A 72,089-nucleotide genomic window follows, 5' to 3' on the forward strand; every position below is an offset into this window, starting at 1 on the left:
GCTCAGGGACCACATGTTGGTATATAAATTGGTATTGGAGAACAGACCTCTGGGGCTGGCACCTGAAAATCTAATTTAGGGTATCGATGAAGTCCTATGGGCATATCACGCCAAATATTCTGAATCAGGGCCTTTGACTTGGATGTCTGCTTGGAGGCAGGTGCTCATTGTGTGTCAGAATGCGCATTTTAGTCCAGCGCATCCTTTGAAATTGACAGAAGCTCAGCGGCATTTAGTTTGCTCTTAATATTCAGGGTTTGTACAACAGTGAAGTGTAGAGTCTCCTTCGGGAGGGCTGGAACAATCATCCGGTGTTGCACCAGAGTCCCCATCCTGTAGTGCATGTGGGCCAGGGCTTTGGGGACCGATCTGCAAATGTGAACTAGGGTTAGGGTGAGGGCCGAGGTGATCACAGGCCCGATCTGCAGGCCCTGAGGACAGCTCATAGTGTGCTGAAATTAAGGTGTCATGGAGGCGGTAGTGAAGGCTATTTTGTCTGGATTCTGTGTCCAGAACAGTCGCAAAATATAGGTGTGGCTTCATGGTGCCATGGGAGATTCTTTGTCTCTGGGTATTCCGCCCAGCTCCCATGAGTTTGGTATCTCTGAGGGAAGGGAAGACTGCTGTTTGCAGTCTCAGGGGAACTGGAAAAGAAAGATTCTGGAGATAGTTTCTGGGTCTGGGTGCCTGGAAAATACCAACGAGGGAGAGGATTTGGCTGTAGCAACCTGGTAGGCCTGCTCTGCGGACTGCTGGTGCAGCTACTGAGGGTGTTTATTTGGAAGCAGATTCACGCTGAGGGTCACAATACCTGTTTATGCCGAGGGCGTCTCCCATGAGTGACCGTGGTCTCAAGGGCCATGCAACTGGTTCCCACTCTGAGGGTTGGACACCCATTTCACAGGCCAGATTTCCTGCCATCAGGAAGGAGGAGAACATTTGTGCCTCAAGTTCCTCCATAGGAAGGGATCGGCACTAAGTTCTGGGGACAGATGCCTGAATAACCAGGTTAAGCAGAGATGATGGTTTTGAGCCACGGCAGGTCCCACCTGCAGTATATGGGCCCCAAAGTGTAGGTGGCTGACTGGAGGTCGTGGATCAGGCTATGTCAGTCAGAGCTTTAGTGCCCATGGTGGCCTATGATATTAGGGTGTTGTCGAGGGCCATGCAGGTGGATCCTCATGTGGGGGATCTGTGTAGACTCACCAGGCACATTTTCTTTCTATGGCGAAGGCAAAATGCTGTGTTGTCCCCCCAGAATTCCCTATTAAGAAGGTTTGGGGACAAGTAGAGTAAGGATGGAATTGTAAACACAAGCTATGGTTCAATTCAGTGCCAAGAGGAAGGCATTTGCAATGTGCAGCAGCTGATTGGAGAGATACAGCACCTGAGTCAGTGCAGTTGTCCAATGTTTGCTCACACTGGAGTTCGTGTCTATGATGACCAACAAATGGAGGGGTGGCGTCAAGAGGCCATGGAGGATTTCCCACGCTGAGGCTTGTGAGATGCTCCAAACAGTAAGGTTTCCTTCTACTAGACAAATGGAATCTGATTTGTTTGCTCCAGGGTCCCCCATGTATAAATTCTAGGTAGCAAAGCTCTCTGACATAGGTGCCTGGAAAGCACACCTCCATTCTCCATTGCAGCTGAGGAACATGGCAGTTTCATTCTTTGTCTCTGGTAAGAAGTACCAAGGGCGATGAGTTAACATGGAATCTCTTTCAGATGGGTCATACTGCTGGTTTTTTACTAGGGAGATCTTAGAATGTGCTGGTGTTTAAGGTGCAGTGAAGGATTCTCCTCTTCTGAGGGTTTAACACAGGTCGAAGAGCATGGTTTCCTTCAGGGGGCAGGAAATGTTCTGTTGTGTAGCTCAGGGACCACATGTTGTATCATAAGATGGTATTCCAGAACAGAACCCTGAGGACAGATGCCTGAAAACCTAATCAAGGGTTCCAATGAGGTCCAAGGGCATGTCAGGTTCAATCTTCTGAGTCAGGACTATTGACGTGGCTCTCTAGCTGAATGTAGCTGAACAGGGTGTTTCAGACTGCACATTTGCATCCAGAGCGGCTGCCAAAATTGGGGTGAGCTCAGGGGGCTTGTAGAGTTCTCTTAATCTGTAAGGTTTGGGCAACTGTGATAGGCACAGTTTCCTTGGGGAATGCAGCCACATTCCTGTGGTGCATCTCGAGTGACCCCATCCTGGAGGGCATGTGAGCCATGGTTTTGGGAGAGAAGGCTGCAAACACAAATTCAGTTTCGGGTAAGTCGCGAGGCGATCACAGGCCAAATGCATAGACCTGGTGGTCAGCTCGTCAGGAACTGTAATTAGGGTGACTGGAAGACGGTAGCACAGACTTTTCTATAGGGATTGTGTTTCCAGAATGACCTCGGAATGAGGGTAATGTCTCATGGGTCCATGGGAGACTTTTCCTCTCTAAGGATCCTGGCAGCTCCCCTTAGTTTGGTGGCTTTTTCGGGGAAGATAAGAGTGCTGTTTTCATTCTTAGTGGTGCCCCAAAATAGGGATTCCAGCGACAGATTCTGGGTCTGGGCGCCTGGAAAATCCCACCAAGGGTTAGAATTTGGGCCTAGGGATGTACCAGGTGGGAACCTTGTGTTGGAACTGAGAGGGTTTGTTTGAAAGCATACTCAGGTGAGGGTCACAATGCCTGTTTGTGCCCCGGGCAGCCCTCAGGAGTTGGCGTGGTCACATTGGCCATATACCTTGCTCCCACTTTCAGGGCTGGACACCCATCCCAACAGCCAGGTTTCCTTCCATGGGGAAGGAGTAGTACTCTATAGTGCTTCAGGTTCCCCCATTGGAAGGATTTCAGCAAAGTCTGGGAAAGTTGTCAGAATAGCAAGTATGGGTAGAGATGACGGACTTGGGCCATGGCCAGTCCCACATGCTAGATATGGGGCCCACTCTCTTGGTGACTGACACTAGGTCGGGGCTCACGCTCTAACACTACACTAGTCGCTAGGGCCGTCTGTAAATCCGGGTTCCCTCCAGGGCCGAGCAGATTGATTCTCATGTGGGATTTCTGGACGGACTAACTGGGCACTTCTTCTTTCTATGGGGGAGGGAGAATGTTGCATTGTGGCTCCAGAATTCAATATCAAGAGGCCTTGAAGAGCAGTATAGTGAGGATGGAATTGTAAACACAAGGTACTGTACAATTCAGTGCCAAGTCGAATGCTGTTCCAATGTGAAGCATATTTTTTGATATATCCGGCACCTGAGTAAGGGCGGATGTCAGATGTTTGCTCACACTACAGTTTGTTTCTATGATGACCAACAAATGGAGGGGTGGCATCAAGAGTCCACGGAAGATTTCCCACACTGAGGCTTGTGAGATGCTCAAAACAGCAAGGTTTCCTCCTACTGGCCAGGTGGAGTCTGGTTTGTTTGCTCCACTGTACCCCATGTGGAAAGTTTGGGTAGAAGAGCTCTTCGACATGGATGCCTGGAAAGCACAACTCCAAAAAAAAAAAAAAGAAAGCACAACTCCATTGGCCATTGTAGCTGAGGAACATGGCGGGTTCATTCTGGTGACTCTGGGGCCAAGCACCAAGGCCATGAGTTTACATGGAATGTCTTTCACATGGGTCACAAAGCTGGTTTCTTACCAGGGAGATCTTAGAATGTGCTGTTGGCAAAGGGGCCTTGCAGGATTCTCCTACACTGAAACATGGAAACAGCTACTAAGAGCGAGGTATCCTTCTGGGGACAGCAAGGGTTCTGTTGTGTGGTTCAAGGACCACATGTTGGAATATAAGTTGGTATTGGAGAACAGGCCCCTGGGGACAGAAGCCTAAAAATCTAAACTAGGGGGGGAGCCTGGGTGGCTCAGTGGGTTAAAGCATCTTCCTTTGGCTCAGGTCATGATTACAGGATCCTGAGATCCAGAGCCGCATCGGGCTCTCTGCTCAGCTGGAAGCCTGCTTCTCTTCCTCTATCTCTCTGCCTGCCTCTCTACCTATTTGTGATCTCTGTCTGTCAAATAAATAATTTTTTTTAAAAAATCTAAACTAGGGTATCGATGAAGTCCTATAGTCATGGCAGGTTCAAACTTCTGACTCAGGGCTTTTGACTTGGATGTCTGCCTGGAGGCAGGTGCTCCTTGTGTGTCAGAATGCACATTTGGGTCCAGAGCCTTCTTCGAAATTGAGGTGGGCTCTGGGGATTTATATTTTGCTCCTAATCTTCAGGGTTTGGGCAACCGTGAAGGGCAGAGTTTCCTTTGGGTGCACGGGACAGTCGTCTGATGTGGCACCAGAGGCCCCATCCTGGAGGGCATGTGGGCCAGTGCCTTCGGGACAGAAATCTGCAAATGCAAACTAGGGTTAGGGTAGGGCTGTGGTGATTAGAGGCCTGATGTGCAGGCCCTGAGGGCAGCTCATAGAGTACTAAAATTAAGGTGCCATGCAGGCGGTAAGGGCAGGCTTTTCTGTCTTGATTGTGTGTCCAGGACAGTCTCAAAAGGTAGGGGTGTCTTCATGAGGCCATGAGAGTTTCTTCATCTCTGGGGATTCTGCCCAGCTCCCAAATGTTTGGTGTCTCTCGGAGAAGGCAAGATTGCTGTTTTCAGTCTCATGGGACCCCCAAAAGAGAGATTCCTGAGATAGGTTCTTGGTATGGGCGCCAGGAAAACACACACGATGATGAACATTTGGCCCTAGGAAAATGGCAGGCACGCTCTGCAGGCTCCTGTTCCAGCTATTGAGGGGGTTTGTTTGAAAGCAGGCTTACGCTGAAAATCACAATGCCTGTTTGTGTCCAGGTTGGCTCCCATGATTGACTCTGTTCTCATGGGCCATGCAGTTGGTTCCCACTCTGAGGGTTGGACACCCATCTCAACAGCCAGTTTTCATGCCATTGGGAATGAGGAGTACTCTTGTGCTTCAGGATCCCCTATAGGCAGGTATTTGAGCTACGGTCTGGGAAAGATGCCTGAATACCCATGTTGGGTAGCGATGATGGTTTTGGACTATGGCAGGTGCCACCTGCAGGATGTGGGGCCCACTATCTGTGTGGCTGTCTGGAGGTCATGGCTCAGGCTATATCAGACAGAGCCTGAATATCCATAGCGGCCTATGATATTAAGGTGCTGTCGAGGGACAGGCAGGTGGATCCTCATGTGGGGTTTCAGGCAGACTCAAAAGGCACATCTTCTTTCTTTGTGGTAGGCAGAATACTGCGTTGTGGCTCCAAAGTTCCCTATTAAGAAGGTTTGGTGATGAGGAGGGTGAAGATGGAATTGTAAACACAAGCTATGGTTCAATTCAGTGCTAAGCAGAAGGCAGTTCCAGTGTGCAGCGGCTGATGCAAGGAATCCAGGACCTGAGTAAGGGAGGATGTCAGAAGCTTGCTCACACTGGAGCTTCTGTCTACAATGACCACCAAATGGAGGGGTGGCGTCACAAGGCCACGGAGGATTTCACACCCTGGGACTTATGAGATGCTCCGAATAGCAAGGTTTCCTTCTACTGGACAGGGGGAGTCCAGTTTGTTTGCTCTAGTGTCCCCCATATGGAAAGTTTGGGTGCAGAGCTCTCCTGCATGGATGCCTGAAAAGCACAACTCCATTGACCACTGAATCCGAGGAACATGGCAGGTTCAATCTGGTGGCTCTGGGGCGAAGTTCCAAGCTACCTGACTTGACATGTTTCATGCTTTTTGATCACAATTCTGATTTGAATCCAGGGATCATTAGAATGTAGGGGAGGTCAGGGGCCATGCAGGTTTCTCTTACACTGAGTCATGGACACAGCTACCAAGAGCAAGGTATCCTTCTGGGGTTATCTGGGGTTCTGTGTGTGGCTCAAGGACCACATGTTGGAATGTAAGTTGGTATTGGAGAATAGGCGTCTTCGGACAGGCGCCTTAACATCTAAACTAGGGTATCAATGAAGTCCTATAGTCACGGCAGGTTCAAACTTCTGATTCAGGGCCTTTGACGTGGATGTCTGCCTGGAGGCAGGGGCTCCTTGTGTATCAGAATGCGCATTTGGGTCCAGAGCCTTCTTCGAAATTGAGGTGGACTCAGGGGATTTTTACTTTTCTCCTAATCTTCAGGGTTTGGGCAACTGTGAAGGGCAGAGTTTCCTTTGGGAGTGTAGGAATAGTAGTCTGGTGTGGCACCAGAGGCCCCATCCAGGAGGGCATGTGGGCCAGCGCTATGGGGAGAGAAATCTGCAAAAGCAAACTAGGGTTAGAGTGAGGGCCGAGGTGATCACAGGCCCGATGTGCAGGTCCTGAGGGAAGCTCATTTCGTACTGAAATTAAGGTGTCATGGAGGCAGTAGCACAGGCTTTTCTGTCGGGTGTGTGTCCAGGATGGTCACAAAAGGTAGGGGTGGCTTCATGAGGCCAAGGGATATTCTTTGTCTCTGGGGATTTAGCTCATCTCCCAGTGCTTGGTGTCTCTCAGAGAAGGGAAGACTGCTGTTTTCTATCTCAAGGTACCCCCAAAAGAGGGATTCAAGAGACATGCTCTGGGGCTGGGTGCCTGGGAAGCACAAATAAGGGTGAGTATTTGGCCCTAGGGAGTTGGCAGGCCCACTCTGTGGACTCCTGGTCTAGCTACTGAGGGTGTTTGTTTGAAAGGAGGCTCACACTGAGGGTCACAATGCCTGTTTGTGCCCAGGGCGTCTCCCATGAGTGGCCCTGGTCTCATGGGCCATGCAGTTGGTTCCCACTCTGAGGGTAAGACACCCATCTCAACAGCCAGGTTTCCTGCCATCAGAAAGGAGGAATAATCCTGTGTTTCAGGTGCCCCCATAGACAGGGATTTGAGTTACGGTCTGCGGCCAGATGCCTGAATATCTAGGTTGTGTAGAGATGATGGCTTCGGGCCATGGCAGGTTCACCTGCAGGATATGGGGCCCACTCTCGGTGTGGCTGCCTGGAGGTCGTGGCTCCGGCTGTGTGAGACAAAGTCTTAGTGCACATGGCGGCCTATGATATTATAGTGCTGTCAAGGGCCATGCAGGTGGTTCCTCATGTGGGGTTTTTCGGCAGACTTACCAGGAACTTCTTCTTTCTGTGGGGAAGGCAGAATGTAGTGTTGTGGCTCCAGAATTCCCTATCAAGAGGGCTTGGGGACCAGGAGGGTGAGGATAGAATTGTTAACACAAGCTATGGTTAAATTCAGTGACAAGCGTAAGACACTTACAGTGTATAGCGGCTGATTCAAGTTATCCCGAACCTGAGTAAAGGCAGATGTCAGATGTTTGCACACACTGGAGTATCTGTCTATGATGACCGACAAATGGAGGGGAGGCATCATGAAACCATGGAGGTTTTACTACCCTTGGGCTTGTGAGATGCTCCAAACCACAAAGTTTCCTTCTAATGGACTGGTGGAGCCTCGTTTTTATGATCCAGGGTCCCCCATGTGGAAAGGTTGGGGAGCAGAGCACTTCTGCATGGATGCCTGGGAAACCCACCTCCAGTGTCCATTGCAGATGAGGAAATGGCAGTTTCGTACTGGTGATGCTGGGGCGAAGTTCAAAGTCGCCAGTGTTGACATGGAGTTTCATGCTGTTGGATCACAATGCTGCTTTGTATCCAGGGAGACATTAGAATGTTGAGGCGGTCAGGAGCCATGCAGGATTCTCTTACACTGTGTCTTGGACACAACTTCCAAGATCAAGATATCCTTACGGGACAGGGAGGGGTTCTGGTGTGTGGCTCAGGGACCACATTTTCGAATATAAGTTGGTATTGAAGAACAGGCCTCTGGGGACAGGCACCTGAAAATCTAAGCTAGGATATTGATAAAGTCCTAGAGGCATGTCAGGTTCAATCTTCTGGTTCAGGGCCTTTGACTTGGATGCCTGCCTGGAGGCAGGGGCTCATTGTGTGTCAGAATGTGCCCTTGGGTCCAGAGTTTTCATCAAAGTTGTGGTGGGCTCACGGGCTTTGTACTTTGCTCCTAATCTTCAGGATTTGGGCAACCGTGAAGGGCAGAGTTTCCTTCCGGTGTGTAGGCACAGTTGTCTGTTGTGCCTCCAGAGGCCCCATCCTGATGGACATGTAGGCCAGGGCTTTGGGACAGAAACCTGCAAACGCGAACTAGGGTTAGGTTGAGGGCTGAGGTGATCACCGGCCCGATGTGCAGGCCCTGTTGGAAGATCATAGTGTACTGAAGTTAAGGTATGATGGAGGTGGTTGTGCAAGCTTTTCTGTCCGCATTGTTTGTCCTGGACTTTCGCAAAATGTAGAGTTGGCTTCATGGGGCCATGGGAGATACTTCGGCTCTGGGGATTCTGCTCAGCTCCCAAGAGTTTGTTGTCTCTGGGAGAAGGGAACACTGCTGTTTTCCGTCTCAGGGATCACCCAAAAGAGGGACTCCAGAGACAGGCTCTGGGTGTGGGCGCCTGGAAAACACCTATGAGGGTGAGTGTTTGGCCCTAAGGTGGTAGGCGTGCTCTGTGGGCTCCTGGTCCAGCTACCGAAGGGTTTTGTTTGAAAGCAGCCTCATGCTGAGGGTAAAAATGCAAGTTTGTTCCCAGAGTGGCTCCCATGAGTGGCCATGGTCTCATGGGCCGTGCAGCTGGTTCCCACTCTGAGGGTTAAACACCCATCTCAGCAGTCAGGTGTCCGGCCATCGGGAATGAGGTGTACTCTTGTGCTTCACGTTCCCCCATAGGCATGGATCGAAGCTACGATTTGGGAAAGATGCCTGAATACCCAGGTGGAATAGAGATGGTGGCTTCTGGCCATGGCACGTTTCATCTGCAGGATATGAGGCCCACTGTCTGCATGGCTGCCTGGAGGTCATGGCTCTGGCTCTGTCAGACAGAGCCTGAGAGCCCATGGAGGCCTAAGATATTGGGGTGCCATCGAGGGCCATGCAGATAGATCCTCATGTGGGGTTTCTTTGCAGTCTCACCAGACACTTCTTATTTCTATGGGGAAGGCAGAATGCTGCATTGTGGCTCCAGAATTCCCTATCAGGAGGGCTTGGGCACAAGGAGGGTGAGGATGGAATTAAAGACACAAGCTACAGTTCAAATCAGTGACAAATGGAAGGCACTTCCATCGTGCAGTGGATTGTTCGAGACATCCAGAACCTGAGTAAGGGCAGATGTCAGATATTTGCTCACACTGGTGTTTGTGTCTGGAATGACGGACAAATGGTGGGTTTGTGTCAAGAGGCAATTGAGTATTTCCCACTCTGCTGCTTGTGAGATACTCCAAACAGTAAGGTTTCCTTCTACTGGACAGGGGGAGTCTGGTTTGTTTTTTCCAGGGTCCCTCATATGGAAAGGTTGGTAGCAGAGCTCTCCCTCATGGATGCCTGGAAAGCAATACTCCATTGACTATTGCAGCTCAGGAACATGGAAGGTTATATCTGGTGGCTGTGGGGCGAAGTTCCAAGGGGGCTGAGTTGACACGGAGTTTGACGCAGTTCGATCACACTGCTGGTTTGTATCCAGGGAGACACTGAAATGTTGGGATGGTCAAGGGCAATGCAGGATTCTAATACACTTAGTCTTGGACACAGCTACCAAGAGCAGGGTATCCTTCTGGTACAGGAGGGTTCTGTTGTTTGGCTTAGGGACAACATGTTGAAATATAAGACTGTATGGGGGAACAATCCTCTCGGGACAGGCACCTGAAAACCTAAGCTACAGCATCAATGAAGTCCTAGGAGCATGTCAGGTTCAATCTTCTTTCTCAGGGCCTTTGACTTGGATGTTTGCCTGGAGGCAGGTTCTCACTGTGTGTCACAATGTACACTTGGGTCCAGACCGTTCTTGGAAATTAAGGTGGGCTCAGGGGCTTTGTACTTTGCTCCTAAGCTTCAAGGTTTGGGCAACACTGAAGGGCAGTTTCCTTCAGGAGGGTAGGCACAGTCGTCCAGTGTGGCTCCAGAGTCCCCTTCCTAGATGTCATGTGTAACAGGATTTTGTAGACAGAAATCTGCAAATGCAAACTAGCATAGGGTGAGGCCCGAGGTGATCACAGCCCTGATCTGCAGGCTCTGAGGGCAGCTCATTGTGTAGTGAAATTAAGGCGTCATTGAGGCAGTTGGGCAGACTTTTCTGTCTGGATTGTGTGTCCAGAACGATCGCAAAATGTAGGGGTGGCTTCATGGGGCCATGGAACATTGTTCATCTCTGGGGATTCTGCCCATCTCCCAAGAATTTGCTATCTCTGGGGGAAGAGAAGACTGCTGTTTTCCATCTCAATGGACCCGCACAGGGGGGATTTCAGGGACAGTTTCTGCGTCTAGGTGATTGAAAAACACCAACGAGGGTGAGGATTTGCCCCTAGGGGCCAGGATGTCCCACACTGCGACCTCCTGGTCCAGCTACCGTGGGGGTTCGTTTGGGAGCAGGTTCATGCTGAGAGTCCCAATACCTCTTTGTTTCCGGGGTGGCTCCCATGTGTGGCTGTGTTCTCATATGCATGCAGCTGGATCCCACTCTGAGGGTTGGTCATCTATCCCAACAGCCAGATTTCCTGCCATCAGGAAGGAGGAGGTACCCCATATCAGGTACCCCATAAGCAGGGATTTGAGCTACGGACTGGGCACAGAGGCTTGAATATCCAGGTTGAATAGAAATGACAGCTTTGGGCCACAACAAGTTCCACCTGTAGGAAATGGGGCCCACTGTCTGGGTGGCTGACTGGAGGTCGTGGCTCAGGCTGTGTCAGAGAGAGGCTTAGTTCCCATGGTGGCCTAAGATATTAGGGTGTCATCAAGGGCCCTGCAGGTGGATCCTCATGTGGGGTTTGCGAGCAGACTCATCATGCAATTCTTCTTTCTTGGGGCAGCAGAATGCTTCATTGTTGCTCCAGAATTCCCTATCAAGAGGGCTTGTGGACCAGGAGGATGAAGATGGAATGGTAAACAAACGCAACTGTTAAAATCATTACCAAGGCAGTTCCAGTGTGCAGCGGCTGATTGGAGATATCCAACACTTGAGTAAGGGAGGATGTCAGCTATTTGCTCACACAAGAGTTTGGGTCTATGATGACGAACAAATGGAGGGTGGCGTCAGAAGGTGATGGAGGATTTTTCATGCTGGGCCTTGTGAGATGCTCCAAACAGCAAGGCTTCCTTCTAATGTCCAGATGGAGTCTGGTTTGTTAGCTCCAGATTCCCCCATGTGGAACGATTGGGAGCAGAGCTCTTCTGCATGGTTGCTTGGAAAGCACACCCCCAATGACCACTGCAGCTGAGGAACATGGCAGGTTCCTTCTATTCGCTCTGTGGCAAAGTACAAAGGCCGTGAGTTGACACTGAATCTCTTGCATATGGTTCAAAACCTTGGTTTGTTATCACGGAGATGTTAGAATGTGCTGGTGGCTAAGGGGCCATGCAGGATTCTCCTATCCTGAGCGTTTGACACAGGTCCAAGAGCACAGCATCCTTTTGGGGACAGGAGATGTACTGTTGTGTGGCTCAGGGACCACATGTTTTATCATAAGTTGGTATTCCAGGGAAACCGTGCTCTTCGACCTGTGCCAATCCCTCAGGGTAGGAGAATCCTGCCAGGCACATTAGCCACCAGCACATTCTAAGATCTCCCTGGTAATAATCCAGCATTATGACCCATTCCTGAGGACAGGGGCCTGGAAACCTAATCTAGGGTTCCAATGAGGTCCTAGGGGCATGTGAGGTTCAATCGTCTCACTCAGGAAGATTGATTTGGGTGTCTGCCTGGATGTAGGTGATCAGGGTGTTACAGATTGTTTATTTACGACCAGAGCATCCTCCAATAAGGGGGTGGGCTCAGGGGTCTTGCAGGTTTCTCCTATTCTGTAGGGTTTGGAAAACTGTGATGGGCAAATTTTCCTTGGCGATGGCAGGCATAGTCCTGTGATGTGGCTCTAAAGAACCCATCAACCTGGGCATTTGAGCCATGGTTTTGGGAGAGAATTCTTCAAACACAAACTCTGGTTAGGGTTAGTGGCGAGGTGAATTAAGGCTCAATGAATAGACCTGGAGGGCAGTTCGTCATGAACTGTAATGAGGGTGACTCGAAGGCAGTAGCAAAGGATTTTCTATCTGGATTGTGTGTGCAGAAAGGCCTCGGAATGTAGGTATGGTCTCATGGGTCCATGGGAGACTTTACCTCTCTAAGGATCCTGGCAGCTCCTAATAGTTTAGTGGCTTTTTCGGGGAAGGGAAGAGTGCTGTTTTCCATCTTAGGGGTGGCCCAACAGAAATTAAATAGACGGGCACTGGGTCAGGGCACCTGGAAAATCCCACCAAGGGTTAGGATTTGGGCCGAGGGGAGTACCAGGCCTACAATGCGGGATCCTGGTTGTGAAGCTGAGAGAGATTGTTTGAAAGCATGCTCAGGCCGAGGGTCACAATGCCTGTTTGATCCCATGGCAGCCCTCAGGAGTGGGCATGGTCTCATTGCTGATACCGCTGGCTCCCATTCTGAGGGTTGTGTACCCATCCCAACAGCCAGGTTTCCTACCATTGGGAAAGAGGAATTCTCTATTGTGCTTCAGGTTCCCCCACTGACCGGGATTACAGCAAATGTCTGGGAAAAGATGCGCGAATACCAAGGATGGGTAGAGATGACAGACTTGAGCCATGGCTGGTCTCACATGCTGGATATTCTCCGGTCTCTTGGTGGCTGACATGAAGTCTGGGCTCAGGCTCTGTCACACAGCACTAGTGGCCAGGGCAGCCTATAAATAGGGGCTCCCTCGAGTGTCAAGCAGATTGATCCTCATGTGGGCATTCTGGGAAGACTGACCGGCACTTCTTCCTTCTATGAGGAAGGCAGGATGCTCTGACGTGGCTCGAGAATTACCAATCAAGAGGCCATGGAGACCTTGAGGGTGAGGATAGAATTGTAAACACAAGCTATGGTTATTCAGTGTCAAGCGGAAGGTAGCTCCAGTGTGCAGCGGCTAATTCGAGATATCCAGCACCTGAATAAGGGTGGATATCAGATGTCTGCTCACACAGGAGTTTGTATCTATTATGACCAACTAAAGGAAGGGTGGCGTCAAAAAACCGTAGAGGATGTCCCACGTTGGGGCTTGTGAGATTCTCCAAATAGCAAGGCTTTCTTCTACTGGAGTTGGGGAGTATGGTTTTTTTTTCTCCAGTGTCCTCCATGTGGATAGTTTGGGTAGCAGAGTTCTCCCCCTGCCTTGAATGCTGACCTCCATTGTCCACTGCAGCTGAGGAATATGGAACGTTCATTCTGGTGGCTCTGATGTGAAATACTAAGGGCGATGAATTAACATGGAATCTCTTTCAGATGAGTCACAATGCTGGTTTTTTACCAAGGAAATCTTAGAATGTCCTGGTGGCTACGGGGCCATGCAGGATTCTCCCACCCAGAGTGTTTGACACAGGCCAAAGGGCATGGTTTCCTTCTGGGGACAGAAGATGTTCTGTTCTGTGGCTCAGGAACCACATCTTGTATCATAATTTGGTATTCCAGAAAAGGCCTCTGAGGACAGCTGCCTGAACACCTATCTAGGCTTCCAGTGAGGTCCTAGGGGCATGTCAGTTTCAATCTTCTGACTCAGGATCATTGACTTGAATGTCGCCAGATGTAGGTAATCAGGGTGTTTTAGTATACGCATTTGTATCCAGAGCTGCCTCCAATATTGTGGTGGGCTCAGGGGCCTTGCAGGTTTCTCCTAATCTGGAGGGTTTGGGAAACTTTACCAGGCAAATTTTCCTTGGGATGACAGGCACAGTCCTATGGTTTGGCTCCAGAGACCCCATCCTGGAGGGCATTTGAGCCATGGTTTTGGGAGAGAAATCTACAAATATAAACTCGGGCTAGGGTTAGTGGTGAGGTGATCATAGGCCCAATGCATAGACCTGGAGGGCAGGTTGTCAGGAACTGTACTTAGGGTGACTTTAAAGAGGTAGCACAGGATTTTCTATCTGCATTGTGTGTCCAGGATGGTCTTGGATTGCAGGTGTGGTCTCATGGGTCCATGGGATATTTTTCCTCTCTAAGGATCCTGGCAGCTCCCAATACTTTTGTGGCTTTTTTGGGAAAAGAAGAGTGCTGTTTTCCATCTAAAGGGTGCCCCATAAGTGAAATTCCAGAGATGGAAACTGGGTATGGGCACCTGGAAAATCTCTCCATGGGTTAGGGTTTGGGCCTAAGGGTGTACCATGTTGGCAAAGCAGGATCATGGTGGTGAAACTGAGAGCATTTGTCTGAAAGCATGCTCAGGCTGAGGGTCACAATGACTGTTTGATCCCAGGGTGGCCCTCAGGAGTGGGTGTGTCTCATTGGCAATGCAGCTGACTCCCACATTGATGGTTGGACACCCATCCAAACAGCCAGGTTTCCTGCCATGGGGAAGGAGGAGTTCTCTATTGTGCTTCAAGTTTCCCCATTGGCAAGGATACCAACAAAAGACTGGGGACGGATGCATGAATACTAAGGATGGGTAGATATAACGGACATGAGCCATGGTCGCGGTCTGCATGCTGGATATGCACCTCAATCTCTGGGAGGATGATCCAAGGTCGAGTTTTTGGCTCTGTAAGACACAGCATTAGTAGCCTGGGCAGCCTACAAATCGGGGTTCCCTTGATGGTTGAGCAGATTGATCCTCATGTGGGGTTTCTGGGCAGACTCACCAGCACTTCTTCTTTCTATGGGAAAGGCAGAATGCTGCGTTGTGGCTCCAGAATTCCCTCTCAACAAGGCTTGGAGACCAGTAGGGTGAGCATGGAATTGTAAAACCAAGCTACAGTTCAATTCAGTGCCAAGCAGAAGGCAGTTCCAATGTGCATGGTTTTATTTGAGATATCCAGCTCCTGAGTAAGGGCAGATGTAAAACGCTTGCTCACATTGGAGTTTGTGTCTATGATGTCTGACAAATGGAGGGGTGGTGTTAAGAGGTTATAGAGAATTCCCCACACTGAGGCTTGTGAGATTCTCCAAACAACAAGGTTTCCTTCTACTAGACAGGTGGAGTCTGCTTTGGCTGCTGCACAACCTCCCTGTGGAATGTTTGGATAACAGAGCTCTCCCGCATGGATGTCTGGAAAGAACACGCCCATTATTCATTGCACCTGAGGATCATGGCATGTTCCTTCTGTTGCCTCTGGGGCGAAGTATCAAGGCCTGGAGTTGACATGGAATTTCTTGCAGATGTTTAACTATGCTGGTTTGTTACCAGAGAGATCTTAGAATGTGCTGGTGGCCATGGGGGCCATGCAGGTTTCTCCCACCTTGACGGTTTTATACAGGTCCAAGGGCACGGTTTGCTTCTAGAGACCGGAGATATTCTGTTGTGTAGCTCAGGGTACACATGTTGTATCCTAACTAGGTATTCTAGAACATGCCTCTGAGGACAGATGCCTGAAAACCTAATCTAGGGTTCCAATGATGCCCTAGGGGAATGTCAGTTTGAATTATCTGACTCAGGACCATTGGCTTGGGTGTCTGCCTGGAAGTTAGTGATCAGGGTGTCTCAGACTGCATTTTGCGTCGTGAATGGCTTCCAATATTGGCGTGAGATCAAGGGCCTTGGAGGTTTCTTCTAAACTGGAGGTTTTGGGCAACTGTGATGGGCAAAATTTTCTTGGGATGACAGGCACAGTCCTGTGATTTGGCTCTGGAGACCCCATCTTGGAGGGCATGTGAGCCATTGTTTCGGAAGAGAAGTCTGCAAACACAAACTAGGTTTAGGTTTAGTGGCACGGTGATTGCAGCCCAATGCATCGACCTGGGGGGCAGCTCGTCAGGAACTGTAATTAGGGTGACTTGATGGTGGTAGCCCAGGCTTTTCTATCTGCATTGTGTGTCCAGGATAGCCTCGGAATTCAGGTGTGGTCTCAAGGGTCCATGAGAGGTTTTTCCTCTCTAAGGATCCTAGAGGCTCCCAATTGTTTGAATGCTCTTCGGGGAAGTGAAGAGTGCTATTTTCCATTTTATGGAGGCCCCAAAACAGGGATTCCAGAGATGGTCTCTGGATCTGGGCGCCAAGAATTTCCCACCAAGGGTTTGGATTTGGGCCTAGGGGTGTACAAGACCTGCAACGCAGGATCCTGGAGGTGCAACTGAGAGGGCTTGTTTGAAAGCATGTTCAGGCTAAGGGTCACAATGCCTGTTTGTTCCTAGGGCGACTCATAGGAGTGGGCATGGTCTCATTGCCCATGCATCTGGCTCCAACCCTGAGGGTTAGACACCCATCCCAACAGCTAGTTTTCATGTCATGGGGAAGGAGGACTTCTCTGTTGGGCTTCAGGTTACTCCATTGGCAGGTATTACAGCAAAGTTCTGGGGAGAGTTGCTCGAATACAAAGGATGGCTAGAGGACGGAATGGGCCATGACGGGTCTCAAATGCTGGATACGGGTCCTGCTTTCTGGGGGACTGACACGAGGTCGGGGCTCAGGCATTCTCAGACACAGCACTAGTGGACAAGGGAGCCTATAATCGGGGATCCTCGAGGGCCAAGCAGATTTATGCTTTGAAAGCATGCTCAGGTTGAGATTCACAATGCCTGTTTGTGCCCAGGGCGGCCCACAGGAGTGGGCATGGTCTCATTGTCCATGCAGCTTGCTCCCACTTTGAGGGTTGGGAATCCATTCCAATAGCCATGATTCATGCCCTGGGGAAGTATGAGTTCTCTATTGTGCTTCAGGTTCCCCCACTGACAGGGATTCCAGCAAAGTTCTGGGGACAGGGGCCTGAATACCAAGAATGTGTAGAGATGACGGATTTGGACAATGGCCGGTCTCAATGCTGGTTATGGGGCCCGCTTATGGGGTGGCTGACACACGGTCAATGCTCAGGCTCTGTCAGACACAGCACTAGGTGGCCAGGGCAGCCCATAAATCGTGGTTCCCTCTAGGGCTGATCTGATTGATCCTCATGTGGGGTTTCTCGGCAGAATCACCAGGCACTTCTTCTTTCTATAGGGAAGGCAGGATGTTGCATTCTGCCTTCAGAATTCCCTATCAAGTGGGCTTGGGGTCTAGTAGAATGAGGATGGAATTGTAAACACAAGCTACAGTTCAATTCAGTGCCAAGCGGAAGGTGGTTCCAATATGCAGCAGCTGATTCGAGATATTCAAGCACCGGAGTACAGGTGGATTTCAGATGTTAGCTCACACTGGAGATGGTGTCTATAATGACAGACAAATGGAGGAGTGGCGTCAAGAGACAATGGAGGATTTCCCACGCTGAGACTTGTGAGATGCTCCAAACAGCAAGGATTCCTTCTACTGGACAGCTGGAGTCTGGATTGTTAGCCCAAGCTTTCCCCATGTGGAATGTTTGGGTAGCAGAGCTCTTTGGCATGGATGCCTGGAAAGCACAACTCCATTGACCCTTTAAGCTGAGGAACATGGCAGATTCATTCTGCTGGTTCTGGGGCAAAGTACCAAGGTCTTGAGTTGAAATGGAATCTCTTGTAGATGGGTCAAAATGCTGATTTGTTACCAGGGAGATCTTAGAATGTGCTAGTCTCTAAGATCCTGTGAAGTATTCTCCTACCTGAAGTTTTGGCACAGGTCGAAGTGTTCCTTCTGGGAACAGGAGATGTTTTGTTGTGTGGCTTAGAATCCACATGTTGTATCATAAGTTGTTATCCAGAACAGGCCCTTGAGGACAGATGCCTGAAAACTTAATCTAGAATTCCAATTAGGTCCTAGGGGCATGTAAGGTTCAAACTTCTGACTCAGGACAATTTAATTGGTTCTCTGCCTATTTTAGATGATCAGTGTGTTTCAGGCTGTGCATTTGTGTCCAGAGCAGACTCCATTATTGCTGCGGGCTCAGGGGCCTTGCTGATTTCTCCTAATCTGGGTGTTTTGGGCACCTGTGACAGCCGTAGTTTCCTTGGGGATGGCAGGCACAGTCCTATGGTGTGTCTCCAGAGACCCCATCCTGGAGGGCATGAGAGCCAAGATTTGGGGAGAGAAGTCTGCAAACACAAATTCGGGATAGGGTTCATGGCGAAGAGATTCCAGGCCCAATGCCTAGACCTGGAGGGTAGGTCGTCAGGAACTGTATTTAGGTGATTGGGAGGTGGTAGCACAGGCTTTTCTAACTGTATTGTGTGTCCAGGATGGCCTCTGATTAGAGGTGTGGTCTCCTGGGTCCATTGGAGACTTTTCCTCTCTAAGGATCCAGGCGGCTCCCCTATGTTAGGTGACTTTTTCAGGAAAGGGAAGAGTTTTGTTTTCCATCTGAGGAGTGCCCCGAAACAGGGATTCCAGAGACGGACCCTGGGTCTGGGCGAGTGGAAAATCCTACCAAGGGTTAGTATTTGGACCTAGGGGCTTACCAGGCCTGCAATGCGGGAAACTTTTTTTTTTTTCTTTTGCCTCTGAGAGGGTTTATTTGAACACATGCTTAAGCGAGGGTCACACTGCCTGTTTGTGCCCAGGACGGCTCTCAGGAGTAGGAGTAGTCTCATTGGTATGCAGCTGACTCCCACTTAGAGGGTTGGACACCAATCCAAACAGCCAGGTTTCCTACCATCGTGAAGGAGGAGTTTTCTATATGATTCAGGATTGTTCAGTGGCAGGCATTCCAGCAAAGGTCTGGGGACAGGTGCCTGAATACCAAGGATGGGTAGCGATGACAGACTTGGGCCATGGCCATTCTCACATGCTGGTTTGGGGCCTGCTCTCTGGGTGGCTGACACTATGTCAGGGCTCAGGTTGTCAGACACATCACTAGTGGCCAGGACAACCTTTAAATAGGGGTTCCCTCGAGCGTTGAGCTGATTGATCCTCATGTGGGGTTTCTGGAAAGACTCATGGCACTTCTTCTTTCTATGGGGAAGGTAGAATGCTGAGTTGTGGCTCCAGAATTCCCTATCAAGAGGCCTTGATGAGCAGTAGGTGAGGATAGAATTGTAAACACAAGCTATGGTTCAATTCAGTGCCAAGCAGAAGGCAGTTCCAATGTGCAGTGGCTTATTCGAGATATCCAGCACCTGAGTAAGAGCAGACATCAGATGTTTACTTACGCTAGAGTTTGTGTCTATGCTGACTGACAAATGGAGGGGTGGCGTCAAGAGGTCATGAGTATTTCCCATGTTGAGGCTTGTGAGATGCTCCAAACAGCAAGGTTTTCTTATACTAGACAAGTAGAGTCCGCCATGTGAAAAATATGGGTAGCAGAGCTCTCCCACATGGATTCCTGAAAAGCACACTTCCATTGACCATTGCAGCTGAGGGACATGGCAGGTTCGTTCTGGTGGGTCTGGGTCAAAGTACTAAGGTTATGAGTTGACATGGAATCTCTTGCAGAAGGGCCACAGTGCTGGTTTGTTACCAGGGAGATATTAGATTGTACCTGTGGCTAAGCTCCTGTGCACGATTCTCCTACTCTCAATGTTTGGGACAGGACGAAGAGCACAGTTTTTTTCTGGAGACAGATGTTCTGTTCTGTGGCTAAGTGACCACATGTTGTATCATAAATTGGTGTTCCAGAACAGGCCACTGAGGACAGATGCCTGAAAACCTAATCTAGGGTTCCAGTGAAGTCCTAGGAGCATGTCAGTTTCAATCTTCTGACTCAGTACCATTGACTTTAGTATCTACCTGGATGTAGGTCATCAGGGTGTTTCAGGCTGCACATTTGCGTCCAGAGTGGCTGTCAATATTGGGCTGGGTTCAGGGGCCTTGCAGTTTTTTTCCTAATCTGGAAGGTTTGTGCAACTGTGACGGGCACACTTTCCTTGGGGATGACAGGCACAGCCCTGTGCTGTGGCTCCAGAGACCCCATCCTGGAGGGCATGAGAACCATGGTTTTTGGAGAGAAGTCTGCAAACAAAAACTCAGGTCAGGGTTAGTGGCGAGGTGATCACAGGCCCAATGCATTTGACCGGAGAATGGAATTGTTATCAAAACCGTTGGTTCACTTCATTGCCAAGTGGAAGGAAGTTCAAATGTGCAGCAGCTGATTCGAGATATCCAGCACCTGAGTAAGGCGGATGCCAGATGTTTGCTCATTCTGGGGTTTGTGTCTATGATGACCGACAAATGGAGGTGTGTTCCGTACAGTTTTCAGGAACTGTAATTAGGGTGACTGAAAGGTGTATCACAGGCTTTTGTATCTGGATTTTGTGTCCAGAATGGCCTAGGATTAGAGGTGTGGTCTCCTGGGTCCATTGGATACTTTTCCTCTCTAAGGATACTGGTGGCTCTCCATAGTGCTGTTTTCCATCTTAGGGGTGCCCCAAAATATGGATTCCAGATACGGCCTCTGTTTCTGGGCGCCTGGAAAATCCCACAAAGGGTTAGGATTTGGGCCTAGGGGCATACCAGGCCTGTAATGCAGGATCCTGGTGGAGCCATTGAGAGGGCTTATTGGAAGGCATGCTCAGGCTGAGGGTCAAAAGGCCTTGCTTGTGCCCAGGGTGGCCCTCAGGAGTGGGCCTGGTCTCATTGACCATTCAGCTGGCTCCCACTTTCAGAGTTGGATACCCATCCCAACAAACACCAGGTTTCCTGTCATGTGGAAGGAGGAGTTCTCTATTGTGCTTCAGTTTCCCTCATAGGCAGGGATTTTTGCAAAGATCGGGGGAAAGATGCTGGAATACCAAGGATGGGTAAATATATGGAATTGGGCCATGACCAGTCTCACATGCTGGATATGGGGCCCGCCCCTGGGTGGCTGACACACGGCTAGGGCTCAGGGTCTGTCAGACACAGCACTAGTGGCCAGGGCAACCTATAAATTGGGGTTCACTAGAGGGCCGAGCAGATAGATCCTCATGTGGGGTTTCTGGGCAGACTCTCCAGGAACTTCTTCTTTCTATGGGGAAGGCAGAATGCTGCGTTGTGACTCCAGAATTCCCTATCAAGAGGTCTTGAGGATCAGTAGGGTGAGGATGGAATTGTTATCAAAATCATCGGTTCACTTCATTGCCAAGCAGAAGGCAGTTCAAATGTGCAGCAGCTGATTCGAGATATCCAGCACCTGAGTAAGGGCAGATGTCAGATGTTTGCTCATTCTGGGTTTGTGTCTATGAAGACCGACAAATTGAGAGGTGGTGTCAAGAGGCCATGGAGGATTACCCATGCTGAGGCTTTGGAGATGCTCCAAACAGCAATGGTTCTTCTTCTGGGCAAATGGAGTATGTTTTGTTTGCTCCAGTGTCCCCCATGTGGAAAGTTTGGGTAGCAGAGCTCTCCTGCATTGATGCCCTGAAAGCACACCTCCATTGACCATTGCAGCTATGGAACAAGGCAGGTTCATTCCGGTGGCTCTGGGGCAAAGTACCAAGGCCTTGAGTTGACATGGAATTTCTTGAAGATGGGTCAGAATGCTGGTTTGTTACCAGGGTGATCTTAGAATGTGCTGGTGGCTAAGGTGCCCTGTAGGATTCTTATACCCTGAGGGTTTGGCACAGGGGGAAATGCACGGTAACCTTCTGGGGACAGGAGATATTATGTTGTGTGGCTCAGGGACCACATGTTGCATCATAAGTTGGTATTCCAGAAGATGCTCCTAATGACAGATGTCTGAAAACCTAATCTGGGGTTCCAATGTTGATCTACTGGCATGTCAGGTTCAATGTCTCAGGACCATTGACTTTGCTTTCTGCCTGGATGTATGTGATCAAGTTGTTAAGACTGTGCATTTTATTCGAGTGGCCGTCAATATTGTGGGCTCAGGGGCCTTGCAGGTTTCTCCTAATCTGTAAAGTTTGAGCAACTGTGATGGGGCAGTTTTCTTGGGGATAGCAGGCACCATCCTGTGGTGTGGATCCAAAGACCCCATCCTGGAGGCCATGTGAGCCATTGTTGTGGGAGAGAAGTTAGTAAACAAAAATTAGGGTTAGGGTTAGTGGTGAGGTGATTGCAGGCCCAATGCGTAGACCTGGAGTCCAGCTCAACAGGAACTGTAACTAGGGTGACGGGAAGCTGGTAGCACAGGCTTTTCTAACTGGATGTTGTGTTCAATATATCCTCAGAATGCAGTTGTGGTATCATGTGTCCATGGGAGAATTTTCCTCTCTAAGGATCCTGGTGGCTCTACTTACTTTGCTGGCTTTTTCGGGGAAGGGAAGAGTGCGGCTTTCCATCTAAGGGTGCCCCAAAACAGGGATTCCAGAGATGGGATCTGAGTCTGGGCACCTCGAAAATTTCACCAAGGGATAGGATTTGGGCCTAGTGGAGTACCAGACTTGCAATGTGAGATCCTGGTTGTGCAACCGAGAGGGCCTGTTTGAATGCATGCTCAGGCTGAGGGCCACAATGCCTGATTGTGCCCAGGGTGGCCCTCAGGAGTGGGTGTGGTCTCATTGGGCATGAAGCTGCTTCCCACTGAGAGGGTTGGACACCCATCCCAACAGCCAGGTTTCCTGCCATGGGGAAGGAGGAGTTCTCTATTGTGCTTCAGGTTCCCCATTGGAAGGGATTCCAGCAGAGGTCTGGGGACAGGTGCCTGGATCTAGGAGCTGAGCCTAGGCCAGTCTCACATGCTGGATAGGGACCCGCTTTCTGGGTGGCTGACACACAGTCGGGGATCAGGCTCTGTCAGACACAGCACTATTGGCCAAGGCAGCCTATAAATCGGGGTTCCCTCAAGGGCCGAGCAGATTGATCCTGATGTGGGTTTTCTGGGCAGACTCATCAGGCACTTCTTCTTTCTATAGGGAAGGCAGAATGTTGCGTTGTAGTTCCAGAATTCCCTATCAAGTGGGATTGGGGACTAGTAGGGTGAAGATGGAATTGTAAACACAAGCTACGGTTCAATTCAGTGCCAAGCAAAAGGTAGTTCCAATGTGCAGCGAATGATTCGAGATATCTAGCGCCTGAGTAAAGGCCGTTTTCAGATGTTCGCTCACACTGGAGTTTGTGTCTATGATGACGACCAAATGCTGTTGCATGGCGTCAAGAGGCCATGGATTATTTCCCATGCTGAGGCTTGTGAAATGCTGCAAACAGCAAGGATTCCGTCTACTGGACAGGTGGAGTCTGGTTTGTTTGCTCCAGCATCCCCCATGTGGAATGTTTGGGTAGCAGAGCTCTCCGGCATGGATGCCTGGAAAGCAGACCTCCATTGACCCTTGCAGTTGAAGAAAATGGCAGGTTCGTTCTGGTTTCTCTGGGGTGACGTACCAAGGACTTGAGTTGACATGGAATCTCCTGCAGATGGACCACACTGCTGGTTTGTTACCAGGGAGATCTTAGAACGTACTGGTGGCTAAGGTGCCGTGCAGGATTCTGCTACCATGAGCGTTTGGCACAGGTCATAGAGCCCGGTTTCCTTCTGGGGACAGGAGATGTTCTGTTGTGCGGCTCAGGGACCACATGTTGTAACATAAGTTTATGGTATTCCAGAACAGGCCTCGGAGGACAGATGCCTGAAAACCTAATCTAGGATTCCAATGAGGTTCTTGGGGCCTGTCAGTTTCAATCTTCCGACTCAGGACATTTGACTTGGCGTTCTGCCTCGATGTAGATGATCAGGTTGTTTCAGATGGCGCTTTTTTTTTTTTTTTAAAGATTTTATTTATTTATTTGAGAGAGAGACAGTGAGAGAGAGCATGAGCGAGGAGAAGGTCAGAGAGCAAGCAGACTCCCCATGGAGCTGGGAGCCCGATGTGGGACTCGATCCCGGGACTCCAGGATCACGCCCTGAGCCGAAGGCAGTCGTCCAACCAACTGCGCCACCCAGGCGTCCCTCAGATGGCGCTTTTATGTCCATAGCGGCCTCCAATAGGTGTTGGGCTCAGAGGACATGAAGGTTCCTCTTAATCTGGTGAACTGTGATTGACACAGTTCCTTGGGGATGGCAGGCCCATTCCTGTGGTGTGACTCCAGAGACCCCATCCTGGAGGGAATGTGAGCCATGGTTTTGGGAGAGAAGTCTGCAAACACAAACTCGAGTTAGGGTTAGTGGCAACGTGTTCACAGGCCCAATGCATAAATCTGGAGGGCAGCTCATCAGGGACTGTAAATCAGGTGACTTGAAGGCAGTAGTACAGACATTTGTATCTCAATTGTGTGTCAAAAATGGCCTCTGAATGCAGGTGTGGTCTTAAGGGTCCATGGAGATTTTCGTCTTTAAAGATCCTGGTGGCTCTCCATAGTTTGGTTCGTTTTTCGGGGAAGGGAAGAGTGCTCTTTTCCATCTTAGGGGTGCCCCAAAACAGGGATTCCAGAGTTGAGCTCTGGATCTGGGCACCAGGAAAATCCCACCAAGGGTTAGGATTTGGGCCTAGGGGTGAACCAGTTCTGCAATGCGGGTCCTGGGGGTGCAACTGAGAGTGTTTGTTTGAAAGCATGCTCAGACAGAGGGTCACAATGCCTGCCTGTGCCCGAGGCAGCCCTCAGGAGTAGGCGTGGTCTCATTGGCCATGCAGCTGGCTCCCTATCTGAAGGTTGAACACCCATCCTAACTCCAGGAATCCTCCCATGGAGAACGTGGAGTTCTCTATTATGCTTCAGGTTTCCCCATTTGTAGGGTTTCCAGGAAAGGTCTGGGGACAGATGCCTGAATATCAATATCGGGTAGAGATTACAGCTCTGGTCCATGGACGGTCTCACATGCTGGATATGGGCCCCAACCTCTGGTAGGCTGACACGAGGATGCGGCTCAGACTCTGTCAGACACAGCACTAGTGGCCAGGGCAGCCTATAAATCTGGGTTTTCTCGATGGCCAAGCAGATTGATCCTCATGTGGATTTTCTGGGCAGACTCATCAGAACTTTCTTCTTTCTACTGGGAAGGCAGAATGCTGCGTTGTGGTTCCAGAATTCCCTTGTGGACCAGTAGGGTGAGGAGGGAATTGTAAACCCAAGCTGTGGTAAAATTGAGTGCCAAGCAAAAGGCATTTCCAGTGTGAAGCGACTGACTCGAATATCCAGAACCTGAGTAAGGACGGATGTCAGATGTTTGCTCATGATGGGGTTTGTTTCTATGATGATTGGCAAATGAAGGGGTGGCGTCTAGAAGCCATGGAGGATTTCCCACGCTGGGGCATGTGAGATGCTCCAAACAGCAAGGTTCCCTTCTACTGGACATGGGCAGTCTGGTTGTTTGCTCCAGGGTCCCCCATGTGAAAAGTTTGGGTAGCAGAGTACTCCCACATGGAAGCCTGGAAAGCACACCTCCACTGACCATTGTAGCTAAGGAACTCGGAAGGTTCATTCTGGTGGCTCTGGGACAATGAACCAAGGTCATGAGTTGACATGGAGTCACATGAAGATGGGTCACAATGCTGGTTTTGTTACCAGGGAGATCTTTGAATGTCATGGTGGCTAAGACGCCATGCAGGATTCATCTATCCTGCGGGTTTGACACAGGTTCAAGAGCATGGCTTCCATCTGGTTATAGGATATGTTCAGTTTGGGGCTCAGTGACCACATGTTGTATCACAAGTTGGTATTCCAGAACTGGACTCTGAGGCCAGATGCCTGAAAACGTAATCTAGCATTCTAATGAGGTCCTAGGGGCATGTCAATTTTCTTACTCTGGGCCATTGACTTCATTGTCTGCCAGGGTGGAGGTGATCAGGGCATTTCAGAATGCGCATTTGCATTCAGAGCGGCCTCCAGTATTGGGGTGAGCTCAGGGGCCTTGCAGGTTTCTCCTAACCTGGAGGGCAGCTCGTCAGGAACTGTAGATCAGGTGACTCGAACTGTAAATCAGGCTGTAGCACAGGCTTTTGAATCTGGATTGTGTGTCCAAGATTGCCTCGCAATGCAGGTGTGCTCTTATGGATCCATGGAAGATTTTTCATAAGGATCCTGGAGGCTCCCAATAGTTTGGTGGCTTTCACAGAGAAGGGTAGAGTGCTGTATTCCATCTTAGGGGTGCCCCAAAACAGGGATTCCGGAGATGGACTCTGGGTCTCACCACCTGGATAATCCCAACAAGGGTTAGGATTTGTGCTGGGAGCATACCAGTCCTGCAATGCAGGATCCTGGAGGTGAAACAGAATGCTTGTTTGAAAGCATGCGCAGTCTGAGGGTCCCGATGCCTGCTTGTGCCCAGGGAAGCTCACAGGAGTGGGTGTGGTCTCTTTGGCCATCAAACTTGCTCCCACTCTGAGGGTTGCACAGCCATCCCAACAGCAAAGATTCCTGCCATGTGGAAGGAGCAGTTCCTATTGTGCTTCAGTATCCCACATTGGCAGGGATTCCAGAAAACGTCTTGGAATAGATACTTGAGTTGCAAGGATGGTTAGTGATGACAGACCTGGGCCAGGCTGGTCTCAAATGCTGGATATGGGGGCCGCTTTCTGGGTGACTGACACGATGTCGGGGCTCAGGCTCTGTCAGACACAGCTCTAGTGGCCAGAGAAGCCTATAAATCATGGTTGCCTCGAGGGCCAAGCAGATCTATACTCATTTGTAATTTCTGGGCAGACTCACCAGGACCTTATTCTTTCTATGAGGAAGGCAGAATGCTGCGTTGTGCCTCCAGTATTCCCGATCTAGAGTACGTGGGGACCAGTAGGGTGAGGATGGAATTGTTAACCAAAGCTACGGTTAAATTCATTGCCAAGTGAATGGCATTTCCAGTGTGCGGCACATCTAATTCGAGATATCTGGCACCTGAGTAAGGGTGGATGTCAGATTTGCTCTCGCTGGACATTGTGTCTATGATGACTGACAAATGGAGGGGCGGCGTTAAGAGGCCATACATAGTATTAGAAGTCCTATCAACAGCAATCAGACAACAAAGAGAAATAAAAGGTATCCAAATTGGTAATGAAGAAGTCAAACTTTCTCTCTTTGCAGATGACATGATTCTTTATATGGAAAACCCAAAAGATTCCACTCCCAAACTACTAGAACTCATACAGCAATTCAGCAATGTGGCAGGATACAAAGTCAATGTGCAGAAATCAGTGGATTTCTTATACACTAACAATGAAAATACAAAAAGGGAAATTAGAGAATCGATTCCATTTACTATAGCACCAAGAACCATAAGACACCTGGGAATAAACCTAACCAAAGAGGTAAAGGATCTGAACTCGAGGAACTACAGAACACGCATGAAATAAATTGAAGAAGACACAAAAGGATGGAAGACCATTCCATGCTCTTGGATCAGAAGAATGAACATTATTAAAATGTCTATTCTGCCTAAAGCAATATATACTTTTAATGCCATTCTGATCAAAATTCCACCAGTATTCTTCAAAGAGCTGGAGAAAATAATCCTAAAATTTGTATGGAATTAGAAGAGACCCCGAATCACTAAGGAAATGTTGAAAAACAAAAATAAAGCTGGGGGCATCACGTTACCTGATTTCAAGCTTTATTACAAAGCTGTGATCACCAAGACAGCATGGTACTGGCATAAAAACAGACACATAGACCATTGGAACAGAGTGGAGAGCCCAGATATGGACCCTCAACTCTATGGTCAATTAATCTTCGACAAAACAGGAAAAAATATACAGTGGAAAAAAGACAGTCTCTTCAATAAATGGTGCTGGGAAAACTGGACAGCTATAAGTAAAAGAATGAAACTAGACCATTCTCTTACACCATACACAAAGATAAACTCAAAATGGATAAAAGACCTCAACGTGAGACAGGAATCCTTCAGAATCCTAGAGGAGAACATAGGCAGTAATCTCTTCGATATCAGCCACAGCAACTTCTTTCAAGATATGTCTCCAAAGGCAAAGGAAACAAAAGCGAAAATAAACTTTTGGGATTCATCAAAATCAAAAGCTTCTGCACAGCAAAAGAAACAGTCAAAAAAACAAAGAGGCAACCCACGGAATGGGAGAAGATATTTGCAAATGACAGTACAGACAAAAGGTTGATATCCAGGATCTATAATGAACTCCTCAAACTCAACACACACGAAACAGACAAAAATATCAAAAATGGGCAGAAGATATGAACAGACACTTCTCCAATCAAGACATACAAATGGCTATCAGACACATGAAAAAATGTTCATCATCACTAGCCCTCAGGGAGATTCAAATTAAAGCCACATTGAGATATCACCTTACACCAGTTAGAATGGCCAAAATTAACAAAACAGGAAAAAACATGTGTTGGAAAGGATGTGGAGAAAGGGGAACATTCTTCCACTGTTGGTGGGAATGCAAGTTGGTGCAGCCTCTTTGGAGAACAGTGTGGAGATTCCTCAAGAAATTAAAAATAGAGCTTCCCTATAACCCTGCTATTGGACTCCTGGGTATTTACCCCAAGGCTACAGATGTCGTGAAAAGAAGGGCCATCTGTACTCCAATGTTTATAGCAGCAATGGCCATGGTCGCCAAACTATGGAAAGAACCAAGATGCCCTTCAACGGACGAATGGATAAGGAAGATGTGGTCCATATACACTATGGAGTATTATGCCTCCATCAGAAAGGATGAATACCCAACTTTTGTGGCAACATGGACGGGACTGGAGGAGATTATGCTGAGTGAAATAAGTCAGGTGGAGAGAGTGAATTATCATATGGTTTCAGTTATTTGTGGAGCATAACAAATATCATGGAGGACAAGTGGTGTTAGTGAGGAGAAGGGAGTTGGGATAAATTGGAAGGGGAGTTGAATCACGGGAGACTATGGACTCTGAAAAACAATCTGAGGGGTTTGAAGTGTCTGGGGGGTGGGAGGTTGGGGCACCAGTTGGTGGGTATTATAGAGGGCACTAATTGCATGGAGCACTGGATGTGGTGAAAAAATAATGAATACTGTTTTTCTGAAAATAAATAAATCAAAAAAAATTAAAAAAAAAGAGGCCATGGAGGATTTTTCACGTTTAGGCTTGTCAGATGCTACAAACAGCATGGTTCCCTTCCACCGGACAGGGGAGGTCTGTTTTTTTTGCGCCTGGTTCCCCCATGTAGAAAGTTTGGGTAACAGAGCACTCCTGCATGGATTCCTGGAAAGCACACCTCCATTGACTATTGCAGCTGGGGAACATGAAAGGTCCATTCTGGTGGCTCTGGGGCGATGTAACAAGGCCTTGAGTTGACATGGAGTTTCATAAAGCTGGGTCACAATGCTGGTTTGTTACCAGGGAGATCTTAGAATGATGAATGCATGTAGGATTCATCTATCATCTACCCTGAGGGTTTGTCACAGGTCTAAGAGCACGGCTTCCTTCTGGGGACAGACTTTCTGTTGGAAACAGAAGTGGCACCAAACAGGAATCCCAGAGAGGGGCTCAGGGTCTCGGTGCCTGGAAAATCCCAACGAGTGTTAGGATTTGGGCCTAGGGGCGTATCAGGCCTGCATTTTGTGATCCTGGAGGTGCAACTGAAAGCGTTTGTTTGAAAGCCTGCTCAGGCTGAGGGGCACAATGCCTGCTTTTTCACAGGCGGCACTAAGGAGTGGGTCTCATTGGCCATGCAGCTGGCTCCCACTCTGAGGGTTGGACACCTATCCCAACAGCCAGAAATCCTGCCATGGGAAAGGAGGGGTTCCTAATTGTGCTTCAGGTTCCCCCATTGATAGGGATTCCAGCAAAGGTCTGGGAACAGATGCCTGAATACCAAGGGTGGCTGGAGATGACTGCCCGTGGATATGGTCGGTCTCACATGCTGGATATGGACCCCACCCTGTGGGGGCTGACACTAGTTCGAGGCTCAGGCTTGGTCAGACACAGCACTAGTGGCCAGGTCAGCCTATAAATCTGGGTTTCCTCGAGGGCCAAGTAGAATCAACCTCATGTGCAGTTTCTGGGCAGACACGCCAGGCCCTACTTCTTTCTATGGGGAAGGCAGAAGGCTGTGTTGTCGCTCAGAATTCCCTATCAAGAGGGCTCGTGGAACAGAGGGTGAGGATGGAATTGTAACCGAAGCTAGGGTTAAATTCAGTGCCAAGCTAAAGCCAGTTCCAGTGTGCAGTGGCTGATTTAATTATCCAGCACCTGAGTAACGGGGGATGTCAGATATTTGCTCACAGTGGAGTTTGTGTCTATGATGAACAACAAATGGAGGGGTGGTGTCAAGAGGCCATGGAGGTTTTCCATCACTTTGTCTTGTGAGATGCTCCAAACAGCAATGTTTCCTTCTACCGGTCAGGGGGATTCTGGTTTGGTCGCTCCAGAGTTCCTCATGTGAAAACTTTGGGTAGCAGACCTCTCCCGCATGGATGCCTGGAAAGCACATCTCCATTGCCCATTGCACCTGAGGAACATGGCAGGTTCATTCTGGTGGCTCTGCAGCGAAATACCTAGGCCTTGAGTTGACATTGAGTCTCATGAAGATGGGACATAATGCTGCTTTGTTACCAGGGAGTTCTTAGAATGTGCTGGTGGCTAAGAGGACATGCAGGATTTATCTACCCTGGGGGTTTGACACAGGTCCAAGAGCATGGATTCCTTCTGGGGACAGGAGATGTTCTGTTTTGTGGCTCAGGTACAACATGTTGTACCTTAAGTTGATAATCCAGAACAGGCCTCTGAGGACAAATGCCTGAAAACCTAATGTAGTGTTCCAGTGAAGTCCTATGGGAATATCAGGTTTAATCTTCTGACAGGACCATTGTCTTGGATGTGTGCCTGGATGGAGCTGATCAGGGTGGTTCAGACTACACATTTGCGTCCAGAGCGTCCTCCAATCATGGGGTTGGCTCAGGTTCCTTGCAGCTTTCTCCTAATCTGGAGGGTTTGGGCAACTGTGACAGGCACAGTTTCCTTGGGGATGGCAGGCCCATTCCTGTGGTGTGGCTCCAGTGACCCCATCCTGGAGGGCATATAAGCCACGGTTTCTGGAGAGAAGTCTGCAAACACAAACTCGGGTTAGGGTGAATGGCAACATGATCACACTCCCAATGCATAGACCTGGAGGGCAGCTGGTCAGGAACTATAAATCGGGTGACTTGAAGGCAGTAGCACAGGCTTTTTAATCTGGATTGTGTGTCCGGGATGGCCTCTCAATGCAGGTGTGCTCTCATGGGTCCATGGGAGATTTTTCATAAGGATCCTGGAGGCTCCCAATAGTTTGGTGGCTTTCTCGGGGAAGAGAAGAGTGCTGTTTTCCATCTTAGAGATGCCCCCAAACACGGACTCTAGAGATGGGCTCTGGGTCTGGACACCTGGAAAATGTCACCAAGGGTTAGGATTTAGGCCTAGCAGAGTACCAGTCCAGCAATGCGGTATACTTGAGGTGAAACTGAGAAGGCTTGTTTGAAAGCATGCTCAGGCATAGGGTCACAATGCCTGCTTGTGCCCAGGACGGCCCACGGGAGTGGGTGTGGTCTCTTTGGCCATGCAGCTGGCTCCCACTCTGAGGGTTGGACAGCCATCCCAACAACTAGGATTCCTGCCATGGGGAAGGAGCAGTTCTCTATTGTGCTTCAGGATCCTCCGTTGGCGGGGATTCCAGCAAAGATCAGGGTACAGATGCCTGAATACCAAGAATGGTTAGAGATGACGACCTGGGCCAAGCCGGTCTCACGTGCTGGATATGGGTCCCGCTCTCTGGGTGACTGACACAAGGTCGGGGCTCAGGCTCTGTCAGACACAGTACTAGTGGTCAGGGCAGCCTATAAATCGTGGTTCCATCGAGGGCCAAACAGATTGGTCCCCATGTGTATTTTCTGGGAAGACTCACCAGGACCTTCTCCTTTCTATGGGGAAGCCAGAAGGCTGTGGTGTGGCTCCAGAATTCTCTATCAAGTGGACTTGCAGACTAGTAGGTTGAGGATAGAATTTTAAACCAAGTTACGGTTAAATTCAGTGCCAAGCAAAAGGCTCTTCCAGTGTGCAGTGGCTGATTTGAGATATCTAGCACCTGATTAACAATGGATGTCAGATGTTTCTCACTCTGGAGTTTCCGTCTATGTTGACCAACAAATGGAGGGGTACCTTCAAGAAGTCATGAGGATTTCCAAATCTGGGGCTTGTGAGATGTTCCAAACAGCATGATTTCCTTCTATCAACAGTGGGAGTCTGGTTTGTTTACTCCAGAGTTCCCCATGTGGAAACTTTGGGTAGCAGACCTCTCCCACATGGATGCCTCGAAATACACTTCCACTGACCATTGCAGATGAGGAACATGGCAGGTTCATTCTGGTGGTTCTGCTATGAAGTACCAAGGCCTTGAGTTGACATGGAGTCTCATGAAGATGGGACACAATGCTGCTTTGTTACCAGCGAGATCTTAGAATGTGCTGTTGGCTAAGGGGCCATGCAGGATTCATCTACCCTGAGGGTTTCACACAGGTCCAAGAGCATGGCTTCCTTCTGGGGACAGGAGATGTACTGTTGTGTGGCTCAGGACCACATGTTGTATCATAAGTTGGTATTCCAGAACAAGCCTCTGAGGACAAATGCCTGAAAACCTAATCTAGGTTTCCAGTGAAGTCTTAAGGGCTTGTCAGTTTCAATCTTTGGACGCAGGACCATTGTCTTGGGTGTGTGCCTGGATGGAGCTGATCAGGGTGGTTCAGACTGCACATTTGCATACAGAACAGCCTCTAATCTTGGGGTTGACTCAGGGTCCTTGCAGGTTTCTCCTAATCTGAAGGGTTTGGGCAACTGTGACAGGCACAGTTTCCTTGACGATGGCAGGCCCATTCCTGTGGAGTGGCTCCAAAGACCCCATCCTTGAGGGCATGTGAGCCCTGGTTTTTGGAGAGAAGTCTGAAAACACAAACTCAGGTTAGGGTTAGTGGTGACGTGATTGCACACCCAATGCATAGACCTGGAGGGCAGCTGGTCGGGAACTGTAAATCGGGTGACTTGAAGGCGGCAGCACAGGCTTTTGTATCTGGATTGTGTGTCCAGGATGGCCTCGCAATGTAGGTTTGCTCTCATGGGTCCATGGGAGATTTTTCATAAGGATCCTGGAGGCTCCCAATAGTTTGGTGGCTTTCTCGGGGAAGGGAAGAGTGCTGTTTTCCCTCTTAGGGTTGCCCCCAAACAGGGATACCAGAGATGGGCTCTGTGTCTGGGCGCCGGGAAAATGCCACCAAGGGTTAGGATTTGGTACTAGGGGCGTACAAGTTGTGCAATGCGGTATCCTGGAGGTGAAACTGAGAAGGCTTGTTTGAAATCATGCTCAGGCTGAGGGTCAAAATGCCTGCTACTGGCCAGGGCGGCCCACAGGAGTGGGTGTGGTCTCGTTGGCCATGCAGCTGGCTCCCGCTCTGAGGTTTGGACAGCCTTCCAAACAACTAGGATTCCTGCCATGTAGAAGGAGCAGTTCTCTATTGTGCTTCAGGATTCTGATTGGTAGGGATTCCAGCAAAGATCTGGGGACAGATGCCTGAATACCAAGGAAGGTTAGAGATGATGACCTGTGCCAGGCTGGACTTACATGCTGGATATGGGTCCCGCTCTCTGGGTGACTGACATGAGGTCGGGGCTTAGGCTCTGTCAGACACAGCACTAGTGGCCAGGGCTGCCTATAAATCGTGGTTCCCTCGAGGGCCAAGCAGATGGGTCCTCATTTGTATTTTCTGGGCAGACTTACCAGGCCCTTCTTCTTTTCATGGGGATGGCAGAATGCTGTGTTTTGGCTCCAGAATTCCCTATCAAGGGGGCTTGCGAACTAGTAGGTTGAGGATGGAATTGTGAATCCAAGTTACGGTCAAATTCAGTGCCAAGTGAAAGGCTGTTCCAGTGTGCAGTGGCTGATGCCAGATATCCAGCACCTGAATAAGGATGGATGTCAGACGTTTGCTCACTCTGGAGTTTGTGTCTATGATGACCAACAAATGAAGAGGTAGCTTCAAGAAGCCATGGAGGATTTCCAAAGCTGGAGCTTGTGAGATGCTCCAAACCGCAAGGTTTCCTTCAATCAGATGGGGAGTGTGTTTTTTTGCTCCAGAGTTCCCCATGTAGAAATTTTTGGTAGCAGAGCTCTCCCGCTTGGATGCCTGTAAAGCACACTTCCATTGACTCTTGCAGATGAGGAACATGGCAGGTTCATTATGGTGGCTCTGGGGCGAAGTATCAAGGCCTTGAGTTGACATGGAGTCTCATAATACTGAGTCACAATGCTGATTTTTACCAGGGATATCTTAGAATGTGATGGTGGCTAAAAGTCCTGCAGGATTCCTCTACCCTGAGGGTTTGACACAGAAACAAGAGCACGGCTTCCTTCTGGAGACAGGAGATGTTCTATTGTGTGGCTCAGGGACCACATGTTGTATCAGAAGTTGGTATTCCATAACAGGCCTCCGAGTACAGATGCCTGAGAACCTAATCTAGGGTTCCACTGAAGTCCTAGGGAGATGTCACGTTCAATCTTCTGATTCAGGACCATTGACTTGGGTGTCTGCCGTGATGGAAGTGATCATGGTGTTTCAGACTGCACATTTGCATCCAGAGCAGCCTCCAATATTGGGGTGGGCTCAGGGGCCTTGCAGGTTTCTCCTATTCTGGAGGGTTTGGACAACTGTGATGGGCACAGTTTCCGTGGGGGTGGCAGGACCACTACTGTGTTGTGGCTCCTGAGACCCCATTCTGGACGGCATGTGAGCCATGGTATTGGGAGGGAAGTCTGCAAACACAAGCTCTGGTTATGGTTAGTGGCAAGGTGATTGCAGGTCCAATGCATAGACCTGGAATGCAACTCCTCAAGATCTGTAAATTGGGTGACTCAAAGGCAGTAGCACCGTCTCTTCTATCTAGACTGTGTGTAGGATGGGTTCAAAATGCATGTGTGGTCTCATGGGTCCATGGGAGATTTTTCCTCTCTAAGGATCATGGTTGCTCCCTATGGTTTGGTGTCTTCTTGGCGAAGGGAGGATTGCTTTTTTCCATCTTAGGGGTGCCCCAAAAAAATGAATTCTAGAGGCGGCCTCTGGGTCTCTGTGCCTGGAAAATCCCCCGAAAGGGTTTGGATTTAGGCCTAGGTGCGAACCAGGACTGGAAGGCGGGATCGTGGGTGCAACAGAGAGGGCTTGAGCATGCTTGAAAGCATACTCAGGGTGAGGGACACAATGCCTGCTCATGCCCAGGGCGGCCCTTATGAATGGGTGTTGTCTTATTGGCCATGCAGCTGGCTTGCACTCTGAGGGTTGTTCAACCATCCCAACAGCCAGCATTATTGCCATGGGTAAAGAGGAGTTCTCTACTGTGTTTCAGCATTCCCGATTGGAAGGGATTCCAGCAAAGGTCTGGGGAAAGAAGCCTGAATACCAAGGATGGGTAGACATGATGGAACTGGGTAATGGCTGCTCTCACATGGTGGATATGGGCCCAGCTTTCTGGGTGGCTGACATGAGGCCGGAGCTCAGGCTCTGTCAGACAGAGCACTAGTGGCCAGGCAGCCTATAAATCCGGGTTTCCTTGAAGGAAGAGCAGATTGATCCTCATGTGGTTTCTGGTCAGACTCACCAGGCCCTTCTTCTTTTTATGGGGAAGGCAGAATGCTGCTTTGTGGTTCCGGAATTCCCTTTCAAGAGGGCTTAGGGACCAGTAGGGTGAGGATGAAATTGTAAACCCAAGCTACGGTTCAATTCAGTGCCAAGCAGAAGACAGTTCCAGTGTGCAGCGGCTGATTCCAGATATCTAGCACCTGAGTAAGAACAGAGGACTGATGTTTTCTCACACTGGAGTTTGTCTCTATGTTGACCAACAAATGGAGGGGTGGCTTCAAGCGGCCATGGAGGATTTTCCATGCTGGGGCTCTTGAGATGCTACAAAAAGCAAGGTTTCCTTGTACTGGACAGGGGTAGTCTGGTTTGCTTGCTACAGGATTTCCATGAAGAATGTTTTGGTAGCAGAGAACTCCCACATAGATGCCTTGATTTCACACCTCCATTGACCATTGCAGCTGAGGAACACAGGTGGTTCGTTCTGGTGGCTCTGTGGCGAAGTACCAAGGCCTTGAGTTGACATGGAGTCTCATGAAGATGGGTCACAATGCTGGTTTGTTACCAGGGAGATCTTAGAATGTGCTGATGGCTAAGGGGCCATGCAGTATTCATCTACCCTGAGGGTTTGACACTGGCCCACGAGCACGGTTTCATACTGGAACAGGAGATGTTCTTTTGTGGGGCTCAGGGACCACATGTTGTATCATAAGTTGGTATTCCAGAATAGGCCTCTGAGGACAGATGCCTGAAAACCTAATCTAGGGTTCCAATGAAGTCCTAGGGGCTTGTCAGTTTCAATCTTCTGACTCAGGCCCATTGACTTGGGTGTCTGCCTGGATGGAGGTGATCAGGGTGTTTCAGACTACACATTTGTGTCCAGAGCAGCTTCCATTATTGGGGTGGGCTCAGGGGCCTTGCAGGTTTCTCCTAATCTGGAGGATTTGGGCAACTGTGATGGGCACAGTTTCCGTGGGGGTGGAAGGACCACTACCGTGTTGTGGCTCCTGAGACCCCATTCTGGAGGGCATGTGAGCCATGGTTTTGGGAGGGAAGTCTGCAAACACAAGCTCCGGTTATGGTTAGCGGCGAGGTGATTGCAGGCCCAATGTGTACATCTGAGGGCAACTCCTCAGGAACTGTAATTAGGGTGACTGGAAGGCGGTAACACACGCTTTTCTATCTGGATTTTGTGTCTAGGATGGCCTCGGAATGCAGGTGTGGTGTCATGGGTCCATGGGAGATTTTTCTTGTCTAAGGATATTCACAGCTCCCCATAGTTTGATGGCTTTATCGAGGAATGGAAGGCTGCTGTTTTCCATCTTAGGGGTGCCTTAGAACAGGGATTCCAGAGACGGACTCTTGGTTTGGGTGGCTGGAAAATCACACCAAGGTTTAGTATTTGGGTCTAGGGATGAACCAGGCCTGCAATGCTGGATTCTGGTAGTGCCACTGAGAAGGCGTGTTTGAAAGCATCCTCAGTCTGAGGGTCACACTGCCTGTTTGTGCCCAGGGAGGGCCTGAGGAGTGGGCGTGATCTCACTGGCCATGCAGCTGACTCCATCTTTGTGGATTGGACACCCATCCCAACAGCCAGGTTTCCTGACATGGGGAAGGACGAGTTCTCTCTTTGATTCCCATTCTCCATTGGCAGGGATTCCAGAAAATGTCTAGGGACAGTTGCCTGAATACCAAGGATTGGTAGAGATGACGGACTTGAGCCATGGCCGGTCTCATATGCTGAATATGGGGCCCACTCTCTGGGTGGCTGACACTAGGTCCGGGCTCGGGCTCTGTCAGACACAGAACTAGTGGCCAGGGCAGCCTATAAATCGGGGTTCCCTTGAGGGCGGAGCAGATTGATTCTCTTGTGGGTTGTCTGGGCAGACTCACCAGGCTATTCTTCTTTCTATGGGGCAGGCAGAATGCAGTATTGTGGCTCCAGAATTCCCTATAAAGAGGGCTTGGGGACCAGTAGGGTGAGGATGGAATTCAAACACCAGCTATAGTTAAATTCAGTTCAAAGCAGAAGGCAGTTCCAATGTGAAGCAGCTTATGTGAGATATCCAGTACCTGATTAAGGGCAGATGTCAGATGTTTGTTCATACTGGAGTTTGCCTATGATGACCGACAAATGGCAGGGTGAGGTCAAGAGGCCATGGAGGATGTCCCACGTTGAGGTTTGTGAGATACTCAAAAGAGTAAGGTTTCCTTCTACTGGACATGTGGAGCCTGGTTTATTTGCTCCAGGGTCCCCCATCTGGAAAGGTTGGGTAGCAGAGTTCTCCCACATGGTTGCCTGGAAAGCACACCTCCATTGACCATTGCAGGTTAGGAATATGGCAGGTTTGTTCTGGATGCTCTGGGGCGAATACCAAGGCCTTGAGTTGACATGGAATCCTTTGCAGATGGGTCACAATGCTGGATTGTTACCAGGGAGATCTTAGAATGTGCTGGTGGCTAAGGTGCCATGCAGGATTCTCTTACCCTGAGGATTTGGCACAGGTCGAAAAGCACGGTTTCCTTCTCAGGACATGAGACATTCTGTTGAGTGGCTCAGGGACTACATATTGTATCATAAGTTGGTATTCCAGAACACGCCCTTGAGGATAGATGCCTGAAATCCTAATCTAGGATTCCAATGAGGTCCTAGGGGCATATCAGGTTCAATTTTCTGACTCAGGACCATTGACTTGGCTGTCTTGTGGATGTAGGTGATCAGGGTGTATCAGACTGTGCATTTGCGTGCAGAGGGGCCATCAATATTGGGGTAGGCTCAGGGGCCTTTCAAGTTTCTCCTGATTTGGAAGTTTTGGGCAACTGTGACGGACCCCATTTCCTTGGGGATGGCAGGCACAGTCCTGTGGTGTGGATCCAGAGACCACATCCTGGACGGCATATGAGCCAGGGTTTTGGGAGAGAAGTCTGCAAACACAAATTCGGGTTAGGTTTTGTGGTAAGGTGATTGCAGGCCCAATGTGTAGAACTGGAGGGCAGTTTGGAAGGAATTGTAATTACAGTTACTGGAAGGCGGTAGGACAGGCTTTTCTATCTGCATTGTGTGTCCAGGATGGAATCAGAATGTAGCTGTGATCTCATGGGTCCATGGGAGATTTTCCATCTCTAAGGATCCTGGCGGATCCCCACAGTTTGGTGGCTTTTTTAAGAAAAGGAAGTGTGTTGTTTTTCATTTTATGGGTGCCCCAGAACAGGGATTCCAGAGATGGGCTCTGGGTCTGGGAGCCTTGAAATTCCCATCAAGGGTTAGGATTTGGGTATAGGGACGTACCAGGTCTGCAATGCGGGATCCTGTTGGTGCAGCTGAGAAGGCTTGTTTGAAATCATGCTCAGGCTGAGGGTCACAATGCCTGTTTTTGCCCAGGGAAGCCCTCAGTACTGGCACAGTCTCATTGGCCATGAATCAGCTGCCATGGAGAGGGTTAGACAAACATCCGAATAGCCAGGTTTCCTGCCATGGGGAAGGAGGAGTTCTCTACTCTGCTTTAGGTTCCCCAATTGGTAGGGATTCCAGCAAAGGTCTGGGGATAGATTCCTGAATACCAAGGATAGGTAGCGATGAAGGACTTGGGATATGGCCGGTCACATGCTGGATATGGGGTCCACTCTCTTTTTGGCTGACACTGGGTCTGGGCTCAGGCTCTGTTCGACACAGCGCTAGTGACCAGGGCAGTCTATCAATTAGGGTACCCTTGAGGCCCAAGCATATGGATCCTCAACTGGCGTACTTGGGAAGACTCACCAGGCACTTCATTTTACTACGGGGAAGGCAGAATGGTGGGTTGTAGCTTCAGAATTCCCTTTAAAACGGGCTTGATGACCAGTGGGTGAGGATGGTATTGTAAACACAAGCTAGGGTTCAATTCAGTGCGGAGCAGAAGGCCGTTCCAATGTGCAGCGTCTTATTCAAGATATCCAGCACCTGAGTTAGGATAGATGTTGGTGTTTGCTCACACTGGAGATTGTGTCTATGAGGACCGACAAATGGAGGGGTGGCGTCAAGAGTCCATGGAGGATTTCCCATGCTGAGGCTTGTGAAATGCTCCAAACAGCAAGGTCTCCTTCTACTGGACAGGTGGAGTCTGGTTTGTTTGCTCCAGCACTGCCCATGTGGAAAGTTTGGGTAGTAGAGCTCGCCGGCATGGATGCCTGTTAAGCACAACTGCATGGACCATTGCAGCTAAGGAACATGGAAGGTTAATTCTGGTGGCTCTGAGGCCATGTACCAAGGCCTTGAGTTGACATGGAATCTCTTGCAGATGGGTCACAATGCTGGTTTGTTACCAGGCAGATCTTAGATTATGCTGGTGGCTAACGTTCCATGCAGGATACTCCAAACCTGAAGGTTTGGCACAGGTTGAAGAGCACGGTTTCCTTCTGGGGACATGAGATGTTCTGTTGTTGTGCTCAGGGACCACATGTTGTATCCTAAGTTGGTATTGTAGAACAGGCCCTTGAGGACAGATGCTTGAAAAGCTATTCTAGGGTTTCGATGGGGTCCTAGAGGCATGTCAGGATCAATCATTTGACTCAGCATCATTGACATGGCTGTCTGCCTGGATTGAGGTGATCAGGATGGTTTAGACTGTGCATTTCTATCCAGAGAAGCCGCCAGTATGGGAGTGGGAACAGGAGTCCTGCAGGTTTCGCCTAATCTGGAAGGTTTGGGTAACTGTGATGGGCACAGTTTCCTTGGGTATGGCAGGCCCAGTCCTGTCATGTGGCTCCAGATACCCCATCCTTGAGGTCATGTGAGCCACGGTTTTGGGATAGAAGTCTGCAAACACAAATTCAGGTCAGGGTTAGTGGCGAGGTGATGGCAGGCCCAATGCGTACCTGGATGGCAGCTCGTCAGGAACTGTAATTAGGCTGACTTGAAGGCTTAAGCAAAGGCTTTTGTATCTGGATTGTGTGTTCAAGATGGCCTCCGAATGCAGGTGTGTTCTCATGTTTCCATGGGAGATTTTTCCTCTAAGGAACCTGGCAGCTGCCAATAGTTTGTTGGCTTTTTTGGGGAAGGGAAGAGTGCTGTTTTCCATCTTAGCAGTGCCCCAAAACAGGGATTACAGAGATGGGCTTTGGGTAGTGGCACCTGGAAAATCCCAGCAAGTGTTAGGATTTGGGCATAGTGCTGTCAAAAGCCTCAATGTGGGAACCTGGTGGTGCCACTGAGAGGGCTTGTTGAAAGCATGCTCAGGTTGAGGGTCACAATGCCTGTTTGTGCCCTGGGTGGCTCTCAGGGTTAGTGGTCTCATTGGCCAAGCAGCTGGCTCCTACTTTGAGGTTTGGACACCCATCCCAACATCCAGGTTTACTGCCATGGGGATTGAGGAGTTCTCTATTGGACTTCAGGTTCCCCAATTGGCAGGGATTCCAGCAAAGGTCTGGGGACAGGTACCTGAATATCAAAGAAGGGTGAAATGACAGACATGGGCCATGGCCAGTCTCACATGCTGGATATGGGCCCCTCTCTCTGGTTGGCTGACAGTAAGTCGGGCCTCAGGCTCTGTCAGACACAGCACTAGTGGCCAGGGCACCGTATAAATAGGGGTTCCCTCAAGGACCGAGCAGATTGATCCTCATGGGGGGTTTCTGGGCAGACTCTCCAGGCACTTCTCTCTATGGGGAAGGAAGAATGATCTGTTGTGGCTCCAGAATTCCCTATCAAGAGGGCTTGGGGAAAAGTAGAGTGAGGTTGGAATTGTAAACTAGAGTTCAATTGTAAGCTAGAGTTCAATTCAGTTTCAAGCGGAAAGCAGTTCCAATGTGCAGTGACTTATTCGAGATCTCCAGCACCTGAGTAAGGACAGATCCCAGATGTTTGCTCACACGGAGTTTGTGTCTATGATGATCAACTTATGGAGTGGTGGCGTCAAGAAACCATGGAAGATATCTCACGGTGAGGGTTGTGAGATGCTCCAAACAGTAAGGTTTCCTTCTACTGGATAGGTGGAGCCTGATTTGTTTGCTCCAGTGCCCCCCAGTGGAAAATTTGAGTAGCAGAGCTCTCCCACATGAATGCCTGAAAAGTACTCCACCATTGACCATTGCAGTTGAGGAACATGGCAGATTCATTCCGGTGGCTCTGTGGCGAAGTACCAAGGCCTTGAGTTGACTTGGAATCTCTTGCAGATGGGTCACGATGCTGGTTTGTTACCAGGGAGATCTTAGAATGTGGTGGGAAGAGCAGATTGATCCTCATGTGGGGTTTCTGGACAGACTCACCAGGCACTTCTTTCTTCTATGGGGAAGGCAGAATGCTGTATTGTGGCTCCAGATTTCCCTATCAAGAGGGCTTGGGAACCAGTAGGTGAGATGGAATTGTAAACACAAACAAGGGCTCAATTCAGTGCCAGCAGAAGGCAGTTCCAATGTGCAGCAGCTTATTCGAGATATCAGCACCTGAGTAAGGGCGGATGTTCAATGGTTGCTCACACTGGACTGTGTGTATATGATGACTGACAAATGAAGGGGTGGCATCAAGAGGCCATGGAGGATTTCCCACGCTGAGGCTTGTGACATGCTCCAAACAGCATGGTTTCCTTCTACTGGGCAGGTGGTATCTGGTTTGTATGCTCCAGGGTACCCATGTGGAAAGTTTGGGTAGCAGAGCACTCCCACATGGATGCCTGGAAAGCACACCTCCATTGACCATTGCATCTGAGAAACATGGCAGGTTCGTTCTGGTGACTCGGGAGCGAAGTACCAAGGCCTTGAGTTGACAAGGAATCTCTTGCAGATGGGTCACAATGCTGACTGATAAGCGGGGAGATCTTGGAATGTGCTGGTGGCTAAGGTGCCATGCAGGAGTCTCCTACACTGAGGGTTTGGCACAGGTCGAAGAGTACGGTTTCATTCTGAGGACAGGAGATGTTCTGTTGTGTGGTTCAGGGTCCACATGTTGTATCATAAGTAGGTATTCCAGAATAGGCCTCTCAGGACAGATGCCTGAAAACCTAATCTAGGGTTCCAATGAGGTCCTAGGGGCATGTCAGGTTCAATCTTCTGACTCAGGAACTTTGACTTGGCTATCTGCCTGGATGTACGGGATCAGACTGTTTCAGACTATACATTGGAGTCCAGAGCAGTCACCAATATTGCGGTGGGCTCAGGGGCCTTGCTGGTTTCTCCTAATCTGGAGGGGTTGGGAAAATATGATGGGCACAGTTTCCTTGGTCATGACAGGCACAGTCCTGTGCTGTGGCTCCAGAGACCCCATTCTGGAGAGCATGTGAGCCATAGTTTTGGGAGCAAAGTCTGCAAACACAAACTGGGGTTAGGTTTAGTGGTGAGGTGATAGCAGGTCCAAAGCATACACCTGGAGGGCAGCTCCTCAGAAAATGTAATTAAAGTGAATGGAAGGCAGTAGCACATGCTTTTCTATCTGGATTGTGTGTCCAGGATGGCCTCGGAATGCAGCTGTGGTCTCCTAGGTCCTTGGGAGATTTTTCCTCTCTAAGGGTCCTGGCGGCTCCCCATAGTTTGGTGGCTTTTTGGGAAAGGGAAGAGTGTTGTTTTCCGTCTTAGTAGTACCCCAGAACAGGAATTCCAGAGATGAGCTCTGGGTCTGGGCAAGTGGAAAATTCCAACAAGTGGTAGGATATGGGCCGAAGGGTGCAACAGGCCTGCAATGCAGTATTCTGGTGGTGTAACTGAGAGAGCTTGTTTGAAAGCATACTCTGGCTGAGGGACACACTGCCTCTTTCTGCCCAGGAAGGACCTCATGAGTGGGTGTGGTCTCAATGGACATGAAGCTGGCTCCCACTCTCAGGGTTGGACACCCATCCCAACAGTCAGTTTTCCTGCCATGGAGAATAGTAGTTCTCTATTGTGCTTCAGGTTCCCCCATTGGCAGGGATTCCAGCAAGGTCTGGGTACACTTGTCTGAATACCAAGGATGGGTAGAGATGAGGGACTTTGGCTGTGGCCGGTGTCATATGCTGGATATGGGTCCTGCTCTCTGAGTGGCTGACATTAGGTCGGGGCTCAGACTCTGTCAGACACAGCACTAGTGGTGATGGTAGCTTATAAATCAGGGTTCCCTCTAGGGCCAAGCAGGTTGATCCTCATGTGGGGTTACTAGGCAGGCTCACCAGGCACTTCCTTCTATTGAGTAAGCAGAATGCTGTGTTGTGGCTCCAGGATTCCTTATCAAGAGCGCTTGGGGATGAGTAGGGAGAGGATAGAATTGTCAACACAACCTAAGGTTAAATTCAGTGCCAAGAGGAAGGCAGTTCCATTGGGCAGAGGCTGATTGGAGATATCCAGCACCTGAGTAAGGGTGAATGTCAGATATTTGCTCACACTGGAGTTTGTGTCTATGATGTCTAACAAATGGAAAGGTTCCACCAAGAGGCCATGGAGGATTTTCCACGTTGAGGCTTGTGAGATATTCCGAACAGCAAGGTTTTCTTCTACTGGATGGGGGAGCCTGGTTTGTTTGCTCCAGGGTCCTCCATATGGAAATTTTGGGGAGCAGAGCTCTCCCACATGGATGTCTGGAAATCACACCTCCATTGACCATGGCAGCTCAAGAACATGGCAGGTTCGATCTTGGGGCTCTGGGGCCAGTTTCCAAGGGGGCTGAGTTGACATGGAGTTTCATGCTGTCGGAACACATTGCTGATTTGTATCCAGGGAGATGCTGGAAAGTTTGGCGGTCAGGGGCCATGCCGGATTCTCCTACACTGAGTCTTAGACACAGCTACCAAGAGCACGGTATCCTTCTGGGGACAGGAGAGATCTGTTGTATGGCTCAGGGAAAACATGTTGGCATATAAGATGGTATGGGGGAACAGACTTCTCAGGACAGGAGCCTGAAAACCTAAGCTAGGGCATCGATGAAGTACTAGGAGCATGTCAGATTCAATCTTCTGACTCTGGGACTTTGACTTGAATTTTGCCTGGAGGCAGGTGCTCACTGTGTGTCTTGTATCATAAGTTGGTCTTCCAGAACAGGCATCTGAGGACAGTTGCCTGAAAACCTAATGTAGGGTTCCAATGAGGACCTAGGGGCATGTCAGATTCTATCTTCTGACTCAGGAGCAGTTACTTGGCTATCTGCCAGGATGTAGGTTATAAGGGTGTTTCTGACTGTGCATTTGCATCCAGAGCGGCTGTCAGTTTTGGGGTGGGCTAAGGGACCTAGCAGGTATCTCCCAATTTGAGAGGTTTGGGCAACTATGATGGGCAGTTTTTTGGGGATGGCATGCACAGTCCTTGGTGTGGTCCACAGACACCTTCCTGGATGGCATGTGAGCCACGGTTTCAGGAGAGAAGTCTGCAAACACAAATTCGGGTTATGGTTAGTGGTGAGGTGATTGCAGGCCAAGTACATAGACCTGGAGAGCAGCTTGTCAGGAACTGAAATTAGAGTGACTGGAAGGCAGCAGCACAGGCTTTTCTATCTGGACTGTGTGTCCAAGATGGCCGCAGAATGCAGCTGTGGCCTCACAGATCAATGGGAATTTTTTCCTCTCTAAGGGTCCTAGCAGCTCCCCGTAGTTTAGTGGCTTTTTTGGGGAAGGGAAGAGAGCTGTATTCCATCATATGGCTTCCCCATAACAGGGTTTCCAGAGACGGGCTCTTGGTCTAGGCGCCTGGAAAATCCCAAAAAGGCTTAGGATGTCAGCATAGGGGCATACCTGGCCTGCAATGCGGGATTCTGGTGGTGCCACTGAGAGGGATTGTTTGAAAGCATACTCAGGCTGATGGTCACAATGCCTGTTTGTGCCCAGGGTGGCCCACCGGATTGGACGTGGTCTCATTGTCCATGTTGCTGGCTCCCACTGTGAGGGATGGACAACCATCCAAACAAAAGATTTTCTGTCATGGGGGGGAGGGATTTTCTATTACGCTTCCGGTTCCCCCATTGGCAGGGATTCCATCAAAAGTCTAGGGACAGGTGACTGAATACCAAGGATGGGTAGAGATGATAGCCTTGGGCTATGGCCGGTATCAGATGCTGGATATAGGGCCCGCTCTCTGAGTGGGTAACACTATGTCGGGGCTCAGGCTCTGTCAGACACAGCAGTAATGGCCAGGGCAGCCTATAAGTCAGGGTTCCCTTGGGGGCCGAGCAGATTGATTCTCATGAGGGGTTTTTGGGCAGACTCACCAGGCACTTCTTTCTATAGGGAAGGCAGAATGCTCCATTGTTGTTCCATAATTCCTCATCAAGAGGGCTTGGGGTCCAGTAGGGTGAGGATGGAAGGGTAAACACAAGCTAAGTTTCAACTCTGCCAAGCTGAAGGCAGTTCCAATGTGCAGTGGCTTTTTCCAGATATCCAGCACCTGACTAAGGGTGGATGTCAGATTTTTGCTCACACTCGAGTTGGTGTCTATGATGACCCACAAATGGAGGGGTGGCGTCAAGTGTCCATGGAGAATTTCCCACACTAAGGCTTCTGAGATGCTCCAAACAGCAAGGTTTCCTTCTACTGGACAGGTGGAGCCTGGTTAGTTTGCTCCAGGGTCCCCCATCTGGAAAGTTTGGGTAGTAGAGCTCTCCGCCATGGATGCCTGGAAAGCACTCCTCCATTGACCATTGCAGTTGAGGAACATGGCAGGTTCGTTCTGGTGGCTCTTGGGCGAAGTACCAATTCCTTGAGTTGACATGGAATCTCTTGCAGATGGGTCACAATGCTGGATTATTACCAGGGAGATCTTAGAATGTGCTGATGGCTAAGGTGCCATGCAGGATTCTCCTACCCTAATGGTTTGGCACAGGTTGAAAAGCACAGTTTCTCCCTCTCCCATAGAAAGAAGAAATGCCCAGTGAGTCTCCCGAGAAACCCCATATGAGGATCAATCTGCTCATCCCTCGAGGGAACCCCTATGTATACACTGCCCTGGCCACTAGTGCTGTGTCTGACAGAGCCTGAGCCTCGACCTACTGTCAACCACCCAGAGACCGGGCCCCATATCCATCATGTGAGATACGCCCTGGGACAAGTCCATCTTCTCTAACCATCCTTGGTATTCAAGCATCTTTCCCCAGACTTTTGTTGGAATCCCTGCCAATGGGGGAACCTTATGCACATAGAGATCTCCATACCCATGGCAGGAAACCTGGATATTAGTATGGCCGTCCAACCATCAATGTGGGAGACAGCTGCAAGACCAATGAGACCAGCCCACTCCTGAGGGCCGTCCTGGGCACAAATAGGCATTGTGACCTCAGCCTGAGTGCCCTTGGTACCACATTTCAGACCTGGTACAGCCTTAGGCCTAAATCCTAACCATTGGTGGAATTGTCCAGGCCAAGAGACAGAGAGCCCATCTCTTATATCCCTGTTTTTGGGCACCCATAAGATGCAAAACAGCACTCTTTCCTTCCCCGAAAAAGGCACCAAATTATGGGGAGCCGCCTGGATCCTTAGAGAGGAAAAATCGCCCATGGAACCATGAGACCACACCTGCATTCCGAGGCCATCCTGGACAAACAATCCAGATAGAAAAGCCTGTGCAACCACCTTCCAGTCACCCTAATTACAGTTCCTGATGAGCTGCACTCCAGGTCTCCGCATTGGGCCTCTGATCACATCACCAATAACCCTAACCCGAATTTTTGTTTGCTGACTTCTCTCCCAAAACCAGGCTCACATGTCCCCCAGGATGGTGTCCTGGAACAACACCACGGAACTGGGCCTGCCATCGCCAAGTAAACTGCGCCAGTCAAAGTTGCCAAATCCTTTCAAAATAGGACAAATCTGCAAGACTCCTGAGTCCACCCCAATATTGGCGGCCGCTCTGGACACAAATGTGCAGTCTGAAACACGCTGATCACCTACATCCAGGCAGACAGCCAAGTCAATGGTCCTGAGTTAGAAGATTGAAACTGACATGCCACTAGGACCTCATTGGAACCCTAGATTAGGTTTTCAGGCATCTGTCCTTAGGGATCTCTTCTGGAATACCAACTTATGATACAACATGTGGTCCCTGAGCCACACAATAGAACATCCCCTGTCCCCAGAAGGAAACCATGCTCTTCGACCTGTGCCAAAACATCAGTGTAGGAGATGCCTGCACGGAAACTTAGCTACCAGGACATTTTAAGATCTCCCTGGTAACAATCCAGCAGTGTGACCCATCTTCATGAGACTCCATGTCAACTCAAGGCCTTGGTACTCACCCCAGAGACACCAGAATGAACCTGCCATGCTACTCAGCTGCAACTGTCAATGGAAGTGTGCTTTCCAGGCATCCATGCGGGAGAGTTCAGCTCCCCAAATTTTCTCATGGGGGATCCTGGAGCAAAAAAAAAAACAAAAAAAAAACAAAAAAAACAACAACAACAAAAAAAAAAAAAAAAAAAACAAACAGACTCCACCTGTCCAGTAGAAGGAATCCTTGCTTTTTGGAGTATCTCTCAAGCCCCAGCGTGGGAAATCCTCATGGCCTCTTGACACCACCACTCCATTTGTAGGTCATCATAGACAGAAACTCCAGTGTGAGCAAACATCTGACATCCATCCTTACTCAGGTGCTGGATATCTCTAATAAGCTGCTACACATTGGAACTGCCTTCCGCTTGGCACTGAATTGAACCGTAGCTTGTGTCCACAATTCCATCCTCACACTACTGGTCCCAAAGCCCTCTTGATGAGGAATACTGAAGCCACAATGGAGCATTTTTCCTTACACATAGAATAATGAAGTGCCAGGTGAGTCTGCCCATAAGTCCCACATGAGGATCAGTCTGCTTGGCCCTCCAGGGAACCATGATTTGTAGGCTGCCCTGGCCACTAGGGCTGTGACTGACAGAGCCTGAGCCCCGACCTACTGTCAGTCACCCAGAGAGTGGGCCCCATATCGAGCATATGAGCCCGGCCATGGCCCAAGTCCATTATCTCTACCCATCCTTGGTATTCAATCACCTGTCCTCAGACCTTTGCTGGAACCCCTGCCAATGGGGGAACCTGAAGTCCAATAGAGAACTCCTCAAACCCCATGGCACAAAACGTGGATGTTGGGATGGGTGCCCAAACCTCAACATGGGAGCCAGCTGCATGGCCAATGAGACCACACCCACTCCTCAGGGCAGCCCTAGGCTCAAAAAAACATTGTGACCCTCAGTCTGAGCATGCTTTCAAACAAACACTCCCAGTGGCACCACCAGGATGCCATATTGCAGGTCTGGTATGCCCCTATGCCCAAATCTTGACCCTTGGTAGGATTTTCCAGGCACCAGACCCAAAGTCTGTCTCTGGAATCCCTGTTTTGGGGCACCCTTAAGATGGAAAACAACATTCTTCCCTTCCCCGTAAAAGCCACCAAACTATGGGGAGCCACAGACCCTTAGAGAGGAAAAATCTCGCATGGACCTACAAGACCATACCTGCATTACGAGGCCATCCTGGACAAACAATCCAGATAGAAAAGCCTGTGCTTCTGCCTTCCAGTCACCCTAATAACCGTCCTGATGAGCTGTCGTCCAGGTCTACGCATTGGGCCTGCTATCACCTCGCCACTAAACATAACTTGAATTTGTGTTTGTAGACTCCTGTCCCAAAGCTATGGCTCACAAGCCCTCCAGGATGGGGTCTCTGGAGCGACAGCACAGGACCGGTCCACCCATGCCCAAGGAAACTGTGCCCATCATAGTTGCCCCAAACCTCAAGATGATGAGAAATCTACAAGGCCCCTGCGCCCACCCCAATATTGGAGGCCACTATGGACGCAAATGTGCACTCTGAAACACCCTGGTCACTTCCATCCAGAAGACGCCCAAGCCAATGGTCCTGAGCCAGAAGATTGGAACTGACATGCCCCTACGACTTCAACGGATCCCTAGATTAGGGTCTCAGCATCTCTCCTCAGAGGCCTATTCTGGAATACCAACTTATGATGCAACATGTGGTCCCTGAGCCCCACAAAAGAAGATCTCCTGTTCCCAGAGGAAACGTGCTCTTTGACCTGTGTTAAACCCTCAGTGTAAGAGACTCCTGCATGGCACCTTAGCCACCAGCACATTGTAAGATCTCCCTGGTAACAAATCAGCATTGTGTCCCATCTTCATGAGACTCCATGTCAACTCAAGGCCTTGGTCTTTCACCCCAGTGCCACCGCAACGAACCTCCCATGTTCCTCAGCTGCAATCGTCAATGGAGGTGTGAATCCAAGGTATCCAGGTGGGAGAGCTCTGCTACACTAACTTTGAAAATGGGGGACCCTGGGGCAAACAATCGAGACTCCACCTGCCCAGTAGAAGAAAACCTTGGTGTTTGGAACATCTCACAAGCCTCATGTGGGAAATCCTCCATGGCCTCTTGAAGTCACCCCTCCTTTTATCTGTCTTCATAGACACAAACCCCATTGTGAGCGAATATCTGACATCTGCCCTTTCTCAGGTGCTGGATATCTTGAATAAGCCACTTCAAATTGGAATTGAATTCCGTTTGGCAAAAAATTAAACTGTAGCTTGTGTTTACAATTTCATCCTCACCCTACTGGTTCCTATGACCCCTTGATAGGGAATTCTGGAGCCACAACGCAACATTCTGCCTTACCCATAGAAAGAATTGCCTGGTGAGTCTGAAAGCCCATGTGAGGATCAATCTGCTCTGGCCTCGAGGGAACCCCGATTTATAGGCTGACCTTGCCAAAAGTGCTATGTCTGAGAGACGCTGAGTACTGACCTAGTGTCAACCACCCAGAGAGTGGGTACCATATACTGCATGTGAGACCGGCCATGGCCCAGGTCTGTCAGCTCTACCCATCCTTGGTATTCAGGAACCTGTCCCCAGACATTTTCTGGAATCCCTGCCAATGGGGGAACCTGTATCACAATAGAGAACTCCTCCTTCCCCTTGGCAAGAAACCTGGCTGTTGGGATGGGTGTCCAACCCTCAAAGTGAGAGCCAGCTGCATAGCCAATGAGACCACGTCCACTTCTGAGGGCCGCCCTGGGCACAAACAGGCATTGTGACCCTCAGCCTGAGTATGCTTTCAAACAAACCCTCTCAGTTGCACCACCAGGATCCCCCATTGAAAGCCTGATATGACCCTATGCCCAAATTCTAACCCTTGGTGGGATTTCTGAGGCGCCCAGATCCTGATCCCGTCTATGGAATCCCTGTTTTGGGGCACCTGTAAGATGCAAAACAGCACTCTTTCTTTCCCGCGAAAAAGCCACCAAACTATGGGGTGCTGCCAGGATCCTTAGAGAAAAAATCTCCCATGGACCCAGGAGACCACACCTGCATCCCGGCCAACCTGGACACACAATCCAGATAGAAAAGCCAGTGCTACCACCTTCCAGTCACCCTAATTACAGTTCCTGATGTGCTGTGCTCAGCTCTATGCATAGGGCCTGCTTTCACCTCGCCACCAACCCTAACCCGAACTTGTGTTTGCAGACTTCTCTCCCAAAACCATGGCCCACATCCTCTCCAGGATGGGGTCTCTAGAGCCACAGCACAGGACTGTGTCAGCCATAGGACTGTGCCTGCCATCCCCAAGGATGGCACAGTTGTCCCAAGGATCCACAGGATCATCACAGTTCCTAAACCATTCAGATTAGGAGAAACTTGTGGAGCCTGAGACCACCCCAATATTTGCAGCCACTCTGGACACAAATGAACAGTCTGAAACAACCTGATCACCTACATCGAGGAGACAGCCAAGTGAATGGTTCAAAGACAGAAGATTGAACCTGATATGCCTAGGACCTCATTGGAACCCTTGATTAGGTTTTCAGGCATCTGTCCTCAGCGGCCTGTTCTGGAATACCAACTTATGATACAACATGTTGTCCCTGAGCCACACAACAGAAGATCTCCAGTCCCCAGAAAGAAGCCGTGCTCTTTGACCAGTGCCAAACCCTCAGGGAAGGAGAATCCTGCAGGGCACCTTAGCCACAAGCACATTCTAAGACTTCCCTGGTAACAAACCATCATTATGACCTATCTGAAAGAGATTCCATGTCAACTAAGGCATTAGTACTTCGCCCCAGATCCTCCAGAACAAACCTGACATGTTCCTCAGCTGCAATGGTCAATGGAGGTGTGCTTTCCAGGCACCCATCCGGGAGAGCTATGCTACCCAAACTTTCCACATGGGGGACACTTGAGCAAAACAAACAAAAAATACAAAAACAAAACAAAACAAAACAAAACAAAACAAACAAAAAAAACAGGCTCCACTTGTCCAGTTGAAGGAAACCTTGTTGTTTGGAGTACCTCACAAACCTCAGGGTGGGAAGTCCTCCATGGCCTCTTGACGCCACCCCTCCTTTTGTTGGTCATCATAGACACAAACTCCAATGAGAGAAAACATCTGACATCCGCCCTTACTCAGGTGCTGGATATCTCGAAAAAGATGCTTCACATACGAACTGCCTTCTGCTTGGCACTGAATTGAACCCTGGCATGTGTTTACAATACCATCCTCACCCTACTGATCCTAAAGCCCTATTGAAAGGGAATTCTGGGCCCACAACCCATCATTCTGCCTTCCCCAGAGTAAAATGAAATGACTGGTGAGTCAGCCCAGAAACCTCAGTTGCGGATCAATCTGCTCAGCCCTCGAGTGAACCACGATGTATAGGCTGCCCTGGCCACTATAGCTGTGTCTGACAGAGCCTGACCCCCGACCTAGTGTCAGCCACTCAGAGTGTGGGCCCCATATCCAGCATGTGAGACCGGCCATGACCCAATTCCTTCAGCTGTACCCATCCTTGTTATTCAGGAACCTCTACCCAGACCTTTCCTGGAATCCCTGGCAATGGGGTAAACTGAAGCACAATAGAGAACTCCTCCTTCCCCAAGGCAGGAAACCTGGCTGTTGGGATGGGTGTCCAACCCTCAGAGTGGGAGCCAGCTGCATGGTCAGTAAGACCACACCCAATCCTGAGGGTTGCCCTGGGCACAAACAGGCATTGTGACTCTCAACCTGAGCACGATTTGAAAGAAACCCTCTCAGTTGCCCCATCAGGATCCCATATTGCAGGCCTGGTATGCCCCTAGGTCCAAATCTTAAACCTTGGTGGGATTTTTGCTGCTGCCCAGACCCAGAGCCCATCTCTGGAATCCCTGTTTTGTGGCACTCCTAAGGAGGAAAACAAAATTTTCCCTTCCCCAAAAAAGCCACCAAACTATGGGGAGCTGCCAGGATCCTTAGAGAGGAAAAGTGTCCCATGGAACCATGAGATCACACCTGCATTCTGAGGCCATCTGGACACACAATCTATACAGAAAAGCCTGTGCTTCTGCCATCAGGTCAACCTAAACAATTTCTGACGAGCTGCCCTCCAGGTCTATGCATTGGGTCTGCAACCACCATGTCACTAACCCTAACTGAAATTTGTGTTTGCAGATTTCTCTCCAAAAGCCATGGTCCACATGCTCTCCAGGATGTGGTCCCTGGAGCCACACAAGAGGACTGTGCTGCTATCCCGAAGGAAACTGTGCCCATCAAAGTGACCCAAACCTTGAAATTAGAAGAAACCTACAAGGCCTCGGAGCCCACCCCAATATTGTTGGTGGCTCTGAATGCAAAGGCACAGTCTGAAACAACCTGGTGACCTACTTCCAGGCAGACACCCAAGTCAAGGGTCCTGAGTCAGAAGATTGAAACAGTCATGCCCCTTGGACCACATTAGAACCCTAGATTAGGATTTCAGGAATCTGTCCTCAGGGGCCTGTTCTGGAATACCAATTTAGGATACAACATGTGGTCCCTGGGCCACACAACAGAACATCTCCTGTCCCCACAAGGAAACTGTGCTCTTCTACCTGTGTCAAACCCTCAGGGTAGGAGAATCCTGCATGGAACCTTGGTCAACAGCACATTTTAAGATCTCCCTGGAAACAAACCAGCATTGTGGCCCATGTGCAAGAGATTCTGTGTCAACTCAAGGCCGTGATACTTTGACCCAGAGGCACCAGAACGAACCTGACATGTTCATCAGCAGCAATGGTCAGTGGAGGTGTTCTTTCCTAGCATTAATGTGGGAGAGCTCTGCTAGCCATACTTTCCACATGGGGGCTTCTAGAGCAAACAAACCAGAATCCAACTGTCCATTAGAAGGAAACATTGCTGTTTAGAGCATTTCACAAGGCTCAGCATGGGAAATCATACATGGCCCCTTGACAGCACCCCTCCATTTGTTAGTCATGGTAGACACACTCTACAGTGTGAGCACACATCTGACAAATGCCCTTACTCAGGTGCTGGATATCTCAAATTAGCCACTGCACAATGGAACTGCCTTCTGCTTGGCACTGAGTTGAACCACATCTTGTGTTTACAATTCCATCCTCACCCTACTGGTCCCCAAGCCCTCTTCATAGGGAATTCTAGAGCCACAATGCAGCACTCTGCCTTCCCCATAGAAAGAAGAAGTGCCTCGTGAGTCTTCCCAGAAAACCCACATGAGGATCGATATGATAGGCCCTCGAGGGAACCCCGATTTATAGGCTGCCCTGGACATTAGTGCTGTGTCTGACAGAGCCTGAGCTCCGACCTAGTGTCAGCCACCAAAACAGCTGGCCATATATCCAGCATGTGAGACCGGCCATGTTCCATGTCTGTCATCTCTACCCATCCTTGGTATTCAGTTACCTGTCCCCAGAACGTTCCTGGAATTCCTGCCAAAGGGTAACCTGAAACACAATAGAGAACTCCTCCTTCCCCAAGGCAGGAAACCTGGCTGTTGTGATGGGTGTCCAACCCTCAAATTCAGAGCCAGCTGCATGGTCTATGAGACCACGCCCACTCCTGAAGGCCACCCTGGGCACAAACATGCATTGTGACACTCAGCCTGAGCATACTTTCAAAGAAATCCTCTCATTTGCACCACCAGGATGCCGGACTGCAGGCCTGCTACGCCCCTAGGCCCAAATCCTAACACTTAGTGGAATTTTCCAGTTGTCCCGACCCAGAGCCCATCTCTGGAATCCCAGTTTGAGGCACCCCTAAGATGGAAAACAGCAGTCTTCCCATTCCTGAAAAATCCACCAAACTATGGGAAGCTGCCAGAATCCTTAGAGAGGAAAAATCTCCAATGGATACAGGTGACCACACGTGTATTCCGAGGCCATCTTGGACACACAATCCAGATAGAAAAGCCTGTGCTACCACTTTCCAGTCACCCTAATTACACTTTTTGACGAGCTGCCCACCAGGTCTACGCATTGGGCCTGTGATCACATTGCCACTAACCCTAGCCCTAATTTGTGTTTGCAGATTTCTCTCTAAAATCCATGGCTCTCATGCCCTCCAGAATAGGGTCTCTGGAGCCACACCATAGGACTTTCCTGTCATCCCCAAAGAAACTATGCCCGTCAGAGTTGCCCAAACCTTCCAGATTAGGAGAAACATGCAAGGCCCCTGAGCCCACCGCAATATTGGCAGGTGGTAGGATGCAACTGCACAGTCTGAAGCACCCTGATCCCCTACATCCAGGCAGACAGCCAAGTCAATGGTCCTGACTCAGAAGATTGAACCTGACATGCACCTAGGGCCTCATTGGAACCTTAGGTTAGGTTTTCAGTCATCAGTCCTCAGAGGCCTGTTTTGGAATACCAACTTATAATACCATGTGTGGTTCCTGAGCCACACTTCAGACCATCTCCTGTCCCCAGAAAGAAACCGTGTGCTTCGACCTGTGCCAAAACCTCAGGGTAGGAGAATCATGCAGGGCACCTTAGCCACCAACACATTCTAAGATCTCCCTGGTAACAAACCAGCATTGTGACCCATCTGCAAGAATTCAGTATCAACTCAAGGCCTTGGTACATTGCCCAGAGCCACCAGAATGAACCTGACATGATCCTCAGCTGCAATGGTCAATGGAAATGTGCTTTCCAAGTATCCATGCGGGAGAGCTCTGCTACCCAAACTTTCCACATGTGGGACCTGGGGCAAACAAACCAGACCCCACCTGTTCAGTAGATTGAAACCTTGCTGTGTGGAGCATCTCACAATTCTCAGCGTTGGAAATCCTCCACGGCCTACTGACGCCACGTCTCCATTTGTCGATTATCATAGACACAAACTCAGTGTCAGCAATCATCTGCCATATGCCCTTTCTCAAGTGCAGAGTATCTCGAATAAACAGCTGCACATTGGAACTGCTTTCTGCTTGGCACTGAAATGAACCATAGCTTGTGTTTACAATTCCATCCTCACCCTACTGGTCCCCAAGCCCTCTTGAAAGTGAATTCTGGAGCCACAACGCAGCATTCCGCCTTCCCCATAGAAAGAAGAAGTGCTTCGTGAGTCTGCCCAGAAACCCCACATGAGGATCAATCTGCTCAAAACTCGAGGGGACCCCAATTTATAGGCTACCCTGGTTATTAGTTCTGTTTCTGACAGAGCCTGAGCCCTGACGTCATGTCAGGCACCCAGAGAGCAGGCCCCATATCCAGCATGTGAGTCCAGCCATGGGCCAAGTCTGTCATCTCTACCCATCCTAGGTATTCAGGCACCTGTTCCCAGACATTTGCTAGAATCCCTGCCAATGGGGGAACATGACGCACAATAGAGAACTCCTCTTTCCCATGGCAGGAAACGTGGCTTTGGGATGGGTGTACAACCTTCAATTCAGAGCTAGGTGCATGGCCAATGAGACCACGTCCAATCCTGAGGGGCCCCCCTGGGCACAAACAGGCATTGTGACACTCAGCCTGAGCATGATTTCAATGAAGCCCTCTCAGTTGTGCCACCAGTATCAAGTATTGCAGGACTGGTATGCTCCTAGGCCCAAATCCTAACCCTAGGTGGGATTTTGCTGGTGCCCAGACCCAGAATCAGTCTCTGGATTCCCAGTTTGGGGGCACTCCTAAGATGGAAAACAACACTGTTCCCTTCTCCTAAAAAGCCACCAAACTATGGGGAGCCGCCAGGATCCATAGAGAGGAAAATTGTCCCATGGAACCATGAGTCCACACCTGCATTCCGAGGCCATACTGGACTAATTATCAACATAGAAAAGCCTGTGCTACTGCCTTCCCATCACCCCAATTACACTTCCTGACAAGCTTCCCTCCAGGTCTATGCATTAGGCCTGCGACTACCATGCCACTAAACCTAACCCAAATTTGTGTTTGCAGATTTCTCTCCAAAAACCATGGCTCACATGCTTTCCAGGATGGGGTCTCTAGAGCCACACAACAGGACTGTGCTGCCATCCCCAAGGAAACTGTGCCCATCACATTTGCCCAAACCTTCCAGATTAGGAGAATCCTGCAAGGCCTCCGAGCCCACCCTATATTGGTGGCAGCTCTGGACGCAAATGCACAGTCTGAAACAACCTGATCACCTACATCCAGGCAGACACCCAAGTCAATGATCCTGAGTCAGAAGATTGAAACAGACATGTCCCTAGGACTGCTGGAACCACAGATTAGGATTTCAGGCATCTCTCCACAGGGGCCTGTTCTGGAATTCCAACTTAAGATACAACATGTGGCCCCTGGGCCACACAAAAGAACATCTCCTGTCCCCACAAGGAATTCGTGCTCTTCTACCTGTGTCAAACCCTCAGGGTAGGAGAATCCTGCATGGAACCTTAGTCAACAGCACATTTTAAGATCTCCCTGGAAACAAACCAGCATTGTGGCCCATGTGAAAGAGATTCAGTGTCAACTCAAGGTCGTGATACTTCGACCCAGAGGCACCAGAATGAACCTGCCATGTTCATCAGCAGCAATGGTCAAAGGAGGTGTCCTTTCCTAGCATTAATGTGGGAGAGCTCCGCTAGCTATACTTTCCACATGGGGGCCCCTAGAGCAAACAAACCAGAATCCAACTGTCCATTAGAAGGAAACATTGCTGTTTGGAGCATTTCACAAGCCTCAGCAAGGAAAATCCTGCATGGCCCTTTGACAGCACCCCTCCATTTGTTGGTCATGATAGACACAAACTCCAGTGTAAGCAATCATCTGACAAATGCCCTTACTCAGGTGCTGGATGTCTCAAATTAGCCACTGCACAATGGAACTGCCTTCTGCTTGGCACTGAATTGAAGTCTAGCTTGTGTTTACAATTCCATCCTCACCCTATTGGTCCCCAAGCCCTCTTCATAGGGAATTCTAGAGCCACAACGCAGCACTCTGCCTTCCCCATAGAAAGAAAAAGTGCCTCATGAGTCTGCCCAGAAACCCCACATGAGGATCGATATGATAGGCCCTCGAGGGTACCCCGTAAGATAGGCTGCCCTGGCCACGAGTGCTGAGTCTGACAGAGCCTGAGCCCCGACCTAGTGTCAGCCACCCAGAGAGTGGGCCCCATATCCAGCACGTGAGACTGGCCATGACCAAATTCCGTCAGCTCTACCAATTCTTGGTATTCAGGAACCTGTCCCCAGACTTTGCCTGGAATCCCTGGCAATGGGGGAACCTGAAACACAATAGAGAACTCCTCCTTCCCCAAGGCAGGAAACCTGGCTGTTGGGATGGGTGTCCAACCCTCACAGTGGGAGCCAGCTACATGGCCAGTGAGACCACGCCCAATCCTGAGGGTTACCCTGGTCACAAACCGGCATTGTGACTCTCAGCCTGAGCACGATTTCAAAGAAGCCCTCTCAGTTGCCCCATCAGGATCCCATATTGCAGGCCTGGTATGCCCCTAGGCCCAAATCCGGGTTAGCTGGTTGGCTTTTGCTGGTGCCCACACCCAGAGCCCATCTCTGGAATCCCTGTTTTGTGGCACTCCTAAGGAGGAAAACAACACTCTTTCCTTTCCCAAAAAGCCACCAAACTATGGGAAGCCGCCAGCAACCACAGAGAGAAAAAAATGTCCATTGGAACCATGAGAACACACCTGCATTCGGAGCCCATCCGGGACACACAATCAAGATAGAAAAGCCTGTGCTACCGCCGTCAGGTAAACCTAATTACAGTTCCTGACAAGCTCCCCTCCAGGTGTATGCATTGGGCCTGTGACCACCACGTCACTAACCCTAACCTGAGTTTGTGTTTGCAGACTTCTCTACCAAAACCATGGCTCACATGCCCTCCAGGATGGGGTCTATGGAGACATACAACAGGACTGTGCCTGCCATCCCCAAGAAAACTGTGCCCGTCACAATTGCCTAAACCGTCCAGATTGGGAGAAAACAGCAAGGCCTCAAGTCCCACTCCAATATTGGCGGTGGCTCTGGACACAAATGCACAGTCTGAAACAAGCTGATCACCTACATCCAGGCAGACAGCCAAGCCAATGGTCCTGGGTCAGCAGACTGAAACAGACATGCCCCTAGGACCGCATTGGAACCCCAGATTTCAGACATCTGCCCTCAGAGGTCTGTTCTGGAATACCAATATCATACAACATGTGATCCCTGGGCCACACAACCAAATGTCTCCTGTGCCTAGACGGAAACCGTGCCCTTCGACCTGTGCCAAACCATCACAGTAGAAGAATCCTGCATGGCACCTTAGCAACCAGCACATTCTAAGATCTCCCTGGTATCAAAACAGCATTGTTACCCATGTTCATGAGATTCTATGTCAAATCAAGCCCTTGGTACTTCGCCCCAGAGCTACCAGAAAGAACATGCCATGTTCCTAAGTTGCTTTGGTCAATGGAGGTGTGCTTTCCATGCATCCATGTGAGAGTGCTCTGCTACCCAAACTTTCCACATGGGAGACCCTGCAGCAAACAAACCAGACTTCCCCTGTCTGGTAGAAGGAAACCTTCTGTTTGGAGCATCTCACAAGCCCCAGGGTGTGAAATCCTCCATGGTCGCTTGACAATACCCCTCCATTTGTCGGTCTTCATAGACACAAACTCTAGCTTGAGTAAACATCTGATATTCGCCCTTACTCAGGAGCTAGATATTCGATGCAACTGCTGCACACTGGAAATGCCTTTCACCTGACACTGAATTTAATCTAGCTCGGATTTACAATTCCATCCTCAACCACCTGGTCCACAAGCCCTCTTGATAGGGAATTCTGGAGCCACAACGCAGCATTCTGCCTTCCCCATAGAAAGATGTGCCTGGTGAGTCTGCCCAGAAACCCCATATGAGGATCAATCTGCTTGGCGCTTGAGGGAAACCCGATTTATATGCTGCCCTGAACACTAGTGCTGTGTCGGACAGAGCCTGAGCCCTGACCTAGTGTCAACCACCAGAGAGCGGGCCCCATATCTAGCATGTGTGACCGGCCATGGCCTTACTCCATCATCTCTACCCATGCTTGGTATTCAGGAACCTGTCACCAGACCTTTGCTGGAATCCCTACCAATGGGGGAACCTGAAGCCCAATGGAGAACTCCTCCTTCCCCAAAGCAGGAAAACCTGGCTATTCGGATGCATGTCCAACCCTCAAAATGGAAGCCAGCTGCATGGCCAAGGAGACCACGTCTACTTCTGAGGGCCGCCCTTGAAACAAAAAGGCATTGTGACCCACACCTTGTGTATGCTTTCAAACAAGCCATCTCAGTTGCCCCAGCAGGATCCTGCATTGCAGGCCTGGTACACCCCTAGGTCCAAATCCCAATCTTTGGTGGGATTTTCCAGCCACCCAGACCCAGAGCCTTTCTCTGGCATCCCTGTATTGGGGCACCCCTAAGATGGTAAACAGCACTCTTCCCTCCCTGAAAAAGCCACCAAACTATGGAGAGTCACCAGGATCCTTAGAAAGGAAATGCCTCCCATGGACCCAAGAGACCACACCTGCATTCTGAAGCCATCCTGGACACATAATCCAGATAGAAAAGCCTGTGCTACGGCCTTCCATTCACCCTAATTAGAGCTCCTGACGAGCTGCCCTCCAGGTCAACGCATTGGGCCTGCGATCACCATGCCACTAACCCTAATCCAAACTGGTGTTTACAGAATTCTCTCCGAAAACAATGGCTCACATGCCTTCCAGGGTAGGGTCTCTGGATCCATACCAGACACTGTGCCTGCCATCCCCAAGGAAACTGTGCCCATCAGAGTTTTCCAGACTTTCCAGATTAGGAGAAACCTGCAAAGCCCCTGAGTCCATCACAATATTGGCGGCCTCTCTGATCACAAATGTGCAGTCTGAAACACCCTGTCCCCTACATCCAGGCAGACAGCCAAGTCAATGGTCCAGAGTCAGAAGATTAAAACTGACATGCCCCTAGGACCTCATTGGAAGCCTAGACTAGGTTTTCAGGCATCTGTCCTCAGAGGCCTGTTCTGGAACACCAACTTACGATAGAACATGTGGTCCCTCAGCCACACAACAGAACATCTCCTGTCTCCAGAAGGATACTGTGCTCTTCGACCTTAGCCAAACACTCAGGATAGGAGAATCCTGCATGGCACCTTAGACACCACCACATTCAAAAATCTCCCTGGTAACAAACCAGCATTGTGACCCATCAGCAAGAGATTCCATGTCAACTCACGGCCTTGGTACTTCGCCCCAGAGCCAGCAGAATGTACCTGCCATGTTGCTCAGCTGCAATGCTCAATGGAGGTGTGCTTTCCAGGCAACCATGCAGGAGTGCTCTGCTGCCTAAACTTTCCACATGAGGGACACTGCAGAAAACAAACCAGGCTCCACCTGTCCAGTAGAAGGAAAGCATGCAGATTGGAGCATCACACAAACCTTAGCGTGGGAAATCCTGTAAGGCATCTTGACGCCACTCCTCCATTTGTCGGTCATCAAAGTCACAAACTCCAGTGTTAGCAAATACCTGACATCCGCCCTTTACTCAGGTGCTTGATATCTCGAATAAGCCGCTCCACATGGGAACTGCCTTCCACTTGGCACTGAATTGAATCGGAGCTTGTGTTTACAATTCCATCCTAACCCTACTGCTCCCGAAGCCCCCTTGATAGGGAATTCCGGAGCCACAACGCCGCATTCTTCCTTCTTCATAGAAAGAACAAGTGCCTGGTGAGTCTTCCCAGAAACACCACATGAGAACCAATCTGCTCTGCCCATGAGGGAACCCCGATTTATAGGCTTCCCTGGTCACTAGTGCTGTGTCTGACAGAGCCTGAGCCCTGACCTAGATTCAGCAATCCAGAGAGTGGGCCCCATTCCATCATGTGAGACCCGCCATGGGACAAGTTTGTCATCTCTACCCATCCTTGGTATTCAGGCACCTTTCCCCCAGACTTTTGATGGAATCCCTGCCAATGTGGTAACCTGAAGAACATAGAGAACTCCTCATTCCCCATGGCAAGAAACCTGGGTATTGTGATGGGTGTCCAAACCTCAAAGTGGGAGATAGCTGCATAGCCAATGAGACTAAGCCCACTCCTGACAGCCACCCTGGGCACAACAGGCATTGTGACCCTCAGCCTGAGTGTGCTTTTAACCAAGCCCTCTCAGTGAAACCATCAGGATCCTGCATTGCATACCTGGTACACACCTAGGCCCAAATCCTAACCCTTGGTGGGATTTTCCAGGGTAAGAGACAGAGAGCCTGTCTCAAGAATCCCTGTTTCTGGGCACCCCTAAGATGCAAAACAACACACTTCCCTTCCTCTAAAAAGCCACCAAATTATGGGGAGCCACCTTTATCCTTAGAAAGAAAAAATTTCGCATGGACCCATGAGGCCACAACTGCATTCCGAGGCCATCCTGAACAAACAATCCAGATAGAAAAGCCTGGGCAACCGCCTTCCAGTCACCCTAATCACAGTTCCTGATGAGCTGCCCTCCAGGTCTCCGCATTGAGTCTCCAATCACCTCGCCACTAACCCTAACTGAATTTGTGTTTGCAGACTTCTCTCCCAAAACCATGGCTCACATACCCTCCAGGATGGGGTCTCTGGAGCAACACCACAGGACTCTGCCTGCCATCCCCAAGGAAACTGTACCCATCACAGTTGCTTAAACCTTCCAGATGAGGAGAAACCTGCAAGGCCCCAGAGCCCACCCTAAGACTGGCATCTGCTCCAGACACAGATTAACAGTCTGAAACACCCTGATCACCTACATCAGGCAGACAGCCAAGTCAATGGTCCTGAGTCAGAAGATTGAACGTGACATGCCCCTCAGAACTCATTGGAACCCTAGATTAGGTTTTCTTGTGTCTGTCCTGAGGGATCTGTTTTGGAATACCAACTTATGGTACAAAATGTGGTCCCTGAGCCACATAACAGAACATCTCCTGTCCCCAGAAGGAAACCGTTATCTTTGACCTTGCCAAAACATCAGTGTAGGAGACTCCTGCATGGCACGTTAGCCACGAGCACATTCTAAGATCTCGCTGGTAACAATGCAGCATTGTAACCCATCTTTCTGAGACTACATGTCAACTCAAGACACTTGGTACTTCACCCCAGAGCCACCAGAACGAACCTGCCATGCTCCTCAGCTGCAATAGTCAATGGAGTTGTGCTTTCCAGGTATCCATGTAGGAAAGCTCTGCTCCCCAAATTTTCCACATGGGGAACCCTGGAACAAAAAATCCAGGCTCTACCTGCCTAGTAGAAGAAATCCTTGCTGTTTAGAGCATCTCACAAGCCTTAGCGTGGGAAATCCTCCATGGCCTCTTGACGAAACCCCTCCATTTTTAGGTCATCATAGACACAAACTTCAGTGTGAGCAAACATCTGACATCTGTCCTTACTCAAGTGGTGGATATCTCTAATCAGCCGCTGCACGTTGGAACTGATTTCTGCTTGGCAGTGAATTGAACCGTAACTCGTGTTTACAATTCCAACCTCACCCTCGTAGTCCCCAAGCCCTCTTGATGAGGAATTCTGGAGCCACAAGGCAGCATTCTGTCTTACACATAGAAAATTGAAGTCCCTTGTGTGTCTGCCCAGAAACTCCACATGAGGATCAATCTGCTGGGCCCTCGAGGGAACCCCGATTTATAGGCTGCCCTGGCCACTAGTGGTATGTCTGACAGAGCCTGAGTCCCGACCTAGTGTCACCAACCCAGAGATTGGGCCGCATATCCATGATGTGAGGACCCACCCGGGACATGTCCCTCATCTCTACCCATCCTTGGTATTCAGGCACCTTTTCCACCAAACACCTGACATCAGGCTTTTGGTGGAATTCCTGCCAATGGGGGAACCTGAAGCACATAGAGAACTCCTCCTACCCCATGAGAGGAAACCTGGTTATTGGGATGGGTGTCCAACCCTCAATGTGGGATACAGCTACATGGCCAATGAGACCATGACCACACTTGAGGGACACCCTGTGCACAAACAGATAATGTGACCCTCAGTCTGAGCAGGTTTACAAACAATCACCACCAGCATCCCGCACTGCAGGTCTGATATGCCCAGCCCTAATCCTAACCCCTAGTGGGATTTTCCAGACAAGCACACCTAGAGCCCTCCTCTGGAATCCCTGCTTTGCGGCACCCCTAAATTGGAAAATGGCACTCATCCCTTCCCGAAAAAGCCACCAAACTATGGGTAGCTGCCAGGATCCTTAGAGAGGAAATGTATCCCATGAATCCATGAGAACACACCTGCAATCTGAGGCCATTCTGGACACACAATCCAGATAGAAAAGCCTGTGCTCCATTCTTCCAGGCCCTCTAATTACAGTTCCTGATGAGCTGCCCTCCTGGTCTATTCATTGGGCCTGTGAGCACCTCACCACACACCCTAACCCAAATTTGACTTTGCAGACTTTTCTCCCAAAAGCATAGGTCACATGTGCTCCAGGATACAGTCTGTGGAGCCACACCACAGGACTGTGCCTGCCTTTCCCAAGGAAACTGTCCACTTCACAGTTTCCCAAACCTTCCAAATTAGGAGATATCTGAAAGAACCCTCAGCCTATCCCTATACTGGCACCCGCTCTATACGAAAATGTGCAGTGTGAAACTCCCTGATCACCTACATCCAGGAAGACAGCCATGTCAATGTTCCTGAGTCAGAATAGTGAACCTGACATGCCCCTAGGACCTCAATGGAACCCTAGATTAGGTTGTCAGGCATCTGTTCTCATGACCTGTTCTGGAATACCAACTTAGGATACAACATGTGGTCCCTGAGCCACACAACAGACCATCTCCTGTCCCCAGAAGGAAACCGTGCCCTTCAATCTGAGCCAAAGCCTCAGGGTATGAGAAACCTGCATGGCACCTTAACCACCAGCACATTCTAAGATCCCCCTGGTAACAAACCAGCATTGTGGCCCATCTTCAAGAGATTCCATGTCAACTCAAGGCCTTGGTCCTTTGCCCAGAGCCACCAGAACGAACCTGCCATGTTCCTCAGTTGCAATGGTCAACGGAGGTGTGCTTTCCAGGGATCCATGCAGGAGAGCTCTGGTACTCAGACTTTCCACATGGGGGACCCTGGAGCAAAAAAACCAGACTCCACCTGTCCAGTAGAAGGAAACCTTGCTTTTTGGAGCATCTCAAAAGCCTTATTGTGTGAAATCCTCCATGACCTCTTGAGGCCACCCCTCCATTGGTCTGTCATCATAGACACAAACTCCAGTGGGTGCAAACATCTGACATCCGCTCTTACTCAGGTGCTGGATATCTAGAATAAGCGGATGCATATTGGAGCTCCCTTCCTCTTGGCACTGATTTGAACCGAAGCTTGTGTTTAGAATTCCATCCCCACCCTACTGGTCCCCAAGCCCTCTTGATAGGGAATTCTGGAGCCACAATGCAGCATTCTGCCTTCCCCATAGAAAGAAGAAGTACCTGGTGAGTCTGTCCAGAAACTCCACATGACGATCAATCTGTTCGGCCCTCTAGGGAACCCCGATTTATTGGCTGCCCTGGCCATTAGTGCTGTGCCTGACATAGCCTTAGCCCCGACCTACTTTCAGCCACCCAGAGAGCCAGCTCCTTATCCAGCTTATGAGATCGGCCATGGCTCAAATCCATCATCTCTACCCATCCTTGGTATGCAGGCATCTGTCCCCAGACCTTTGCTAGAATCCCTGCCAATGGGGGAACCTGAAGCAAAATAGAGAACTCTTCCTTCCCCATGGTAGAAAACCTGGCTGTTGATATGGATGTACAATTCCCAAAGTGGGAGCCAGTTGCATGGCCAATGAAAACACGCCGACTCCTGAGGTCCACCCTGGGCAGAAGCAGGTATTGTGACCCCCAGCCTGCGCATGCTTTCAAACAAGCCCTCTCAATTGCACCACCAGGATCCCACATTGCAGGCCTGGTTTGCCCGTAGGCCAAAATCATATCCCTTGGTGAAATTTTCCAGGCGTCCAGACCCAGAGCCTGTCTCTGGAATCCCTGTTTTGGGGCACCTTTAAGATGGAAAACAGCGAGGGAGGAGTAAAGATGGCGGAGAAGTAGCAGGCTGAGACTACCTCAGCTAGCAGGAGATCAGCTAGAGAGCTTATCTAAAGATTGCAAACACCTGCAAATCCACCGGCAGATCGAAGAGAAGAAGAACAGCAATTCTAGAAACAGAAAAACAACCACTTTCTGAAAGGTAGGACTGGCGGAGAAGTGAATCCAAAGCCACGGGAAGATAGACCCCCGGGGGAGGGGCCGGCTCCCCGCAAGCGGCGGAGCAACGTAGCACAAAATCAGGACTTTTAAAAGTCTGTTCCGCTGAGGGACATCGCTCCGGAGGCTACACCGGGGCGAAACCCACACGGGGTCGGCGTGACCTCAGGTCCCGCGGGGTCACAGAAGGATCGGGGGTGTCTGAGTGTCGCAGAGCTTGCAGATATTGGAACGGGAAAGCCGGCTGCAGATTCAGAGCCAACAGTAAGCTCACAGCTCGGAGTTGCCTTGAACCGGTCGCAAGCTCGGTGAGCTCGGAGCGCGGCCGGAGGTTAGGCAGACGCGAGTTACTAGGAGCTGTTCTCTGAGGGCGCACTGGGAAGCGGGGCCCAGGGCTCTCGACTCCTCCAGGCCGGAGACCAGGAGGCCGCCATTTGTATTCCCGTCCTCCGGAACTTATGGAAAGCGCTCAGGGAACAAAAGCTCCTGAAAGCAAAGCCGAGCAGATCACTCAGCCCGGCCCCTGCTAAGGGCGGTGTTATTCTGCCTGGGGCAAATACACTTGAGAATCACTACAACAGGCCCCTCCCCCAGAAGATCAACAAGAAATCCAGACAAGACCAAGTTCACCTACCAAGGAGTGCAGTTTCAATACCAAGGAGAGAGCAGCAGAATTCCAGAGGAGGAGAAAACAAATCATGGAACTCATGGCTTTCTGCCTGTGATTTTTTCGTCTTGCAGTTAATTTAATTTTTTTTTTCTTTTTCATTTTTCTTCTCTTCTTCTGCTAATATTCTTTATAACTTTTACCCTTTTCTTTTTTAACGTTTTTTAAGTAGATTAATATATATATATATTTCTTTTTTATACTTTTCTTTATTCATTTTCTTTTTTTTTATTCTTTTTTTTCTTTTTTTTCTTTCTTTCTTTTTGAACCTCTTTTTATCCCCAAATCAGAAGAGATCCTAATCTCTTCAATCTTTTTTTTCTTAATTCGTTTTTAAATTCTTGATTGAATTTTTAATTCAATCTCTTTTTTTAAAATTCTATTTTTCTTTTTTTTCTTTCTTTCTTTTTGAACCGCTTTTTATCCCCAAATCAGAAGAGATCCCAATCAGAAGAGATTGGGAGATCCCAATCAATGGAGATCCCAATCAGAGGAGATCCCTCACCAAATCGTGAGGGGGGAGAAATCCCCCCTCATGATTTGGGATCTCTTCTGATTTGGCTAAAACATATTTTCCTGGGATTGTTGCCACCCGTTTATTATTTTATTTGCTCCTTCATAAACTCTTAGCTGGACAAAATGACAAGGCGGAAAAATTCACAACAAAAAAAAGAACAAGAGACAGTACCAAAGGCTAGGGACCTAATCAATACAGACATTGGTAATATGTTAGATCTAGAGTTCAAAATGACAATTCTCAAGGTTCTAGCCGGGCTGGAAAAAGGCATGGAAGATATTAGAGAAACCCTCTCCAGAGATATAAAAGCCCATTCTGAGAGAAATAAAAGAACTAAAATCTAACCAAGTTGAAATCAAAAAAGCTATTAATGAAGTTCAATCAAAAATGGAGGCTCTCACTGCTAGGATAAATGAGGCAGAAGAAAGAATTAGCGATATAGAAGACCAAATGACAGAGAATAAAGAAGCTGAGCAAAAGAGGGACAAACAGCTACTGGACCATGAGGGGAGAATTCGAGAGATAAGTGACACCATAAGATGAAACAACATTAGAATAATTGGGATTCCAGAAGAAGAAGAAAGAGAGAGGGGAGCAGAAGGTATACTGGAGAGAATTATTGGGGAGAATTTCCCCAATATGGCAAAGGGAACGAGCATCAAAATTCAGGAGGTTCAGAAAACGCCACTCAAAATCAATAAGAATAGGCCCACACCCCGTCACCTAATAGTAAAATTTACAAGCCTTAGTGACAAAGAGCAAATCCTGAAAGCAGCCCGGGAAAAGAAGTCTGTAACATACAATGGTAAAAGTATTAGATTGGCAGCTGACTTATCCACAGAGACGTGGCAGGCCAGAAAGAGCTGGCATGACATTTTCAGAGCACTAAACGAGAAAAACATGCAGCCAAGAATACTATATCCAGCTAGGCTATCATTGAAAATAGAAGGAGAGATTAAAAGCTTCCAGGACAAACAAAATCTGAAAGAATTTGCAAACACCAAACCAGCTCTACAGGAAATACTGAAAGGGGTCCTCTAAGCAAAGAGAGAGCCTACAAGTGGTAGATCAGAAAGGAACAGAGACAATATATAGTAACAGTCACCTTACAGGCAATACAATGGCACTAAAATCATATCTCTCAATAGTTACCCTGAATGTTAATGGGCTAAATGCCCCAATCAAAAGACACAGGGTATCAGAATGGATAAAAAAAACAAAACCCATCTATATGTTGCCTCCAAGAAACTCATTTTAAACCCGAAGACACCTCCAGACTTAAAGTGAGGGGGTGGAAAAGAATTTACCATGCTAATGGACATCAGAAAAAAGCAGGAGTGGCAATCCTAATATCAGATCAATTAGATTTTAAGCCAAAGACTATAATAAGAGATGAGGAAGGACACTATATCATACTCAAAGGGTCTGTCCAACAAGAAGATCTAACAATTTTAAATATCTATGCCCCCAACGTGGGCGCAGCAAACTATATAAAGCAATTAATAACAAAATCAAAGAAAAACATCAACAATAATACAGTAATAGTAGGGGACTTTAACACTCCCCTCACTGAAATGGACAGATCATCCAAGCAAAAGATCAACAGGGAAATAAAGGCCTTAAATGATACACTGGATGAGATGGACATCACAGATATATTCAGAACATTTCATCCCAAAGCAACAGAATACACATTCTTCTCTAGTGCACATGGAACATTCTCCAGAATAGATCACATCCTCGGTCCTAAATCAGGACTCAACCGGTATCAAAAGATTGGGATCATTCCCTGCATATTTTCAGACCACAATGCTCTGAAGCTAGAACTCAACCACAAGAGGAAGTCTGGAAAGAACACAAATACATGGAGACTAAACAGCATCCTTCTAAAGAATGAATGGATCAACCGGGAAATTAAAGAAGAATTGAAAAAAATCATGGAAACAAATGATAATGAAAACACAACGGTTCAAAATCTGTGGGACACAACAAAGGCAGTCCTGAGAGGAAAATATATAGCGGTACAAGCTTTTCTCAAGAAACAAGAAAGGTCTCAGGTACACAACCTAACCCTACACCTAAAGGAGCTGGAGAAAGAACAAGAAAGAAACCCTAAGCCCAGCAGGAGAAGAGAAATCATAAAGATCAGAGCAGAAATCAATGAAATAGAAACCAAAAAAAACAATAGAACAAATCAACCAAACTAGGAGCTGGTTCTTTGAAAGAATTAATAAAATTGATAAACCCTTGGCCAGACTTATCAAAAAGAAAAGAGAAAGGACCCAAATAAATAAAATCATGAATGAAAGAGGAGAGATCACAACTAATACCAAAGAAATACAAACTATTATAAGAACATACTATGAGCAAATCTACGCCAAAAAATTTGACAATCTGGAAGAAATGGATGCATTGCTAGAAACATATAAACTACCAAAATTGAACCAGGAAAAATAGAAAGCCTGAAAAGACCCATAACCAGTAAGGAGATTGAAACAGTCATTAAAAATCTCCAAACAAACAAAAGCCCAGGGCCAGACGGCTTCCCGGGGGAATTCTACCAAACATTTAAAGAAATAATTCCTATTCTCCTGAAACTGTTCCAAAAAACAGAAATGGAAGGAAAACTCCCAAACTCATTTTATTAGGCCAACATCACCTTGATCCCAAAACCAGACAAGCATCCCATCAAAAAAGAGAGCTATAGACCAATAACCTTGATGAACACAGATGCAAAAATTCTCACCAAAATACTAGCCAATAGGATTCAACAGTACATTAAAAGGATTATTCACCACGACCAAGTGGGATTTATCCCAAGGCTGCAAGGTTGGCTCAACATCCGCAAATCAGTCAAAGTGATACAACACATCAATAAAAGAAAGAACAAGAACCATATGATACTCTCAATAGATGCTGAAAAAGCATTTGACAAAGTACAACATCCCTTCCTGATCAAAACCCTTCAAAGTGTAGGGATAGAGGGCACATACCTCAGTATCATCAAAGCCATCTATGAAAAACCCACTGCAAATATCATTCTCAATGGAGAAAAACTGAAAGCTTTTCCACTAAGGTCAGGAACACGGCAGGGATGTCCATTATCACCACTGCTATTCAACATAGTACTAGAAGTCCTAGCCTCAGCAATCAGACAACAAAAGGAAATGAAAGGCATCCAAATCGGCAAAGAAGAAGTCAAATTATCACTCTTCGCAGATGATATGATACTCTATGTTGGAAACCCAAAAGACTCCACTCCAAAACTGCTAGAACTTATACAGGAATTCAGTAAAGTGTCAGGATATAAGATCAATGCACAGAAATCAGTTGCATTTCTCTACACCAACAACAAGACAGAAGAAAGAGAAATTAAGGAGTCAATCCCATTTACAATTGCACCCCAAACCATAAGATACCTAGGAATAAACCTAAACAAAGAGGCTAAGAATCTATACTCAGAAAACTATAAAGTACTCATGAAAGAAATTGAGGAAGACACAAAGAAATGGAAAAATGTTTCATGCTCCTGGATTGGAAGAATAAATATTGTGAAAATGTCTATGCTACCTAAAGCAATCTACACATTTAATGCAATTCCTATCAAAGTACCATCCATCTTTTTCAAAGAAATGGAACAAATAATTTTAAAATTTATATGGAACCAGAAAAGACCTCGAATAGCCAAAGGGATATTGAAAAACAAAGCCAAAGTTGGTGGCATCACAATTCCGGACTTCAAGCTTTATTACAAAGCTGTCATCATCAAGACAGCATGGTACTGGCACAAAAACAGACACATACACCAATGGAACAGAATAGAGAGCCCAGAAATAGACCCTCAACTCTATGGTCAACTAATATTCGACAAAGCAGGAAAGAATGCCCAATGGAAAAAAGATAGCCACTTCAATAAATGGTGTTGTGAAAATTGGACAGCCACGTGCAGAAAAATGAAATTGGACCATTTTCTTACAGCACACACAAAAATAGATTCAAAATGGATTAAGGACCTCAATGTGAGAAAGGAATCCATCAAAATCCTTGAGGAGAACACAGGCAGCAACCTCTTCGACCTCAGCCGCAGCAACACCTTCCTAGGAACATCGCCAAAGGCAAGGGAAGCAAGGGCAAAAATGAACTTTTGGGATTTCATCAAAATCAAAAGCTTTTGCACTGCAAAGGAAACAGTTAACAAAACCAAAAGACAACTGACAGAATGGGAGAAGATATTTGCAAACGACATTTCAGATAAAGGACTAGTGTCCAAAATCTATAAAGAACTTAACAAACTCAACACCCGAAGAACAAATAATCCAATCAAGAAATGGGCAGAGGACATGAACAGACGTTTCTGCAAAGAAGACATCCAGATGGCCAACAGACACATGAAAAAGTGCTCCATATTACTCGGCATCAGGGAAATACAAATCAAAACCACAATGAGATATCACCTCACACCAGTCAGAATGGCTAAAATCAACAAGTCAGGAAATGACAGATGCTGGCGAGGATGCGGAGAAAGGGGAACCCTCCTATACTGTTGGTGGGAATGCAAGCTGGTGCAACCACTCTGGAAAACAGCATGGAGCTTCCTCCAAATGTTGAAAATAGAACTGCCCTATGACCCAGCAATTGCACTACTGGGAATTTACCCTAAAGATACAAACGTAGTGATCCAAAGGGGCACGTGCACCCGAATGTTTATAGCAGCAATGTCCACAATAGCCAAACTATGGAAAGAACCTAGATGTCCATCAACAGATGAATGGATAAAGAAGATGTGGTATATATACACAATGGAATACTATGCAGCCATCAAAAGAAATGAAATCTTGCCATTTGCGACAACATGGATAGAACTACAGCGTGTCATGCTTAGCGAAATAATTCAAGCGGAGAAAGACATCTACCATATGATCTCCCTGATATGAGGGAGTGGTGATGCAACATGGGGGCTTAAGTGGGTAGGAGAAGAATCCATGAAACAAGATGGGATAGGGAGGGAGACAAACCATAAGTGACTCTTAATCTCATGAAACAAACTGTGGGTTGCTGAGGGGAGGGGGTTTGGGGGAAGGGGGTAGGTTTATGGACATTGGGGAGGGTATGTGCTTTTGGGTAAATTGGAAGGGGAGATGAACCATGAGAGACTATGGACTCTGAAAAACAATCTGAGGGGTTTGAAGTGGCGGGGGGTGGGAGGTTGGGGTACCAGGTGGTGGGTATTATAGAGGGCACAGCTTGCATGGAGCACTGGGTGTGGTGAAAAAATAATGAATACTGTTTTTCTGAAAATAAATAAATTGGAAAAAAAAGATGGAAAACAGCACTCTTA

This window comes from Neovison vison, chromosome 5 (genome assembly GCF_020171115.1).
Source record: "Neovison vison isolate M4711 chromosome 5, ASM_NN_V1, whole genome shotgun sequence".
Classification (NCBI taxonomy): Eukaryota; Metazoa; Chordata; class Mammalia; order Carnivora; family Mustelidae; genus Neogale; species Neogale vison.